Source organism: Argopecten irradians, chromosome 9 (genome assembly GCF_041381155.1).
Source record: "Argopecten irradians isolate NY chromosome 9, Ai_NY, whole genome shotgun sequence".
Classification (NCBI taxonomy): domain Eukaryota; kingdom Metazoa; phylum Mollusca; class Bivalvia; order Pectinida; family Pectinidae; genus Argopecten; species Argopecten irradians.
In genome coordinates, this window is record NC_091142.1 from 19,202,653 (window position 1) to 19,274,741 (window position 72,089).

At 32.9% G+C, this 72,089-nt stretch overlaps 2 protein-coding genes across 2 annotated transcripts; both read left to right on the forward strand.

Annotated features, from left to right (window-relative positions):
* Nucleotides 1-10,880: 10,880 nt before the first annotated feature.
* LOC138331711 (uncharacterized) lies at nucleotides 10,881-34,280 on the forward strand. The gene is made up of 4 exons (XM_069279458.1): nucleotides 10,881-16,499; nucleotides 16,640-16,905; nucleotides 20,893-21,551; nucleotides 25,928-34,280. The coding sequence occupies exons 1-4, from the start codon at nucleotides 16,392-16,394 to the stop codon at nucleotides 26,239-26,241; spliced, it is 1,347 nt and encodes a 448-aa protein (XP_069135559.1). The 5' UTR covers nucleotides 10,881-16,391; the 3' UTR covers nucleotides 26,242-34,280.
* A 16,571-nt stretch (nucleotides 34,281-50,851) lies between these two features.
* Nucleotides 50,852-53,633, forward strand: LOC138330856 (beta-1,3-galactosyltransferase brn-like). Its single transcript, XM_069278358.1, has one exon. It carries the CDS (start codon nucleotides 50,992-50,994, stop codon nucleotides 52,033-52,035), a length of 1,044 nt encoding a protein of 347 aa, XP_069134459.1. The 5' UTR covers nucleotides 50,852-50,991; the 3' UTR covers nucleotides 52,036-53,633.
* Nucleotides 53,634-72,089: the final 18,456 nt, after the last annotated feature.

Below are 72,089 nucleotides of genomic sequence, written 5' to 3' on the forward strand. Positions count from 1 at the left end.
ACAGTTTTTTTTACTTACCTCCCTTGAGTTGTGACGTCATCTGAGACAATCGATTACCGGAACCGATGTGCCGATCTCGAAACTGTCAACATGCATATTGATTTTGTTTTGAATAAACCACAGGTTTCAGTACGTACGGAAATACACACGGAGAAAAATATGCTATATTTCGTCTTATTTGGTAGCGTGGTTTATCTCCTAAATAATGACACATAATTGACGTCATTACCTATGAAATGATGATATCAACAATGTCGAGTAAATGTTATTATGTGAGGGGTCAAATATCATGTCATTTTTCACGAATGGATAAGTAATGTTTTCCTATTTAGGCCACCCTGGATTAATACGACTGGACATGTATGTAAATTATACTTTACATACGAAATTAACCGGGGATTTTTTTTATTAAAAAGGTATCTGTTACAACATACAGTGATATGAAAAATACTAAATGACAAAACAATGATTTATCTTTCATATAACTTGGATCTGTACATGTATGTGTCTTTCCGAATGAAGATTTAACTGAAATGAAGCAATCTAGCGTTTTCGAAACATTATGTACGGCTTTAACAAAATCATTATAACAAAACATTGTTATAACCTATATTAACAGACCATATACCATTATTTGCAAAAATTGTCATAACTATTCATCATCTTTCATCTTGTTGCAAATTTCAACATTGAACCAAAAATTACTAGGCTGTACCACAGGGATTTGAGATTTAGTCATATATGTACAGTTTATATCAATATATATATGTATATATATGTAGCCCCACGAGACGAGAGTGGCCAAACACCATTTTTAAACAATTCATGGTTCTAGATTAAAAACAATCATAAAAAGTATATTCTACAAAATACTAAACTTACGTATTATTGATGTATATATCTAGTACATGTACATTTTAGTAGACGAATTTTACCTTTGTTTTATCCAGGCCCCTAACTCGTCTCAAAATGGTCAATAGGCAATCTAATGTGTCCGAAATTGATATAAATTAATAATTCTCAGATCCATGTGGACTTTACGTATACATTCCTGTGATTGCACGTATACTACGTAAAATTTACTCAAAGGTGGACAGGTCTGTTACAATTTCCAAAACAATGATGCGCACGGTTAGATAATGCAATGAAGCGGACTTTATATCTGATATCTGTTAACGTTTTTTTATTTTTGATGTCATCAGCTGTGTTAGTTGAACGATTACATGTGTATCTTGTCCACAAGAACCCGTCGTGCATATTAGGTCATTGTGTCTAGTGTCTGCGTTTTGTTCCGTCTTTTTTAGGGTCGTGCGTGCAATTTTACTACTGTACATGACCCGAAATTTTGCCAAACAAATCTGTAAAACTCATTACAATTAAAAATTAAATTAAGCCTTTCTGTGGCTCTGTTCTGAAGGTTCAATTCTAAATAGGAAATTTAGAGGTGTGTAGTACATATATTTGGCGGGATAGGGGAATTGTTTGTTAGCGGTATGATAGGGCTTTAGATACGGTATGATAGGGGGTGGCGGGGTCTAATTTTATAGACAACGTTATACATGTACATGTAGTCTTGTTGTTGTTTGGGTCCATTTTCTTGTAAACTCATATTTCTTCTTGTTGATATAAACTTACAAAGTCTATGTTTAGAGCTTTATTTAAAGAAAAAAGTCAAGCGCAACCCTCTCGAACCTATGTTGACACCTATGTACACGATGTCAAATGGCTTTTGACTTATTAAACATAACAATTTTATAGCCAAGAATATTAGAATGAATAAACGATATTTTGTATTATATCAGGGTATGTTATACATTTTTTATTGAATATGTACCTATTTCTATTTCCTATTAATTAAACAAAACTAAATGTAGGTCTAACACGACAGTCTAATTATTTGTAATCGTCAAAATAGCACATCACTGCCGCATTGAATTTTTTGCCTTTTGTCACAGCTCTGTTTATCTTAGATGACGTCACAAATCTACGGCCACCTGGTAATATCAGGGTCGATAGGCGATGCAATCTTTATAGGAAAGAGTCGTTGTGGACTTCGTTTCAAGCATATTTTATTGAACATACGTCAAATACAACCTGTATGTTCTGTTGTAAACCATAAAGTGCATCACACAAAACAAATACCAATACGAAAATAGCATATTTGAAATTTGTTTTTATCCCCTTTAATGAAAATAACATATGAAATGAATACTTAATTTAAGATCCTCTTATGTGTATGAAGTCTTTCTGACAACGTTGTTAGACATTATTTGTTTTAACCGTGGTCAAGACGACTAGAAGAATGTTACAATGATTTATTTTGTCCTCGGTTCGACTGCTGCGCGTTAGCTTGGTGATTCCTATGTCAGAATATGAAGTGTCAGATACTGTTGAAAATAAACAATGGACGATATCAAATACATTTTACAGTTTGTTAACATTTAAAAATATAAATTTATCAATGTCAAAATGGACCCTCGTGGCTCAGAGAGACTTATTATATATGGACAGTTTTGCTACCATTAAGTTTATAAGACACCAATTACGTAAGCATACAATGTTCGACTAAACGCGCTGGCGACGTGGCGCTAAACACCGGGATGATTATCAATAGTTCAACCCCCAATTTAACAAGCATCGTTCTACAGCGTATTATCCCTTTAACGGTTAACTCAACACAGGAGGCCCCAACTCTTTTCGCGGTCCATTCCAAATATCGATACCCTACTCAACTTTATCCTTCGATATAACCACCAGAAAGAAACTTTAATCCTTAAATAACCTGATTTTAATAGTCAACCTTACCAATCAAAAGCCCGATGGAAACTGAATAATTTCACCATCCCCTTGATCACGTGACCGGGAAAGTCCCAGTTTACATAACGACGGCTGGAAAAATATAGCGGTACCGCTTCGTTACACATTTTTCAATTCCAGATATTTAGAAACAAATCCAATTTAAGAGATGGAAATCTAATGCAGTAAACTTGTTTATACATTATTATACATTTATTTCGTCCTAAAAATGATTTTGGTAGAAAACAATAAATATTATTGAGTTATTATAAATTTACAAGCAAAAAACATTGTTTAAAAAAAAAGTAGAATATTATGTTCTTAATGAAATCGTTCACATAATTCAGTTTCCATCCATGATTCTTTTTAAAGGGTTTACTTGAGGTGAACGGATGCAAGAACAAGTTGTTGATTTTTTTTTTATTTTTTTTTATTTTTTTCCCCTGGGATGGGGAAGCAATGGAGAGCATCCAAATGTTTGCAGGAAAAATAGCCCAACCTGCAGTCAGCAATTATATGCATTTGAGATTTAAAAAATTAATAATGATATTAGTTTGTTTTCAAAATTAATTCTGAGATAACCCCCATTTATGACATTGTGTTATCCAAGGAAGGTAACTATTTTTGCTCTGCTCTGTTTAATAGGATTCCACTGGCCAACTTTCTGTATAATATATAATATTACCAAACTAAAAAAAAAGATACACTGCACTCACCCGACAAGGTTTCGTTGAAGCATGTCCAGTACAAGCTAATAAAAAACTTTAATATACACTAGATTGTACATGTACATGAACACTCATGCGTGGAGATATGTAGACTAATTATTATTTCTATTCATTTCGAGAAACATCAAAATGATGAAACAAGCCCTTTACAGCTTTAAAAAGGACGCTTATTGTAGGGGTCGGTGAGCGCGTCAGAATACTGGTAGAGAGAAAGAATGGCTGTCCTCTACAGGGGAATGTCTCATAAGCGATTTTTGAAATACAAGTATACTTTTAACTTGTATTGTCAGCTTTAAAATTACGGATATATAAACTATACATAGAACGCTTCAAAGTACATTCGAATACATAATAAATCAAATTTTAACGAATTTAAATCCATTAGGTCTTGTTAAATCAAAAAGGAATTTTCGATGGCAAATGTAATACATTGGTTCGTCATTTTGGATCCACGTGGTACACTTTAAGGATCGAACCAGTTGTACCGGTTTGGTTCGGCTGTTACAGCGCGTTCCATTTCAGATACTACGGACCTGCACACGGAACGCACGGTCTTATAACGCTTTAAACTAGTATGTAGGACAAGTCCTGCACGACAGTAAATGATATAAACTGTATATGGTAATTAGTTATGGTTCCTTGTGGGTTGAAGGAATGTTGAGAAAGATCCGTGATTTGTCTGTAGCTAAGAGATAGCATTCTAGTAAGGTATAAACCAAATTGTGTGTGCGTACTCGTGGTTCAACTGTACCAACGAAAACACATTTCGTTATACAGCCCATGCATATGTATCCAGCAGTTCTACACATCGTGGTTAAAGTATGTAGTAGTGGAAAACTATCTTATATTTCAAAATAATCAAATAAGCTTTCTTCCACTTGCAGACATTGTACACTTTTCAGTAGAATTGGTTAGTTGTGACATTGAAAGTAAGTCAATGTCATTCATTTGAACAAATTTGGTAGCCCTACATCCAACATGATAATAGACAATTGTCAGTAGTATGGGCTTTACTGCTATTGAGAAGTCAGATGATCTAAACATTGAAGTCTTTAAGCGGCAATTCGTTTTCTTGACATATCCCCGTCGTCCCAGTTACTTCCCTTGCGTACGTTATATACACACAAGGGGTTGCCAGAGTATATGGGGTGTCTTATTCCCATTAACCACAAATAAATCCTGCTACAATGAAAACATTTTGTATCTAGATATCGGTTTAATGATACGTTCATAACGATAACATTTTGTTTTCCTTGTTTTCATACTAAATCTTGATTAGCTGAGTTTTTTCTTCATAAAAAATGAAGAACAAATCCGATAATGGCGCGAAATTCCAATGTTATCGTGACGTCACAATAGAGACATCGCGTTGCGTATTGATTAAAATAAATCCATGGAATTGTACATTATGCAGCATGCAAAGACGTATTAGATCATCTATTATTAACGGAGGATACCTAAAATATTGACAAACAGTTATTGATACAAATCAGAAATGCCATCCGTTACTTTTGTCTTTTATTGAAATAAAATGAATTATACATTATTTTTGATGACCATACTTGTTATGGCATATATTTTGCAGTGTTGGTGAGCTGTTTTCCTGCAGTACCAGAAGTTAACCATATTAGTTTTTAAATCAATTTATTAATAAACGTTGTGTACCATTCTATTCTACAAATAGATAGATAATATAAACGAAACATGCTGTTTATTAATTCGTACATATAAGATAAGATAGTGCTTAGTTTTTGACGATGCATTTCCATGCCATTCATCTGTATACGAGTCGACAATTATATTAAACATAATGTAGGGTTGGCTAGAACATCACTGATGCGGAATTGATTTGATTTTGTAGATACCCAGAAATCCTCTTGCTGATACATGCATTCATGTAAGTATATCACAAGTATATATCAATTTTATGTATCATCCCATAATGTGTATTGCAAAGAGAAATTCATTATCATTCTTTAAATTAACGATTGGGTTTCGCATTATCTAGTACACCCATTGTTACATCCCACTAGAAAAGATGACGCACTACTTCAAAATACGTAAAATAAAGTGCAGGTTCAACGAACTTTGAATTTATTTTTTTTTTCATTTGAGTTAATATTACACATTCAACGCACTTTAAAATCAAATATTCCACGTATGAAACAACGTTATCACTTCAGTACTGTAGGACACATTTGCTAAGATAAATGATACTTTTTACAAATGTATTTTATGCTACAGATGTCTGAGTACATGCCATTGTTATACTGTATAGCGCTATTTGTGGTAATACTTTTGTTTTTGTGCTATTAAACAATGGTTTGAAATATTATTACAATTAACCAGTTAACGTAATCTTTAGTCATATCGCACACATATGCGTATGGTATTTAGCAATTAACTTAAGGGCCGATACTGCTGCAGACAAGTCTGTCTCAAAAGAGGCCTAAAATGTACCTATCTTAAAACAAAGTACAACCTATCTTATATTGAATGGTTGCATATCAGAAATATGAAACTCAAGGTTGTACTAAATTAAAATGGGTATTCCTACATTTTCAATAGTACTACTAGAACGAGTTATGTTCAAAAGGGGTCAAATACCACTGGCCGTCCTGCTAAGCACTCAGCATAAAGGGTGTGGAACGACTGCTTTGCCTGTTAACAGTATTATGTGACCGAATGGAGTGTGCTTGTGCGGTCCGTTGTATGGCCAAAATAAAAGTTGCCCTGTAAAGGTGTATGACAGTGTTTCCTTTTTATCCAAAAAGGTATCAAAGTCGTTTTTTATAACCATGCAATGGAGGTGGAATTCTAACGCCGTCAACCTAGGCAATGACAACCTCGATAGTCTATATAACTGTCGTATTAGATTTATATTATCTGACTGCTTTATATGCAGTTACTGGACTGCAATATGGGAATGAGTACACAACTCACAACAGTACATGTTCGACTCTCTTTCGATGGGCAGAATTTCCGAAAAATGTTTTAAACACAATTTTAAAATTTGGTCGAAATACGCAGCGGATCATCACATGATACTCTTGATGTAAAGTCGTTAATATTAGATGGCGTACTCTCAGTACTTTCATACAAAGGCAACACATGGGGTAGACGAAAATAATCAAGTTGACTCATCCAGTGGTTTATCATCTTGAAATGTGTATGGTGAACCGATGATAACATGAATATATTTTGACACATCACATTTTATTGTATTCGCGTAGTGTCTTGCTTATCATGTTGCTCAAACAAAATTAAAAAGACACATTTGCTGTCAAAGACTTTCAAATGGTCAAAACATCCTTGGTAGAACGTTAACTATGTTTGTATTGGTATTGGCACCGAGCTTGTAGGGGTAGTGCATGTTAGATTAATTAGAGGTAATTCTTTAAAACTTCCGAGGAAATAAATTCTAATTATGTTTTCATAACATTGGTTGGTTTACATATATATCAGCTTTACAAGGTCTTTTTGATTTCTTGGTTTTATATTCCAACAATGGTTATTGCCATTTAAAGGCCTTATTTCGTTATTCACAATTATATAATCTTATTGCTGTATGAACTATCTACGTTTTCCCTCGTTTTATTTAGTGAGAAGCGACTCGAGCGATCGTTTTCAGTGTAAGTATAATTTTAACTTTTTTATTTGATAGACAGATAATTAAACACTATTTTATTTTCATAACATCACATGAAATCAACGTGCCTTTAAACCAGTCCTCAGATAATTGCTTTTATAAGAGTATACTACAGAGAAAGGAAGGAAATTAAAGTGACCTAGTATACAATATAATACTTATATATTTAGTTTTATCTTTTAACCTCTTCAATGACAGATTGGAGGAAGAAGGTGTCAGGTAAGTTACGTTCTACTAACCACATCGTTGACCTTTTACGTAAGGCGATAGCTTGATGAGATTTTGATTTTAATAGAATAAAACACATGGTCAATCTATGTTTTCAAGACTATGCAAAACATGAAATATGGATTATCACCTAGCTGCACTATCATGCACAGTCACATAACTGCTTCGTTTTGACACAAGGCTATTGAACGGCCAATAAGTCCACTAATATCATTTCAACGGCGTGATACATTAATGATTTCTCATAATGAAATCACAGAAGCCGAATTCTATCTTTCCATTTGACAAACACAAATTGTTATACCATTTTGTAAACGTCATATTAATAAATTATATGAATTTGTGATATTTGTATACACTTTCATGTGTACACAAAATGAATAATTTTTTAGAATAGCGATACTCAAATGTGTCAGGAATAATATGAAAGATGTTGATATGCTGAAATGATCAGTTTTACTACCTGTCTTACGTGAAAACTTTAAACATGTCTATTGACTTCACTTTTTATTTTTCAAAACGATCTGACCAAATGAAAATTAAAAAAAATACAATTCACTTTTTCCTTACTAGTATATGTCTTTGTTGTCATTTTTGGTAAGGAAATACTACATTTGAGAGAAGGTTTCGGTTGCTCAGTTGTCTTAATAAATGCGTTATATTTACTTTTTAATTTACAAGGGAAAAGACGACTGAATGGGAACGAATACTCCAGAACTTCAGGTTAGTACATAAACATATTAAGATTATCATAAAATAATAACGAAAAATCTAAAGATGTATTTTATATTTGATACCTGACATTTCTGGTGACTTATGAAACTCTGGAACACCAAATAGTATTCAAGAATAATTTGATAGCAACTTTCAAAAATGCCTAAAATACAAGACATTTTAAAGCAATGTTTTTACTAGTTACAATAATTGTAAACCAGTTGATATACTCAATTGAAAAATGAAGACAAAAAACGCAAGAATGAACTAAAATACGAAATTATTTCTTCATTATGTCATTAAACATTCAGTACTTAACTAGGAGGTAAATCTTACATCATAATAATTTTGTTATAATAATGAATGTGAAACCTGTATTAAGCAGACAATTGTGAGACTGACGTCGACACAATTGGCTGTTTAAGACAGACAGCAGAGTCTGCTTTAGTATGTAAACAAATGTCTCATTAATATTTGGAGATGGTAGCATTTTATAAAATTTTCCTTTTTTAAAGTAAATGTTCACTGCTTTCCGACTTTAAATATCATTTAATAAAGTTAATTATTTTCAAAACCTAACGATATCAAATCCACCTAGACTTAATTGCCTTTAACACATACATTGAAATTTGTACCATTGGATTACAGAAATCCTAACGGTTTTTAATTTGTAATCGTAAATTTATATTCAGGTCAAATTTGATGTGTTAAAATTTAAACTAACCCCGCGTCTTAATTTTCCTTGCGTCACAAAACAATCGCCTACAATTTAGAAGTAGATTTTATAGGCCTATGCATGTCGCAAAATTATAAGCTTTTAGTATGATAAGCAAAATATGCCAAAAATACCTGAGATGTAATATGAGGATTTCTACATGTATGTACAGTACTACGAGTCGTACATTACATTTGTTTGTATCTCCAAACTTGAACTGCATGCAGGGTAGATATATCGATCATTAGTTTCCTGACCTTCCCGAATTCATATTGTCGATAATGAAAATTAAGCCGGGTACTAATTAGTATAAGAAAAAACAACACCAACGATAATTTGATCAATCTTGGAATATTATAATTATTTATGTTGACATATCATCGGTCCTCGCTGATACATTTATACATATGAGGACCCTGTCCATCTTCGGCATAAACACCGAATTGTTACATCTAAACCCACGTGTCCTTCAAGTCATATTTGGCCCCGCCCACCTTGTAGACAAACCATTCTTATTATAAGATAGGAACAAAACATTTAAAGATATATGTTATATTTGATACTGGACATTTCTGTACAGGAGAAACACCGAAAACTGTGGAATAGTCAAGATAAAGAATTGTTCGAGGCCTGTAAGGGCCGAGTACTATTCATTATCTTAACTATTCCAGTTTAAGCTGTTTCTCATACTTAAAACATGGCACTGAATGTCACTGGTACTCTCCACTATTACACTGGGCATACGTATTGTTCAACTATTCCACAGCTCCAGGTAAACCCGTACTACCTATCTAAACCTTGAGACATATTCATTATTCATTTATTAACCTCACTCAGAGAACAAGAATCATGATTTGCATGACTTTTTTGAAAGATCCATGCACAGGTACTATATGGTACTCACACTTAAATATTTACTCAGTTTAGTTTTCACTGTTCAACATGGAGGATCATAAATGTGAAGCTCTGTATATGCAGTAGTGGTGATTTTTTGGATATAAATATAAATTTGAAGTGATTTGAATATTGAATTCGAATTTCCACTTTTCACTGTAATCATGGCAAATATTAAGTAGACTTAGGAGTGAACGAGGCGACGTGCTTATCAGAATAATGTCATCTGCAAGTGTTGGATTTCCAATATTTAGTGTTTCCACTTTCGAACCGTGGTTACTTTTCTCTAAATGTACAAGCAGATTGTGGATAAATGTTTGGTATAAAAATGTGGACAATACTCCACCTTGCCTAACTCCCGATTCAACAGCGAACCACTTTGACGTCATTCCGTGCCACGTCACAGAGCTCAGTATATCCATGTAGGAATCGCAAATCGTGTTTAAATGATTTTCAATGATAACGAGATCAATTTTTTTACGCAGGAGGCCAGCGTGCCATACAGTGTCAAAAGCCTTCTTAATATAAAAAAATGCTATATAGTATCTTGTAAGGAGAACGTCGTAGTTCGCAGAGTAGGCCTATGTCGTAGTTATTATCCGACAAAAGTTTGTTTATACAAAGCGAGGATGAAATTACTCCTCTCACATTTCAAGTAAAAATAGACAACGACATGATTACACAATACGTTATCACAGCCAATAGAATATATAAAATGGGGGGGGGGGGTCAAAAAGATAAGTTTGCCCCCTCCCGTCCCGGGGAACGGGGGTGGGCAGTTGTGAGCAATTACTTCAGAATCTGAGGTAAGTAAATAAACATGTTACTGCCGTTGAACCCTATCAGCTTATCTGATTGCAGAATTGAGAGTTTGAAATGAACTTGATTTCATGTACCTAAATCATAAATCTTTCAATCAATTTTGTAGCACTAGACTTTCTTTGAGAAAAAAAGATATATTTTCTTTTAACAATAATTAATTATATTTGCCACGATCATACAAATTCGTTTTATTCACAAATTGATATGTCACACAACGAAATTCTCAGCAACATCTAAAACTTATGAAAAATATCAACATATCATGACAAGAATAGCCCCGGATATAGATTCATGTGGATTTTACTTAAGTGTGTTGAAATCATTATATTTCTGGTTTATTTTTTTATAATATTTGGAGATGGTGGCATTTTATAAAATTTTCCTTTTTTAAAGTAAATGTTCGCTGCTTTCCGACTTTAAATATCATTTAATAAAGTTAATTATTTTCAAAACCTAACGATATCAAATCCACCTAGACTTAATTGCCTTTAACACATACATTGAAATTTGTACCATTGGATTACAGAAATCCTAACGGTTTTTAATTTGTAATCGTAAATTTATATTCAGGTCAAATTTGATGTGTTAAAATTTAAACTAACCCCGCGTCTTAATTTTCCTTGCGTCACAAAACAATCGCCTACAATTTAGAAGTAGATTTTATAGGCCTATGCATGTCGCAAAATTATAAGCTTTTAGTATGATAAGCAAAATATGCCAAAAATACCTGAGATGTAATATGAGGATTTCTACATGTATGTACAGTACTACGAGTCGTACATTACATTTGTTTGTATCTCCAAACTTGAACTGCATGCAGGGTAGATATATCGATCATTAGTTTCCTGACCTTCCCGAATTCATATTGTCGATAATGAAAATTAAGCCGGGTACTAATTAATAAAAGAAAAATAACACCAACGATAATTTGATCAATCTTGGAATATTTTAATTGTTTATGTTGACATACCATCGGTCCTCGCTGATACATTTATACATATGAGGACCCTGTCCATCTTCGGCATAAACACCGAATTGTTACATCCAAACCCACGTGTCCTTCAAGTCATATTTGGCCCCGCCAACCTTGTAGACGAACCATCCTTATTATAAGATAAGAACAAAATATTTAAAGATATATGTTATATTTGATACTGGACATTTCTGTATAGGAGAAACACCGAAAACTGTGGAATAGTCAAGTTAATGAATTGTTCGAAGTCTGTAAGGGCCGAGTACTATTCATTATCTTAACTATTCCAGTTTAAGCTGTTTCTCATACTTAAAACATGGCACTGAATGTCACTGGTACTCTCCACTATTACACTGGGCATAGGTATTGTTCAACTATTCCACAGCTCCAGGTAAACCCGTACTACCTATTTAAACCTTGAGACCTATTCATGATTCATTTATTTAACGCACTCGGATAACAAGAATCATAATTTGCATGATTTTTTTTAAAGATCCATGCACAGGTACTCTATGGTACTCACACTTAAATATTTACTCAGTTTAGTTTTCACTGTTCAACATGGAGGGCCATAAATGTGAAGCTCTGTATATGCAGTAGTGGTGATTTTTGGATGTAAATTTGAAGTGATTTGGATATTGAATTCGAATTTCCACTTTTCCCTGTAATCAACGCAAATATTCAGTAGACTTTGGAGTGAACGAGGTGACGTGCTTATCAGAATAATGTCAACTGCAAGCGTTGGATTTCCAATATTTAGTGTTTCCACTTTCGAACCGTGGTTAATTTTCTCTAAATGTACAAGCAGATTGTGGATAAATGTGGACAATACTCCGCCTTGCCTAACTACCGATTCAGCAGCGAACCACTTTGACGTCATTCCGTGCCACGTCACAGAGCTCAGCATATCCATGTAGGAATCGCAAATCGTGTTTAAATGATTTCCAATGATAACAAGATCATTTTTTTACGCAGGAGGCCAGCGTGTCATACAGTGTCAAAAGCCTTTTTATATCACGAAATGCTATAGTATCTTGTAAGGAGAACGTGGCTGTCGTACATCCTAAGGATTTTCGGAAGCCTTTTTGCTGATCGCTAGGAAATGTAACAAATGAGGTGTCAAAGGAGTCTTGTATTCGGACACTGATTCAAAAAATTATAAATACATAAAAGTGTGATAGGTCTGCAACCTGAAGGATCTCCGCGAGACTTATTCCCGCCTTTGAAGATAGGAAGTATAATGCCTTTCTTCCATATAGACGGAACATGTTTACACTTAGTAAACAATTTCTGTAGACATAATACCAGAGTCCTACCATCATATCTTAAATGTGCGTTCTGGATTCCATCGATCCCTGGAGCTTTCCCTACCTTAAGACTCCGAATAGCATGTTCTATTTCTGAAAACGTCGATTTTTTTATTCAGATAATTAGCGTCAAGAATATCGGTTGGACAATCCGTTAACCCTATGTTCATTGGGACAACTCTAGAGGCAGTCGCCGAATATACATTTTGGATGTACTTACCGAAAACGTCCGCTATTTCAATCGGAGTCCGAAGCGTGCTGTTGCCAACTTTTAATGGTGAACAGTTCCATGGGGAAGGTCCTTTAAATTGTTTCAAAGCCCGTCAGAACGTTTTGCTGTAACAGTCCGCAGCGTCATTCAATTCGTGTTGTTGGGAACGCAAGTACTCTTCATAAGCTATGTACTGTACGGTTTTGCCTTCCATATACGATCCACTCTTCACGAGCAGACTTATGTGCTACTTTTACGTCACTGTTCCAATAGGGTTTTAAACATGAGTTGAATCTGAGACAATGGTATTGAAACAATCTATATCAGTTGGGCGTTGAATATCAAAGTCAAGATATTGCTTTAACACATTATCAACCGCTAACTAATATTGTACCATATGGTTTATACTACAAGTTCTCCATTTTGGCTGCACGGTTGGACTTGGACATTCTAACCATTGTAATGAAGGCAAGCGAACACAGCATTCCAATACCGCGTGGTCTGATGTTGCATCTATATTGGAAAAGGAAAACACTCTAGCTGATTCGATGCAGTCGATCATTGTGTCTTTCACCAGAATGTAGTCGATCGTAGTTTCAAGAGGCACAAAGGCTATGAAATACCGTCACACATATCCAACTTATTAGTCGCAATAAGGTTATTACAGGAAATAAACTCATGAAACAATGAGTGTTCCGGCGAGCTGCATACGAAATCGGAAGCGTGTCGTATAATCTGCGTGATATCTGACGATATCTCCAAGAGCGACGATTGCATTAGTGAACTCCGATATATCGGAATCACTAGGCATGTAAACTCCGAACAAATAAAGTGGAGTAGAATTAACACGATCGATTCTTATTCCGATTATACGATTTGATTGGCTGATATCGAGTCCTTCTATAGAGTAGCAGAGGCCTTTTTGGACTAGAAATATGAGCCCACCATTACCACAACAAACATAACCGTAGTTCGCAGAGTAGGCCTATGTCGTCGTTATTATCCGACAAAAGTTTGTTTATACAAAGCGACGACGAAATTACTCCTCTCACATTCCAAGTAAAAATAGACAACGACATGATTACACAATGCGTTATCACAGCCAGTAGAATGATTTTAATAAAACGCATTATTTATATCACTGAAGGACGATACCGGTTCGCGTGGAGATATTTTGTGTCTCCATAGTTTGTTACGCAGCCATCTCCTGCATGTAACCTTTCTACGCCAAAAATATTGCTGTTCAAGAATATGGGCTTGCGATCTTGGTACAACAATTTTCGCGGAAAGTAAACCGTTCCTAGAGTTGAACAACTTTATTTTCGAACCCGAGACTCCAGCTGATGATAGGAAGTTTACAATACCCGATTCAGTGGAGGTTTCACCGATATTGTCAATGTTGAATTGAACCGCCTTAGCTCTATCCGCTCCAATAAAAATGACGTTTTCCGCTTGATTCTCCTTTTGAGATTTGACATCGAGAGGTTCGCAAAGACCAATATGAACAGGAATTTTACGCACGGTCTCAGCATAACTAATGGAAGTGTACGAAGCCTGTTGAATAGTGCACGTACTAAGCTGAGATTCAGAAATATCAGTTTGGGAATTGAGTATAACGTTGATATCACCCCCTTCTTGACTATCAGTTGCATCTTCGGATGGGAATGTATTGTTGGCTGATTGTTGGTCGCACACCGTAGCAGACGACTCGCGTTTGACATGTTTGACCTCGCGAGACATTGAGATGAGTATGCGTGTCAGTATGCCTATTACTGGATGTGTGTGACCCACTCACGGTATTTTTACCTGTTCGTCAGGAATGTCAGAGGCACCAGCAGGGGTATTACACAATTGTTTTGAAAAAGTTCGGTGGTTTTTCTATAGTGCACGAACAGCGGTGGACAGAGAGTTCACTTTAAAGGATAACTTCTCTAACCCATTTTACATGTCCCGTGATCAACGCCTTCTGGTAAAGTCGATGTTTGAGATAAAGCTTAAAGTTTGTAGCTAGAGCTAAGCCGTGTAAGCTTGAAGCGCGACTCATCTGTATGGCCGTCTAACTTATTTCTGAGGGCTTGGTTTTCTGATTCAAGACTATTGATCTTCAGTGCCGAGTCCTTTTCGCGTTTCAAACACAGTTTCAAGTTATTTTCAAGAATTGACACTGTTTCAACCAGTTCGTGTATCAGTCAAACTATGATCACGAAGTGAAGATTCCGGTGTAACAGAGTTTATTTTTGGTCTTGGGCGGGAAAATATGGCGCAAATATCAGTTTTATCACCATGAATGAACTGATACAGGATATAACAGTCATTGGCGTATTTACGGACACTCGACCCCCCCCCCCCCTTTATGAGTTATTTTCCTAGTAACAAAGTCTCCTTCGGGGCACTCGATAGATCTCGCTCTGTATATTCAAATGCACGTAATAGAGTCTAGTGAGCTATGTGTAAGACTCAACAACTTAGAAATATATGAATCTCTGGCCAGATTATAATGTTCCTCATCCAATTTTTGAATAAATGCTTGATCGGGGATGCACGTTAGTTGCATGGAAATACTGAGCTGTTGGGGCATGGAATTATCAAAAGCTGAATTTTCAAGTTGGTTAGTATGTTCATGCATGTCGCTCACCTGTATGTCCGATTCATAACAAATCGAAGACGTTATATACTAATTTTATACATTTTAACAATACAGTAATTGCGTCAATATGATTTCAAACATTTTTGAAGTCATTATTGAAAATAACTTAAAATACCTATTAAGTTTGATCTTTTTGATTCACATATTTGAGGAGGATCTACGTGTCAAGTAAGTTACGCTCTAATATATATCTTTTAATATTTTTTATAATATTAAAACAGGTTATTTAATATGTAAAGTGTATAAAATGAATTATCATAGAGCTTCACCACCATGTACATGACATTATATAAATGTTGACAATACAGTTGTGGCGAAAATGCCATTTTGGGATATTTTTATTATGATGTGTCTTTTTTAATTTGCTGTCACATCAATAAATTTGTAGTTATCATGTATATGGCAATCAGGATAAACTATGTATGAAATTATGATGTTATTATTCTATAATAAAATATATATTTGTACATAATAAACAACAATACCAAAGAACATTATGACCATTTTATTAATCTTAGAATCAAGCCAGCTTATTCTAGAGATAAATTCGCTGGATATAATCCAAGACTTACTTTAATACCAGCCAGGCTTATTATCGAGATTTTAGCGTATTTGTCGCGTGTTATGTCCATTCAGAACATTGTGGTATACACCTGGTTTTAACACAATTATCCTATGATTGCTATCCAAGATATGGAACAAAGGTTATGATGGATCCAGGAAAGGAAATTTCGCATATTTGTCCACAAAACCCGAATGTTTTAGTGACGTTTCCCGCTGGAACAGTAACGGCACAGGAAAGCATGCTTATTCAGGTAACTAAAAGTAATTAGTATAAAGTACATATATACCAATAAGATCAAATGTAACTGCTTGTCATTATAACTTTTTAACATGTATCTGTCATTTTGCCCCTTTGAATTTAATTGTTCCATGATAAGTTTATTATTTACAGTTAGAACCAGTGAGAAGAAGTAAAGTTCCACTAGCAGAGGTGAGGGGCTACACTGATACAGTTTATATCCAACATGACCAGGCCTTCCTGAAACCTGTACAGGTGAAAATTCCATTAACTAGGATAGAGGAGGTGGAGGTGGATTTAACATCATGCGAATTATTGTGTGTCCATTTTGAAGAGGATGAAATCTCTATTAAGGAAGATATAAAAGTCGAACTTTTATCGGGAAACATTTGCAGCTTTAAAACGACTCAGTTCTCCAGGTTTGTAATTATAACTTATTTTCGAAAACCGATGTTGGTTTTTCTTGTTATAAATTTAGCATAACAGTTGTTACATGACTGTTTTTACATTTACATTTCACAATAGTTAAATGCGAGAAATTAAACCTAAATATATATTCGAATGTTCCAATATTTGTAGAACGGTATGCGATATATTGATTATAAGGGAAGGGTGTCATTTTAAAATTAAAATTCACATGTGCGGTATTTTCAATCTTTTTACAACAAAACATATCTATTCAAATGTTCCTTTGTCTTTTTATTTTTGATTTGTTACATTCACAGTGAAATTTAAATGGAAAATATAATCATCCTTCGTTTTTATATGCATTCATCTTTCTTTAACATTCACACCCCATGTGTGGAACTAGATTATTAATCGGGGAATAATCAAAGAGGGCTAAATAGGTATTGCGTCAGATTGAAATATATGTACTAGTATCAGTAGGCCTTGTCTAGACCCCGGGCAGAGTCGTAAAAAATGCAAGAACTAAGATATTCCTCGTTTCTTCATGAAAACGTTAAGGTTGGTGTTCAAGCTAATATTAAAAATCCCATAGAAACTGCCCACAGCCCAATTTTCTTGAAACTTTGAAACATGCCAAAAAAGGTTAGCCATTGTTAAGTATTCTACTTCTTTTTATTCATAAATCATTTAAGTAGATCGTATACTTTATATTTAAGTCATGTCTTTTAGATTTTTTTACACGAAAACTGTGTACGAAATAATATTTTTTACGAAAAAGTAACACTTTTTGGAAAAAAACGAAAACAAAGCATTGCTATTTGTCATCTCATTTCACCCTGTTACTGGTTTTGTCCACAATTTTACCCCCATTTAAAAATACTCCCATGACATTTTCTGTCTATGTGTAAATAAGGTTCAAAGTTAAAATCCGGGAAAACTGTTTTTGAGTGATTTAAAAATAGAGAGTGCTTGTAGCAACGAACCACTTGTTTGTTAGTATATCTAGTTATACATTTCCAGTTTATGATTCCAGAGTTCAATATACGTGAAAATCAGTGTACAGTAATAATCCTTGATGCTAAATATCATGGTAAAATCTTTTAAAATAATGGTTGTCATGGTAACAAAACAGGCCTCTGATTGGCTGAAATTTAAATGATGTCAGAATTAAGTGAAAATTTGTACATAGAGGTTACGAGGTATGCTGAATAACATGGTAACACTTTCAAAAGATTGTTTGTCATGGAAACAGAATGGAGACCTCTGATTGGTTGAAATTTAGATATTATTAGATATTAGTGAAAATTGGTACATATGGGTTATGGGTTATGCCGAATGAGATAGTATGCCGAATGAGATATTAACAGTTTTAAATACATTGTTGCCATTGTTTCGAAATAAAAGCCGTCTGATTGCTCAAAATTAAGATTGTAGCCTTTGTGGTGTTGGTATTATTTTCAAATACATATTTTATTTGAAAATCAAATGTAACCCTGTTTCCCTCTTTAAACAATTTTAATTCAATTTAAAATAGTTTCTATCTACATAAGAGAGATGGATAATCTTAATTTCTATCTTTTGCGTTTAAGTTGCTGACGAAAATATATTTCTTTCCAATAATTATTTGATTTCTGATATGAAAAGAGAAACTATTTGTTTCACCCAAGAGCATATCTAGTTGTTCGGCTTTTTGTACTGTTAGGGAAGATGCATGAATAGAAATGCAATAATTTTAGAGTACATTTGTTAGTTAACAAAAAAATCTATCACTAACTGTTGTTTTATTATGGTGTCTATAATCAGTTTTAAATTTATGATCTACTAGGGCAAATATTGATTTTTTAGAAAATTCCCCTCGCTACATTTCAGCCTATGAAATGCTATTTTCTCGGATTTTATTTTTGTTGAAAAAGTATCTGTTATAAGATCATACCTATAGCATGTTTTTAAAATGGTTTAAAAGTGTGGACAAAATCGATAACATGCCAAATATTTCGAGCAAACCCCATATCCTCAATTTGTATCCTGACAAAAAATTGAGGTTTTTTTTGCTTTAAAATTAATTTTTCGTAAAAAATAATTCGTAAATATCACTATAAATGGATATGGAATAAAGAATGAAGTATCTTTTACTAGCAACAATAATTGAAAAGATAAAAATTATGTACAAAAGATAGACACAATGGGTCCCCTTGCCACAAACCCAAAGTAATTTTAGAAAACACCATTTTAGGTCCTTTATGCCTTTTTAAAACATATGAAAAATAAATAAACTGCACATAAAAAAGTTATGTGCCTAGACCTTTAACACTGCAAAATTTGAAAAAAACAAATCGGCGCGTGGGCGGATTTTGCAACCCCACCTTTCACCTCCGGACGTCCAGTCAATTTCTTTTTCTCAGGAAGTACTGAAAGGATCTGTCTCAAATCCCATATGTAGGTTTCCCTAGCACCCTGGTTTCGCACATTGCATTTTGGGACTAATTTGTCAACAAGATGGCCACCAGGCCGCCATCTTGGATTTTGATAGTTAAAGATTAGTACCGCTATATCTTATAAGTACTGAAGGGATCTTTCTCAATTTGTATATGTAGGTTCCCCTAGGGTCCTTGTTATATATTATGTATAATGCATTTTGGGGGCGATCGGTCTACAAGATGGTCGACAAGCCGCCATCTTGGGTTTTGATATTTAAAAATCATTACATGTATCCTATTTCTCAGAAAGTACAGAAGGGATCTCTCTCGAATTCTATATACAATGTACAGGTTTCCCTTACAACTCTAGTTACGCATGTTGCATTTTGTATCTGATCAGTCAACAAAATGGCCGACAGGCAGCCATCTTGAATTTTGATAATTGAAAATTGTTAGCACTATTTCTTACAAATGTAGGTTCCCCTAGTGCCCTTGTTGTGCATATTGTATTTTGGGACAATTCTGTTAACATGATGGCTGACAGGCAGACATTTTGGTTTTTGGTACTTGAAAATTGTTAATTCTACTTCTCAGAGAGTACTGAAGGTAGCTTTCCCCTAGGACCCTAGTTGTGCATATGGCATTTTGGGACCGATACATCAAAAAGATGGCGAACATGCAGCCATTGGATTATGATATCTAAAATTAAACAAAAAACAGAGAATAGATTCCTGTTTCATTGTTACACATACATCATTCTTTGGTAGGCGCCAAGATCCCTCTAGGATATCTTGTAATATGCTGTCATCAGTCATTTTCCTATCGTAAGGCACATTGAGCGGGACCCCTTCTGACGTGTTCTAGTTATTGCGAAAATTGATACTGTTATTTTTTTTCATCGACATTACCTTGATAATTCTGATGATCCCAGCATTCGAATAAATGACTGCATTTCCACGGTATACATTAGATCGTAGATAAAATGAGAAGGGTTAAAGCAAACAATATGCTTACTGAGTCACTGTGCTTTTATGTATGTTTAACGTGTGTTCCATCTTGCATTTGGAAACTCTTGTTAGCTAGTAAATAAAAGTAAATTCTACTTTTGATTATGGATGCAAGCAAAGAAACGAAGACAGACTGATGAAAAGCAATCAATGGGGTCTTATAATACACATATATTGTTCTTTTTGTTCAGAACTTTTAATTTCATTTTGAATATAGTCGTGGCCCATGCGTTAATGATTACCTTACCAACACTTTTGTTATATTGTGGGTGGGCAATCTGTGACCATTCTAACCATGACACTAAACTATTGTCTTTGGCTACTAATTTACAACATGCTTTTAACTATATTTCTAAGATGTAGACAACGTCACATCGCAGGAGGCAAAAATCATAATCATTGGAAAGAACCGGGTTATATTTTGAATGAGTTCTAAAGAACAAGAATGGCATTTGACAAATGGAAATTCCAACAACATTGTCAACATTCATAGCATAGGTAGCATCATCTGTAGGTTATTGTCTCCTGTCAACAATGAATACACAACACTCTTTATTTTGATATATTTATACAGAAACGGTGTGTACGCAATGAAGAAGACATTGCGAAGAAGTCTGAAAAGAATTATGCAAGAAATCAAAAGGCTACATGGAATGAGTCCTCACATTATCTCCGTATTCATCGGAAAAGGATATAAACAGGGCACATGGAGAATTCATGCTGAAGTTCTGGAACAATCTGACCTACAAAAAACGATCGAAAAAAGAAAGAAAATGGACTTAATGGAACTACCAAAATGTAGATCGCCAAGCTTGACTGTTGTAAGGGTAACAAAAATAAAGGTCAGTCTCAGCAAGGATGGTCCCTTGGCCTTGTGCAGAGACTACGTGAAAGATGACATTGCAATTGAAGTCATACCTGGAGGGGAAGATCAATTCACTTACTTTGATATAAAAAAGACAAACAAAGATGAAGAAGCGAAAATAATTTTCAACGCAAAACCTTCTGGCAAAAAACTTCATACAGCTCGTTTCGACCCAAGAGATATGAACATGGGTGTCATTTGCCCAGACCCCGCCTCCCTTGTTGCAGGTATAGCGAAGGCTATCCCGGGTACGAAAAGTGGTACTAATATGCTTACATTCAGTGAATCGAAGAAAGAAAAGATAAATACAACAACTACACTTTCTACCGTTTCACCAGTTGGAAGCGAAAGGTCTGAAACTCTTACAGGTAACTTGATTTTTACTTAGTTTTAAATGTAATACCTATTACAATAAATAAATAAAACAAATATTTATCATCCAGTATATTAGTTTTAAGTAATACGGACTCACAATTTGTTATGTGTATAAGAACCACATGGTTATACATATTATTTCATTAGGTCACTTCACGATATATCTAGACAGGTGAGACTGTAAGTACATATTTGATAATCCCCTAAACGAAACGGGTAAAACGTATTATCATAGTATTACTCGGCCCGTCCTTGTCGGCCCATTTATGTTTTGTCACTACTCGTATTCTCGCGTTTTGTTCCAGTTTCGTTTAAATACCTACCCATATAAAAATTTTAAGTATGCAATGCATTACAAAGTAAGCCAGACACTTTTGATATTGTCTTTATGTTACGCTAAACTTAAAACTTATTGTAACTGGCAACTACGTAAGAAATGAGCGCCTTGGGTTTAGTTTACATAATATTCATTTGGTAAGAATAAGCCATTTACAGTAGTTAGTAAGTAACAGTAGATTTTGTGTATGTAGAAAATAAGATGAATAAGCTGTATTCATTCATGTTCACCTGATTAAGAAATGATCTATTATTTTAAAACTTATTCTTATAGCATTTTCTATTTTAATGAGGGCCGTGTGTCCGTTAACAATTTACTTGTTCAACAACTACAAAATCGCCAGTAACCAGCCAAATTATGATTGATATAAAAACAGCTTTTTGACTGCCAGATATATTATTCTTATAAATGGAAAAGTCTTACGCCCCTATAAAAATTTATTGAGTGATATATGTTACACAGAGAATAGCTAAACAATATAAATTAATAGAAACTTGCATTGGTCTTTAATGTGGGCAAGGAAACCTCGACCCGAGTCTAAAATGTCCGCTGAAATATACCAGTCAATAAAAAAACGAAACAACGATAATTGTAATATTCCTATCCACTTAATAGACCTGTGATTGGTTATTAACGAAACGTGATTACGTCATGGACAATTTACTCCGCAATTATATCATTTGCATTGCCAGGCACGCAATATAGCCTTATATGGAAGGCAACTCTGTAATTTTTACTCATCACCCTCAACTTAATTATCTATCATTTTTATTTTGTATTTCCTTTCACACATTATGCTAAAAATGTAATGGCGTTTATTTATATATCCATTAGTGAACGTATAATTTTCTTAACAACACAATTTTTTTTATTTTAATTATAATGGAAATAAAAAATATTATATAGATTCATTTTAGCAAATAGAGAGACTAGTGACTGACATAACATATAGCACTGTAAACAATCGACAACATATTACTTTTGCTCATCACTTTCAACTTTTTTTTTATTCTTAGGCCTGTACATTCCCTGTCAAACTCATAGAACCCCAATGATTTAAAATAAAGTCGATTCTATCTTTTGGAGCAAGAGAACATATAAGAGGAATTAAATAATTTACGAATTCTGATTTCGCTAAATTATCTGAAAGTCCAAATAAAACATTTTTAACATCAAAGATAATAGGTGTGTTAGTTTTTTACAGTTTCCAATGTTCTAGTTTTCTCAATATTTCTCAACCTTTTTAATATTTCCAAAACTGTGTGCAAGTGTCTTTAATACATTGATTACTTTATGTTATCATCTGATTCTTTAGTTACACCTTCATAATTATAAGTATTTATTTACAGGTAAAATTGCATTAGTTACCTTATATAAAAAACCAAAGCGTGTTATCTTATATAAAAACCAAAGACGTGAAAAGTCATTTGATGTTTTAAAAGGAATTATATGATATATCTTTTACCAATCTATATTTTCAAAGTTTGGATAAATGGCCTGTTTTATGTCTGGTATGTACAATATTTGACATTTATGTTCGACTAGAATTATGTATAAATCACTGTTTCTTTCATTCTTTTGTATATTATTTTTAGTGACAATCATTAAAACAAATATACTTATCATAAACAGTGATAAGTCTAGTTTATCATAGAAAAGGTGTCTTAATTGCATCGATGGTACATTATGTATTCATAGGGATGTAATTTAAAATGTCTTTCAATGCACCTATCACATATTTCCAAAAAAAGACTGGTAATGTTTAATCTCTTAGTATTAATATCCAAATTCTGTCAGAAATTCATAATTACCAAATCAAGTTCAAGTCAATATTTTCATTGTTTTTCTGTTGAATAGAGAACTCTTTTAACCAAGTTGATTTCAATTATGATATTTTTTTTCAAAATCTGTCATTTTAAGTCCTCCATTTAATATATAATCCTTTGTCTTTTGATTATATCAACTGGTCTATCTGGTTTAAATCTAAAACTTAGTATGAAACGTTTTGATCTGGATTTGTTATATTTAACTGTCAATCGTTTTATGTCCGATTGGCGTCAGAATATCCTGACAAAACTTTATTGAGGATACCGTTCCGATGGAGAATTGTTTACCGTATTGTTATTAAATTAGGCACTACTTTTTTTTAATTTTCGGTTCAAACTGATGATCCGTATTTTCGTTAAATGTTCTTGCCATACAGATTTGTTGTTCTATTATATTCAATTTAAATGTGCCCCAGCAAGCAACTTTTAATATTCTGTTTTCTGTTATTATTTTTAATCGAAAATTTAAAAAACAAAATTACTCGTTATAGGAGTGTATGGTAAAAAAACCCTGCATTAATTGTTTTAGGAAGCATTTCAGTAATTTTCGACATTAAATGACTAATGACATTATCAATAATTGGAAATGGACAATTTATTGTGTAATTATTTACTGTTCTTGTAAATGACCACTACAGTAAATCACCGTTGTGTATTTATCTTACAATAAGGGAATGTCGATCTGTGCAGCTCAACGAGTGGTAAATTCATTCTTAGCAGGCACGACACCAAGCTTTGTACACGGCAATTGATGTCAGATTATGTTACAAACCGCCGATTTAGCATAACGTTACTAGGGCTATCCTCGGTCCCAGGTGTTCGTCGCACTATCGATCACTATATAAGGAGATGAACAACAATGACGTCTCTATCTACTTACCTGGTATCCATAATGCATTGCGTAACTTGTCCAATCGATTAAATGAAATGTTGTCACATGATCACCTTTACTACATTGTATGTATTCACTATGCGAAAAGCACGTGTTATGTGTTCAATTATTTCATTTGATTTCGAGTAAGTAATTAAATAACTAAATTAATTTATACTTCTAATAATAAATATAACTTGATATATTTATAATCAATTTCACCTTCGGGAATTTATGTATATAAATCAATTAAATAAGATATATCAGTAATTTTTATCGGCCATGCAGTCATTGTTGATGCACAGGCTTTTGAGGCTATAGATATACGGACACCTTTATATGTGTAATACTGGGTACACATACAGAGATCTTCCGTATATCAATAGTCAAAAGCCTGTGTATCAAATGAAAAACTAAACGATATCGGTCTGGATATGCCCTCAAGCATGACACAGGTACATGTATGTCAGCCTTTACGTACATAGAGACAGAGCAGTACTGTAGCAGACGTCTATTTTGAGCTGAGAGACAAGTATAGCAGATACACCATGTATAATAAACAAACTTTAACAATAAACAAAATTAACAAAATCGAAATTGATCACACATTAAGAGTTATGTAGCAGTTGCGGATAGTATTTATTAATTTACAAAATATGAGGAACGTATACGTTTTGCATATATCATCTACGTCCTTGAAATATATAAACAAAACAAAGTGTACAAAATTATAACCGAAGTCTGTTTTGAGACATAAAATTTGTTTGCATCCGGCTGGTTTTACCGGAGCCAATTAAATGACCAGAATTTGGGTAATGAATTATGATAGAACGGCCAAGCGGTCCATGGTCCCAGGGGTTAGTAAGCGATAGTGCGACGAACACCTGGGACCGAGTATGTACTACATGTAGGACATGTCAATGAAAATGTATTCTATTGTGGAAGAATTTCTTTCGAAGTGTAATGAGACTTGTATTATATAAAACACCAATTACGTTAGAGTATGCTTTGACGAAACTGAAACATTAACTTTGTAACTGGACACCCAAAATTGTTAAAATGAAAAAAAAAGTGAAAAAAGGAGAAATCGAAACTCGAATCTCAAACACAAATCTTTACAAGGGAAATATGGTACAGGCAATTATATATTTCCGCTGTTTAGTACATCTTGTAAGATTACAAAGTGTTTGCTTCTACAGATTATGTGATATTTATTTGCAATCTAGCACATCAACATATATTAAAATATAAAGAGCTTCAAAGCGTTAATTGCTGAAATATGATTTTTACTACTGTGAATATTAGTGATATATTATGGACTATTTTGCATTTTAGGATTTTTTTGTGATAGCAGTATGCTTATCCTGGCAAAACAGATCTATGTTGATGACATACGGGACTTCGCAACTTACCTGAAAATACCGAAATCAGTTTTCATGGATTTCAAGACCAAATATTCGGGTTCTACCAAGGAACTCAAACTAGCCATCATGGACCACTGGCTCGACAATCAGCCAAGTTTAGATAAGATGGCAGTTGATAAACTGTGTAAAGCGCTGAAAGAAATAGACCTCAACAGGATTGCCGAAATAGTGAAACGAGTCGCGGGAGAGAACCGTGATTTGAGGAGAGGGGACTTTGAAAAGTAGAAACGAAAGCGCAGTCTGTTTCCAAGATTGATTACAAAGAAATGCATTTCAGACCACTGAGTCAGAAAAATTGAACACGTAATCGAACTTTCTAGATCTCATGACTAAACACTAAAATCTTTACAAATGCGTGTTTAATTTTCTTTTGTACATTTGTTGGTAATGAAAATGTCATTTATCCCATAACTATGCATGTTTCACAATGGAAAACCGATGTGATAAATTTCATAGCAGTTGGTTATCATTTATGTTAACACACTCCAGTGTGTAAACACCTACGGCGCCTCTGATTGGTCGTTAACTAACTCTCGTTAGTTAATTTTCAAAATTTTTAAAAGACACTCGCTAAAGCTCGTGTCTTTTCAAAATTTGAAAATTAACTAACTCGAGTTTGATAAACATGATAAACAACAGTCACTTGTTGGGGAACCTCTATTTATACTATCCTTTTCCCATCTTCAATTGTAAGATGGTTCAATGTATTGAAGCTGGCTGATTTCCAATACAGTAGAACGGTGTTTGCAATATGTTTCTACCACAATATGTTGTGTTATTTGACTCTCAGACCACTGTATAAATATATTGATAAATTATTATACCACATTAGGAACCCACCTTCCAAATTTTTGATTGGTCGAGGTTTTAAACTTTGACCTGAACTACTTTTTTCTCAGTTGCAGGTCACAAATTGTTAACGTCATCAATAATCGAAAGTTGTCATACTGTTGTATCCCAGTATTTGGCAACGTTATATCTAGGCATACATGTATGAGGCCCCTTGTGGTTATTATGGTAGAATTAAGGCACGTATGCCGTATTTGAACTTGGTTATAATAACTTGATGATTAATAGGTGGGAAGTAAATGTCACTTTGACGTAACCTTGCCAGCGAGTAATTAGATGTCGTTTTGCTGTACACATGCTCGCATGTAGTTCGGCAACGAGTAGTTTATCTTTAAACTACTTAATATATCAATATATTGAAAAGGCGTGGGTAGAAATTCATGGGATAAATATTCATAATTAAGATGATTTTGTATTTATACGATCATGACTTTTGTAGATGTAAAAGAGTGCCTGTTTGCCTATGAGCATATCACAAAACCGTATTTCTCCTCAGTTTCTCATCAGTCCAACATCATTGGGAAGCCACAAAAGGCTTGTAAAGATGTATAGTGACATTACAATAATGGTAAAAAATTTAAAGTGATTGCTTAAAATCCTTAATAGTATGTCCTAGGTTTATGTATAATATTCTGTCTTTCCTAGGTTGATGGTGAAAATCTTGTGGCGTGGTTTTTCCAGTGCTTGTTTAGTCTATTTTTGAAAATATTCAGGTTTTCAGCATTGACCACATCAACAGGGAGAGAATTCCAGGACTCCACTATCCTGTTACTGAAAACATTTCTTGCCGAGTTGAGACGAAAAGGTTTCTTGTAGAGTTTTTTATTATGACCTCTTGTACCTGTGTGTCTCATTGGAGTACACTTGCATACCTGCATACGTATTTGCATACCGGTATCGGTATTCTTGTAGATGATTTAATTGTGGTAGAAACAGGTCACACAACTCGGGGTTATTGGATATGGAATTTATTTTACACTCGTAGCTAGAGTTCGTGTCTGTTGTAACTTTTAAAAGATAACCCACTTGTGTTAAATAAATTATATATCCAACATTCATTCTTTGTTTAACCTCGATATATACTAAATAAAGCTTATAACGAGGCAATTTTGTTGGTCCACAGGAGTTCGTGATCATCGTATTTTGGCGGTTAGATACGGCCACATGATACTCCAGTAATGTGTCATATTATATCAGATTGTTTATCATAAGCTTAAGCTTATGTTTATGCTATTTAAGTTCTTAAGTTAGTTATTATCTCTGATTACCAATTTCAGTCGCACATATTTCTTATGCAATGTAACTTAATACAAATCGAAGGTCATGGATTTCAAATTCGAGTCCACAAATTGTTAAATCGAAATGAAATATTTCCTTTATTAGAGCCAAACAATATATTACTACTCAGATGCCAAGAGTCGCGAAATATTCATAGTATCTATCTATACCCCACATATTCCGTCACTCAAAAATAAAATTTGTAATTCTGCGTTAATGAATAAGATTTTATGGATAATGTATTCGCCATTTGCATCGGCTTGCAGATATAAGATGTCATCCTGTCAGTCGAATTTCTGATACTATATACATCGGATCGATATTAATATACCTAATTACACAATCATCGACTGTCCAATAAGTTCCCTGTGCATGTACAAGTACATGTAGTAACGTACTTGTTCGTCAAATCAACGATTGGACAGCTTAAGGCGTTTAATGAAAGCCTTCTTAATTCCAAAATTTAAATACCATCCGTCATATATATTGTAAATTATTTTGTTTATTATTATTATACTGTTTTCATTGATCAATATAGTCGCAGCACAATATGAAACTAAATAATTCCTTGCAGAGAGTTTCAAATCATATTTACATTGAATATTTTCTACTGTACATTCATAGAGCCAATATTTCTATTCTTTGTGATTTTAATCTATTTTTTACATAACTGGCCTATCCAGCCATGTCATACTGATAAACGTGTAACATCACTATTGTAACGTCACATACTTTAATGACGTTATCAATATGTTTTGTTGCCTGATTGTCTCGGTAGACGGAAACCTGACATACAAGTCGGATTTCGTATGTATTATTTAGGAGTTTACGTAGCATATTTTAATCAAACCTAGTAATGTGATGAATATTATAGTACATTTGTAAATATTTAATATGATTTACATGTGAATCGCCTTTACGTGATCGTGGCATATGTAATTATTGGACTTGAACATTTTGTATATAACAAAGCCACTCATGTAAGATATTTTATCTATACATGCATTGTATAATGATGTGAATAAACTTAAGATATAGTCTACGTTATTATCACAGAAAACAAAATAACCCATGGTTAATACGTCTGCGTATTGCTGTCACTGTGAGTTATTTTCAGTGTGCGTGAAAAATCACAGTTCATTATTGACAAGAAGGCGAACCAATTAAATACATGTATTACATGACATTATTGATATAGAGGACATGTGATTTATATAAAACATGCTGTTTGCATAAGAGTGCAAATTATGTTTTTATTTTGTCAACCACATGGTAAAGAATATTTTTCATACTGCACAGTCTAAGGCGTAGATCTATCATTCATATAAGTTCACATCGGCTTATTGTAGTCAAATATGCTCGAATGTTAAAATCTCATTTACTGTTAACAGTAGTTAACAAAATTTGCAGTAAAATGTATTTCTTTTCCTCTTTTTGATATTTTTGAGTATATTGGCCGAAGCAATATTCTCGAAATCTGCTTATTGTTTTTTTAATTCCCAAATTTAAAAATCTTGCTCAAATCACATGCAAATAGGTAAATTTTGAAGGCTTATTTTATTCATTGACAATGCGTTTTCACCGTATTAGGAAGTTTACATCAGGGAAACCTTAATTGTTTAAAAAGTGTTACTTTTCATCGATTTTTTTGGTTTGTTTGATTAGGATCATTAATTGATTGATGGGAGCATATATGGTTTTGTTATTTTCTTGTTTCAAAATTTTAATTTATTTAATTAACACTACCTACCCAACCACCTACCCACCTATGTACCTTGTATATACCCAACCAGCTACCTACCTATCTACCTAGTATATACCCAACCACCTACCCATCTTTTTACCGTGTATATACCCAGCCACCTACCCACCTATTTGTATAGTATATACCGAACCACCTACCCACTTTACTTAGTATATACCCAACCATCTAACCACCTATTTACTTAGTATGTACCCAACCACCTAACCACCTATTTACTTAGTATATACCCAACCGCCTATTTACCTTGTATATACCCAACCACTTATTTACCAAGTATATACCCAACCACCTATCCACCTATTTACCTTGTATATAATACCCAACCACCTAACCAACAATTTATCTATCATATACATTACTACCTACCCAACAATTTACATAGACTTACTACAGTACCTGAACCGTTTAACGTTCCCAGCCAAACGCAAACGCAACGCAAAAAATCCGTCCGTTAGCTAACGCTAACGATTGCTAACGCTAACGATTAACGATTAACGCAAAACGCAAAACGATCGGCAAGCATAGACCGGAAATACCATTGTTATAATCACGGAAATGGCTTTACGGTATTTGGTTCTATTTTTAGTAGTTAACGTTAGCGGAAGTGTATCCTGCTAACGATTAACGCAAACGATTTCTAACGCAAACGATTATAAACGCAACTAACGATTAATGATTGCTAACGCAAACGATAACGATTAACGATAAACGATTGCTAACGCTAACGATTGCTAACGGAAATAACGCAAACGCAAACGAAACGCAAATTTGGGAACGTTAAACGGTCCAGGTACTGTATATACTAAACCACCTATCCACCTATTTACCTAGTATATAATACCCAACCACCTAACCAACAATTTATTTATCATATACATTACTACCTACCCAACAATTTACATAGACTTAGTATATACTAAACCACCTATCCACCTATTTAGCTAGTATATAATACTCAACCACCTCCCCACCTATTTACCTACCTATATATCTACCCAATCCTGATATACCTAAATACCGACCTATACTGCACATACCCAAATACATACCTACCAAGCTATCTACCATGTACCTACCTTAAATATTAATTTTGCAAAAGGATTTACTTGTCATTGGATTTTTCTATTAGTGAGTTTTATTTATTTTATTTTGTTTTTGTTCATGACGAAAGCTAATGATTGATGTGAACGGTATGTTAATCTTCCTCATATATATATGCATAAATTTTTGATTTCAACGTCTTATTCAATTAGCACTTACCTATCTACCAATCCTTTACCCACCTTTAGCTATTTATCCACCTATCCATTTAAATATCTATCTTCTTACCTACCTACCTACCTAACCACCCATCTCAAATAATATAACTATTTCGCTCTTGTTTCAATATGATAGCAATGTTTGTAGATTACGATCACAGCCAATGATAGAACACAACACTGTTTCAAGAACGTTATAAGTTTCAGAATTATAAATAGTTTATTAAACAAGCTATATGGCTGATATCTTGGTGCTTAGCCCCTGCAAGCAAATTCTAGGTATGACAAGTTTAATTGAAAAATGATTTGAATTTTTGTTGTTGTTTTGCATTTGTTGGACAGATATTTTAAATGACACGCGTTAGCAAATGCAGTTTACACACCAGTAAACAACTAAAAATAAAAATAATTCCTTGTATTAACATTTCAAACGATTCTTTCTTTCAAATTTAATGTTCCGATAACCGGCTGGCTCCAATTAAGCGGGGAATGTTGTCAAGTTTAGAAAGTACACTAAATAAACACTATTTTTTCATTCCATTGATGTAATATTTCTCAAATATGTAATTAAGATAGCCATTACGGTCAAATAGTTTTATTGAATAATTACAAATACAGAAGCAGTATATGCCAAATCTGTTGCGCATTAACACTATTTGAGGAAATCAGGGTTCTGGCACAGGTGTAAACAATTTCTCAGTTGTTTAGGTTATATAGCAAAGAAAAAACGGAAATGTAGATATAGACTGATGATTTACCGATCCAGTTTCTTTAATACTTTGATTTGTACACTAAACCGTTCTCCATCTCAATGTGAAACATATTATTTATATATATTAAACCAGAATCACCTCGACTTTCAAAGTATGAAAGTCATCATATTGGTACATTTATTTACCCACATCACTTGTTTAATGTTTGTTTTTCTTCCAATATATTTTACCCATAAAATACGCATTATATCAAATAGTATTATAATGTATTAATTGCTGGGAAAAAAACATAAGTTTTGAATATAAATGACCGTTGAATTAATTCAATGTTTTTGTATCGATAGGTTGGTTCAAAATTTAACAATCTAGTCTCTCCTTTCTAAGACGCCTTCAATTTTCTTCAGCATCGCACATGAATAAAAAAAACTAACATATTCCTTTTATTACAAAATGATTTTAAATTATCGATATGAAACTAGTTTGACAGTTAAATATTCCTGTTTATTCCAATTATATTTCAATGATGGTTTTTAAGTTGGATTTCTGTGATATCACGAAATTTAACCAATGTATATTGTTCTAATATATTTATTTTCTGTATTTGATGTGAAATTTTTATCTTAACCTGTAAAAAAGTATATTTTGAAATAATGATTAGTATTTGTGTTTTTTATGAAATTGGTTTGAATAAAATAGCAGAAATATACGGCGGCGTATTATAATATTATAATATAATTTTGTTTATCTTGACCGTACAAGATAGTATCTTGTACTAGTATCTTGTACGTATTTATCTTGAACGTACAAGTTAGTATCTTGTACCTACAACTTATTATCTTGTATGTACAAGATAAAAAAATATGTAGTGGTCCTAATACGCCGCCGTAGTAATACTTTTTTTTTAATATTTTGATTTTTTTTAACCTTTTGTTTTTTATTATTCATACATTTAGATTTTTAATTTGACAAAATAGCGGAAACTTTTTTATGATATCAGTACAATTGTTTTCCCAATCGAAGTTTTCAGTTTAATCATTTTTCAAGATTTATTTTGTGTTTGAAGTTTATTGTATATCGTTTTGAAATGTTTGATGTGATAACTGCTTATTTACTAATAATAAATGGCCGCGATGGCCGAGTGGTTAAAAATGGCGGCCATGTTACATGTACCACATGTCCTCTCCCTCTTGGTTGCGAGTTCGAATCTCAACTGCAGCAGCTGCCAGGTACTGACCACTGGTTCGAGGTTTTCCATCAAACCTTAAATGACCCTGCCCCTTAATAGGACGTAAGACTAGAACAAACTAAATTAATAATTTTAGATTTTTATGAAATGATGTGATTTTTATCACTGGTAATCCATCCTCACACACAGCACTCAGTGCTAACATATTACAAATTAATAATTTTAATCAACAGGTAACGAAACCTAATCAAGCAAGCGTTAAAAGCACGATAACGTATAGTATTTGATTTTCTGCAATAATAACGAAACGCAGTGATTTGTAATTGGGAGGACCTCGAATGTGTACAAGTAAATGAGATCATGAACTAAAAGCTACATGGACTAGCCAGCTGTTTATCTTCAATTAAGTTGAAAATAACTATTTGATAATGATTACTTTGATTCAGACACATATGTTGGGGGTGTAGTGTATATATTTTGATATTGTTAAGACTCTGCTTGCGTAAGTTTTATAAAGAAATCATATTCGAAATTATTAGACAAAATAACAATACTAACATATCACATTTAAAAGATTACTAAAACGACATCAATACGGTGTAATACATATATTTTTTATTTAGCTCCGATAAGGGTATATTAAATTGACAATACTTCTAGGTCACCTGAGAAGATTTTTTTCTGTCTCTGTCGTCGTCCGTTATGCGTCGTCCGTCGTGTGTCCGTAAACAGTTTACATTTTCGACTTCTTCTCAAAAACTGTTGAAGCAAATTCATTGAAATTGGCGCCACCATTTTAAGGTATAAGGCTTAGTTTTGTGAATTTTATATCCCACCCCCCAGATAGCATTTTAATGTCATCTCCAAATTGGTCCCGGCTGACCCCTAGGGGCCAAGAAGCAGGGTCAAAAGGAGTCAAAATTGCTAAAATTAAAAAAAGACTTCTGCTGAATTTACAAATGTGATTGAATTAAATACTTGCCATAGATTAAAAGGTAATTGATAAAATTACTAACTGATTACAAGGTATAATGGAATAATATATACGGTATATATAGTGCTTATATGTCTTTCATTCTGTATGTGAACACAGGTGACCGTTAAGGCCCATGTGTCTCTTTCTTATAATATCAGGAATATCTCGAAATCCAACAACAACTTATTAATTTTAAATTTCATATCAAGTTTGTGGTTTGCTTTTTGTATTTAAATAAATAGCCTTTCTTAAGAAACTGTAGATGCGTTGTTTTTAATGTATCTTAGCGCATATCTTAATATCGTAGACAGCACGGTGTTTACGTCATAGATGATGCTTGACCTTTTCTCGACAGTGAACTTAACTTTGGCTGGCTAGGTGAAAGACAAATGGTTTCAGCGTTACACGACCTGGTTATGCAGCTGGAAACAGTACTATCGCCAGTATTCATACAAACATGTACTAGTTGTTATGTAAAATAGAATATAACTTGTACATCTACGGAAACCTATTAATGTCGTATTAAAAAGTGTTATGTTGTTATAAAGACTTACACAATATTTTATCAACGCGAAAGTTTACTGTGGCCTCTTATGTATGCAAACCAGAGTGACAAATTCATCTCAATCCTAAACCCCCGATTTGCTGAAATAAAGGAGTCATATATCGCAATGTGACGGAGCAAGAAAACCACATCAAATTAAGTTAACCGTATGCAATGCAAAGGAGGAGTGTCAATTTGGGGCAGGATACGATTTTTTTCTGTTTACAGATTCTCCGGAATTAGCACATCATAATTTGACTTAAAATTAGTCAGATCGGAGTTCCTGGTGAGTTATGGTGAGTTAAACAGGAGGGACTATTTTCTTTTCTGTCCATTTTTGCACCAAATGATATTTTTTAAGGATTTTTCATGAAGTATGATAAAACATATATATGTTGAGAATATAACATTTTGGAAAATATAACTTAGTGTCAAAAAAATAGGTTAAAACACCAATAAATGTATTGATATGTTAAGAATTAAAAGAAAAAGACTCAAATATGACTATTTTCCTGTAATGAATCGCATTCGACAAAACAGTTATTGCATCAGAAAGTATGACCCTCTGAATATAAGCAAAAATATTAATTGGTGTTTTAAAATTTTTAAAAGAAATCAAATCATACCCGTCCCCTTCCCCTACTCCTCCTCACTAATCCTATCCCACCCATAATATTCTGTGCTTGATTTAATAATATTCAAATAAACAGCTGAATTTAATTTAATTCAATATATATCACATTTTCCTGGTATACTATGGCACCAGATGAACTTTATACTTGCATAACTGACATTTTTCAAAATAATATCACAGTGACACATTATAATTCAAGAAAAAACAGGGACTTGGAAAGAAGTCACTAGCTGCTGACAGGATTGAAGACGCAGAGATTGATACATCATATAAAAAGGACTGTAAGACAACCAAACGCCGACATTATTAATGAATACACTTAGCATAAATTTGAACAATACATTTCGGACTGAGAGGAGAAGGAAGGGAACATAGGTCACTGAGGTATGTAGAATATTAGTACTTATCTTGAATTAACAATGAATTAACTCCAAACAAAAGCGTATACAGGAATCAACATCAACAATATTCATGAGAGTAATCCCAGAATGTACACTACAACAGAAAACAAAACAAAATGTCTTGTCGAAACCTATAAAGTTTTCAACGATAAAATGTTTTCAAACTACTGTCATAATGACCATGAATTTTATGTCGCTCATTTGACCTACGAACGTATCTAAGCCAAATTTCAACTCAAAGCATATTGTTTTCTACGGAGTCCAGTTGGTTGACATTGTACGTTAAACAATGCAAATTCAGACGACTGACAAACAACGACGTGAGGAAGCATTTGCATAAGCTGACGGCAAATAAATGCCTGACACTCAGATACTACACATCACTGGACGTAAAAATCACCAGTCTTTGAATAACGTCATACCGGTATTTAAACAAGAAAATGTCGGCGAGTTTGTCTAGTGCAACTAATACCATTGAATCGGCAACTGATTCTAATATCATAACTGCTTCACCAACATCCAATGTCAGTGGGGAACTTTTAATAACATTATTCCATGCCAATGTTCCATTGTGTTGTTCACGATGTGCAGTGAAAATTCAAGATGTGCGACCAAGGTAAGTGTCGGATATCGTATTTCTCCGGAAACTAAATTACATATATGTCCAAATTATTGATAGTTTTGGGGGGAAATAAACCATATAGAGAACTCATCTATTCATCTTTATTAATTCCTCTGGTTAACGATTGTATCACTGCTCTGAATTTGGCGGCATGAACAGCAGTAGTTTTTTGGACTTCTTGATGATTAATTGACGCAAGTTTCATAACAAATAAGACTAAATGGCATTTCCGATTTCTACCTTTTGTCAGTGTAAATGTAGAAGTATGGTAAACTCCTTTGCATCATGAAGAGGTAAATATGAAATTGTAATCATGATCTCAAATGAAATAAAAACAAGCTGTTGAATATTAAGTTAAAATAATAATAATCGGGCACGCGCTTTCCTAATTGCACTTAGAAAACGCCGTAAGCTATAAATTGAACACCTTGTAGACTCAATGATTAGTCAGATAACTTTGCAAAATCACCAAGGGTTCAGTTGTATTTCGAAGGGTAATACATTTCATATATAATATTTAAAACAAAACATTGATTAATACGTGAATCCGTTCTTTACGTCAATAGTAACTAGTCTGTACCTATTGTTTTCTTGAAGTACACTGATGACCTTTTGACAAAATTTCAAAAATATTAAAAAAATATTCACAAATCGTGTACGGTATCTAAATTAACCTTTCGAGTTAACGTCAATTTATTGAAATCGTCATTTTGTGATAAACTCTACAAAATTACAAGTGTGTGTTTATGAGCTTATTCCATATTGATAATACTTCACCGTCTCCTCAAAACTGAATTTGTAGAAGTGAGAAGTATCAAAAGGGAGATAATTATGGCGTACCTGCCTGTAATATAATTGTATCAAACATTTTTTGTTTAATTACATCATATCTTTTAAACACCATAAACCATTTTATATCCTTTACGTGAGAAGTGTCGAAAGAGAGATAACTATGATATGCTTGATACTACCTTTTTCCTGATCTATCACTTAACAAAAAAAAATATATTGACAAATAAAATTTTTTTTTTTATAATTTTTTTATTTTTGAAATCATTTTCATTTTTACAGACAATACAGACAAAGACAATTAATTTAACATCATAAACACAAAAACAAAAGTATTTCATTTGTATCAATTTTACATGACATTCACATTTATACTTTTACACATACAAACACACACCCTCACACATATACCAAAGAGTTTACTTAAATTATTATATACATTCAAAGGTTTCCATACACCCACATTCGTTCAGACATACATGACATTTATAAGAGGTTAAGAAAGATAGGTTAGAGAGGAAAAAGTTGTATAGGAGGATAGAGTCGAGATGTGGAAATATGTATTTTTTATTTAATGGTAGAGAATTTGTTGAAAGTAATACCGGTAAGTTGTCAGGATTTAAAATTAATTATCCTTGGTTCTTAATTTATTTTCGTAAAAAGAGTTCATATATCAAATTGTATAAACGGTGTCCACTTACTCCAACTTTTTATAAATTTTGCTTTCAAAAAATCATTTTGACCATTTGATATGTGTCTGTGAATATTATAATATTCTTTTATATTTTTTGCCAATGTGTTTATATTTAAGGTTTTATGAAAACATCTTGTTCTGTAAATGTATTGTTTAATGATTAAAAGTATAACATTATCAACTGGTGCATTAAGGTTGTTAGTTGTAAGACCAAGAAGAAAGGATTGTTTGTTAATTGAAAAAGGAATATAAAGAGCATCTAAAATAGTTTCAAAGTTTTGCAATAGATTTTGTACTTCTCGACATTCCCACATTAAATGAATTATTGTTTCTCTCTCTGAATTACAGAAAGTACACATAGGGCTAGCTACTATACTATACTTAAATAATTTTGAATTGGTGGTCAGAATATAATGAGAAATACGAAACTGAAGCCATTGAAGTTTAGTGTTTTTTGTTACTTTAAAAGGAATGTTATAAATATGCTTCCACTCTTCTTCATCTAATAAAAATTCTTCTTGCCATTTCTGCTTACCTGTAGGTTCAGTTTCTGACTTATTAAGAATAGCATATAGAAATTTTGAATTTTTTATATTTGAAAAGAAAATCTGTATATTTAGGGGAACATATGGACGTATAAGTGGTAATAGATTTTGTGGCTGAGGGTTAGGCAGACGTTTACGAACAGCAGATATTAGTCCTTGAAATTGAAGGAAGTTGGTGTGTAAATTATCATATTTTTGTAAAAATTCTTCAAAAGAGTAAAAATTTATGTTTATTTGATCTTTCAGAAGATCAGCAATTGTGTGAACTCCTAATCTATACCAAGCCCTGTAGAAAACGGGTTTACCACCAACAGTTATGTTTTTGTTATGCCAGATACTTTCTGTTAAAAAGGATTTATTTTGTAAATCTTTAACTTCTTTGGAACTGTTCACTTTATACCAGGCTTTAAAAGTATCTTTCCAAAATTCATTTGTACAAAGGTTAATACATCTTAAAATATATTCACCACCAACATTTAATAGTAAATCAAAATCAATGTGTTCCTTTAAAATAGATTTCCATTTCCCTTCGCAGGTGTATAATCTCCTGATCCAACCTAATTTAAGGGAATTAATAAAAGCATTTAAATTTACCATTTTCAAGCCACCATTAAAATATTCTTGAACGATATTGGCTCTTTTAACTTTGTCTGTTTTACCATCCCATAAAAATTCAAATAAAATTGTATTTATTTCTTTTATAACCTTTTCACTTGGGTTGGGAAGAGATATGAATAAGTGGTTAAATTGAGAAATCATTAGTGATTTTATGATATGAATTTTACCAATAGGAGTCAGTTTCCTTTTTTTCCAGGAGCTGATCAGACTTTTTAGTTTAACAATTTTTTTGTCAAAATTTAGTTTTGGTATATTATCCAGATTTATATCAAAGTCAATCCCAATAGCGTAAATTTAGTTTTTCCCCAATTAAAGTTGAATTCCGGAAGCATCCTTTCGTTACTGTATTTCATACTACCAATCCAAATTATTTCAGTTTTGTCTACATTCATTTTTAGACCAGATATTTTTTGGAAAGAAGTTAGTTCTGTTAGAGTCTCACGAAGTGATTTCTCAGACCCATCTAATGTGAGAAAGGTATCATCAGCATATTGTGATGTGAGAATATCAAAGTTCTCTGTTATGATTCCATTTATATTCAAATTTTTTCTTAGTCGAATTGCTAATACTTCTGCGCAAAGAATAAAAATATAGGGAGCTATTGGGTCACCTTGACGACAAGATCGTTTTATATCGAAAAATTGAGAAAGATTTCCACCTTGATTAATTGCAGATGTAACATTGTTATGTAGAGTATTAAACCATCTTAAAATATCACTACCAAAGCCAAAAAAACTTAGAACTTTCCGAATGTAATTCCAAGACACGGAGTCGAATGCTTTTTCAAAATCGATCATTAGAATCATACCAGGAATATCATTATCTTCAGTGAATTTCATAATATCATACAGTAGACGTGTATTTTCACCAATATATCTCCCTGATAAAAACCCAGTTTGATCGTGACTTATAAGTTTATCTAAAACACTTCTCATTCTGTAAGAGATCACCCCAGAGGCAATTTTATATGTGATATTCAGCAAAGAGATTGGACGCCAATTTTTTAAAAAATGTCTTGGTTTATCACCTTTTGGTATGCATGTAATAATTCCTTGCCGCTGGGTTACTGATAATTCTTCCTTTGAAAAACCAAAATTTAAAGATCGAACTACAAATTTACCAATTTTGTTCCAAAAAAATTAAAAAAAACTCTACTGTGAAACCATCTGATCCTGGACTTTTGTTATTCTTCATGTTTTTTAAAAAATAGCTTGCTTCTGTGAGAGTGATCTCCCCTTCTAGAGACTGTGACTCTGACTCTGTAAGTTTTGGTAGATCAGGGAAATTTAGGTAATTATCCAGATCAACATTATTTTATATGTTTGTTCTCTTTATAGAGATTTTCATAAAACTGTTTGGTATTTTCCAAGATGTCTACTTGTTTATCTATTACTGTTCCATCTTCTTTTTGTATTTTGGGAATTATTTTAGAAACAAAGTTTCTATTTTCTAAGTTTAAAAAGTATCTGGTAGGTTTTTCTCCCTCTTCCTCCCACTTAACTTTAGATCTTATCACACTACCTTTTAATTTATATGACCGAATAGCTTCTAATTCTTTCTTTTTGTCTTCTATTTCTAAAATATCAGTATCTTCACTGTTTTCTAAATCTTGTATGGTCTGTATCAGTTTATTTTCTTTTAAATTTCTTTGGGTTTTTTTTATGGGAAGAGAAGGAGATAGTTTTACCTCTAATGTTCATTAACAGAGTTTCCAAGAATAATTGTTCATCTATATTAAACTGTAAAATTGAGTCATCTATGGCATCAATAGCATTTTGATTGTAAACAGGAAGACAATAATCTTTTTTAGTGTCTGTAATAACCTTATTAATCAATTGAACATATTCTGTATCATAAAGAAGAGAGTTATTGAACTTCCAAAGACCCCTTCCTCTTTTAAATTCATTTAATTTCAATACTAACTTTACAATAGAGTGATCTGATCTGTAACTAGGTTCTACAGAAGAGGAGGTGACAAAAGATAACAAACCTTCACTTACCAAAAAATAATCTAATCTTGATTGTTTCAGAGGGTTTAATTTTCTCCATGTATATCTTTTTTGGTTTGGATGGTATTCCCTGAAAATATCTATCAGATTGTATTCATCAATTATATTTAATACCTTATCTCGAGCTTGTGGATTGTTCACAGTTTTATATGTCTTATCGTAATCAAGGTGAGGATTGAGAACCAGATTAAAATCTCCACAAATAATAGACATTATATTTCCAAATTCATCAAGTGTTTCTGATATAGTGTTATAGAAATTTGGTTCATCTTTATTTGGTCCATATAATGTTATCAGAGTCATACTTACAGAGTCAATTTCTATCTCTAACGCTAAAAAGTTTCCAGTATGATCCTTCTTAATTTTCTTAAACTTAAATTCAAAATTGTTGTTAAATAGAATGGCGACACCTCTGGCATTGGATTTGTAAGAATTGAAAAAACATTCATAACCCCATTCAGACCTTATCTGATTTTCTAAATCTACAGTAAAATGTGTGTCTTGGATACAAAAGATATTGTGATTTTTACTTTTAAGGTATGAAAATATGTCTTTTCTTTTCGTAAAGTCACCTAGGCCCTGACAGTTTACAGATAATATAGTGATATTACTCATCCGTTATCAAAATCTGAAAATGTATTCCACATCTCAAGGGTAAAGGTAAGAAGTTGAGGAAGAGAAAAAGAGAAAAAGAGACAGAAAGATTCTAGATGACAGATCATGAACAAAAAATATAGACAGACATGATTAGAACATATATAGAGAGTAACAATGAAAACATTTACATTAAAAACGAACATTAGAACTGACATACCAGTGTTGCACATGGTGTTCCATTGTTTCAGTCATTCACATGATTTAGACTCAAGTCTTTGTAATGAATGATATGTTGAAGGATATTTAATCATCCATGATAGGCATATTATTTCCATTTATAAGTGCTAATGTCAATGTATATTAATTTAATAAGGTGATGCATAAGATTTTGAATATTTTGAAAGAAGAGGGAGAGGGGTAAGAAAAACAAATAAAAGAAAATGGAAAGTAAATAGGATCATAAATCATACACATTTCATAAATCATGTACATTGTATATCATGACTTAGTTAAAGGGAGATAATAAGAGCAGTGCATGGGAGAATTATGATTACCTGTATAAAGTTAAAGTATTAATGAATATATATGTAAGTAAATTTCCTTTTTGATAGTTATCACTTTTATCTTCTTAAAACAAAAAAAAAAACAAAAAAAAAAAAAAAAAAAAAAAAAAAAAAAGGGGGGGGGGGGGGTGGTACTGATTAAATGAAAAGTGTGATAGCATTTATTTAAAAAAAAAAAAAATTTATTTTTTTTCAAGATCAACAGAATATCGTACATCCCTCAACATATCATAACTTATTTAATACCTTTACATTCATGGTTTTATCTATGGGTAATAAATAATACAAATGAATTGTTTGGTGTTTTGATAAGGACATATAAATATGGAATATAACTTATATAAGTATATTGTTTTCAATAGTAGTAATAGATAAAAAAGAAATGGACATAAGCAGTTGATTATCAGTTTTACACATCTGTAAATTGATCACATATTTCATTTAATAGATAAAATATATAAGTATATACATGTATAGACACTATATATCTTATACACAAGTATACTTCTACGTTTTATAAACATTTTATATACATATTTTACTACAAAAAAGTGCAGAAACCAGGTTTGTAAGAAACTGCATTTAAGAAGCTATGTGTTACATGTATGTTGTTACCTGTATGTACTAAAACTATGGTATATGTTGGTACATAGACAGAATCACAATTTTTATTTCTCAAAAACATACACAAGCCATTATATTGCTTATTGAAGGTGACTTTGAATCTGGCTCGCAGAGTGAATTATCAGGGGGAACTTTAAAGTTTATATACATTTATATATACCTTTCTTCCGCTTATGCACAACGTAGTGGGACACATAAGAGACAGTTCAGAGGTCGGTCCCATTACTGATGCACACGTAGAAGTCATTTAATCCCGCAAATAAAATTTATTATAATAATATCATGATGTGAGCACAGCCCTTAAACCTATGTATATTTGGGCAATATTCATTTACTTTCATTTCAGATTGCATATACGGATGAGTTATTCAATTCAGTCATACATTTTTGCTCATAATTGAAATCAAACCAGTGGAGTAATTCACCAATTTAAAAGTCTTGATTTTTTCAAGTTTCTATCCAATAAATAATTTATCAAACCCCAGTTGCTACCATGTTTTGTAATACATTGTTATTTTCGCAATAGCTGAATAACCAACATATTTTGTTGATTTTTATTAATGTTCAATTTTCAATTTAAAAATGTGGAACACATTCGAATAAATTACTTTAACTAAACAACTCAAACATGCTCGATCAGTATAATATACACATTCCTAATACGGTTGTAAATCAATTTAATTGTCCTAATCGTTTTTAAGTAGTCAGTAAACATGTATTCATTAGCACTTTCTTATTGCAACTGCAATCACTAAAACTCATTGTGTCAATATCGTGTGTTGATAATCAGATCCGAGTAGTGTCATTAAATAATCAAACTATGACTAATCCCGATTGATTTGCATCATTGTATGGTAAAATAAACACCAACTTTTACCGTTTCCCAATCCTTACATCTTTGTCTTTCCTTTCCAACACTTAGCAACAATGATATTTTTCTTTTTCTTTTAAATATTAGTACTGTCGAATTGATTATGTCATATATATGGAGACGGGTTAATAAAGTATTTTGTAAAACATTCAAGCCTGTATTATATATATATATATATATATATGTTGTACTGTATATTCGTTCAATAAGACATCATTTAAGCGAACAAATAAAAAACTACTTTAGTTAATAAAAACATATTGAATTTCAAAAAGCATATGATAAATTCGGTTGCAAAATTAGGGTGTTCCGGCAATATGTGTATTCCCCGCCAGACATTTTAGCTGTGTACAATTATGGGAAATATTTGCATAATATTATTTTTTAATTGAAAGCTTGTTACTTTTACTGAATTTATTAATTGATAGACGACCGATAAAAATGCTTTACATTTTAAACAGAAGCACAAGCTTGGTTGCAAGTAAATTGCCTTCCTTCGCCTTATTGATTTCAGATAACTTTCACGAATCACGAAATGGTCACGGAGAAGGAAGAGAGAATTAGGTGTAAATGGTTCAAAACAGAAAGCTTTATTCAGTATGGTAATATCACCCGTGTTTTGAAATCTATTTGATATTTATTTGTTTGATTGAATTTTACGAGTTATGTGACAATTAAGGTCATTTAAGGACGATCTTTTATCTCTAAACATGCAAGAACAAAATTACAAGATTGAACTGTAATATTTCAAATAAAATGCAAACCATAACAAAGACATATATATTATGTTCCTTGGACATTAAAAATGCTTATATGTGCCGTAAATGGGAGAAAATGTTGACGTGTTATTTTTTATCCAGAAAATCATTCTAATGGACAGACAAACATTTACAATGCCTTATCAATGTTAGTTACAAAACTGAAGATATGGACTTTAATTGTCGTATTTACGCCCAATGAATGTTTAAAGCTCACATTGATTCGTGAGCATGAAAAATACAACACATATAACTTTAATATCCAATGTTGTCATCGATCACATGCATACCACTGATACCTTAAGTCCCACTACCTTTCCGAAACAAAAATTAAAAGTTTCTAAATAATAATAGCTTACGAAAATGTATATCGATGGCCTAAGTTGAAACTTCATTCTCGTTTTACATTCTCATTTTAAAAATTGAAAAAAAAAATATTAACACTTGAAAGAATTTAGCCTTTTTTTACCTTTTAATGGTTGAATGATTCTAACACATGTTTGAATCTGATCACAGTCGTTTAGTTCTATAGCCATTTTTCTATATATATACATATGTATATATATGTAAGATTTGTCTACTTTATTTGTCCCGCATTACTGTTCGTGTCATATTATGCAATCGTATTCATTTTGTATGTATTGATAAAGGAGCAGATCACCTCGAAAATTTGCCTATTATTTTTGTCCATACGGTTTAAATTACTTTTTGAGATATCCATTAGAGCCCTGGTGTGTTTATCGGAGGACACCACAGTGTCCGACCAGTTGAAATATGTCTGTTTTCCGATGTTTCTGGATACCTAGTGACATTTATAAGGCATAAAATATATTGTATCATATACCAAATTAAAGATAAATCATCTGGCTGTCGATTGAAAGTATTCCCATTGTCACATCTTATACGGTTTGTAAATAATCATAAGCATACTTTTTTCCTGAAATTGGGTAGTGTTAAATGGCCGACCGAGTTATAAACCTTGACAAAATATTACATATTTATAGAGAGAGAAAAATGTCACTCAATGTTATATCCCTGTGCAGTCAGGTGAGTCATCATTAAAATTAGAGAGATATTTTCGCTTGGTACCAGTAGTGATTTACATTACCGCCAAGACGTTTCGTCCCACCACACACCCACCAGGTGGTGTTAGCTACAACATTGCAGCATCACTGCAGTGTTTGGACAGTGGAGAAATTGTCCGACCATGGATATGTCTATGCATGGTAAGTTGTTGACAACATTTTAACCTGTATCCATTGTATAAGAGGATGCATGTTATCTACAGACACTTAACAGTTAGCAGATTGTTCGGCGGATGTTTCTCGCACCAGTGTAGTGGCAGGTAGGTAAGGCATTGAACCATATAAAATACAGAGGTGTCGTTTACATTATTGAACTTTTTCTCAGCGATGCCTGTGTTCAGTGATAATTTATAGTAAAACAATAAAATCAATACCATGATGTTGATTCCAGCATAAGTATTTCATTATATTTTTGGGTTTGATTGGTATTGTACAGTTAAGTTATATTCGTCCAAAATTCACTGCTTGTTTCAAAAACCGATTAGCTTCTTTTGTAAATTTCAATTTATTATAAAAATTTTGAACAAAATTTTCATTTATATTTGTGCCAAATAATACTTAACTTAACATTTACATTTTTGTGTGGTATAACCTTTGAATAATATTTTTGTGCTTTTTATCGATTATATGCACCCGTGTTTTTAGACTTATGAATAAAATCCAAGCTTAAACCTTATGGGGCTATATTAATCGTAACTTTAAAATAATATTGATAAGTTTCCTTACTTCATATACGTGATATTTAATGCTAACTACATATGTGCATCAATCATAATTTTATGTTGCGATGTCATAAATAAAGAATATAATACATATCCCTTTCGAGCCGGGGGATTTATATATTTGTACTATAAAAATTCAGAATTTTTAATCTTGTCAGAATATTTGAAAAAAGTGATTATTTGTTTTAAATTATTGATTTATTAAGTAGCTTACAAAATAAAATATAATTTCATTGTTTCGTGTTGATTTGAATATTCCATAAATTAGAACTCATCCTTAAGATTATTCCCTGCTGATGATATAGATTTTAACAAAAAAAAAAAAAAAAAAAAAAAAACGAAACTAAAAAAGGCAATTCTTGTATATACATTAATATAAGACTTTTGTGTAAGTGGATACGAAGTATAGGGATAGTCTACCTGAGGGTCACAAAATGTATTAAAATCTGGGGCTGAATAAGGTTTTTTAACCATGTTGTTATCTTGCGAGAAGAATTTTAAATGTTTTATATTCACGAATGAAAGAATATCTTACTCTCATTATAAGACGTTTTGTTACCATATTACGACGATGGTCATTTAGGGAAATAAGTTTTAATAAAACGGCAACTTGAAATCAATGATCAAAACATGACAATTACGTGATACATGTATGTTTAACGCAAATCCCGTCGTTTGCGTTTTTATAGTAACAGAAAGCATAGATTCTGAACTAAGCGCAAAGAATCCTCGATAAAATAGTATTATTGTTTATAAAATTACGTCAAAAAGTTAAATTGTACGGGAGGCCATGTAATACAGCCTTTGTCGACATGGTGTATTGCATGGGATAAACTAATATTTCATATGTAGGTATACAGAAATAATACATGTACCTGAATATTGATACATATATGTCATGTCTAGTGAAAATAGTTTGTAGTAGGAGACATAACCAATCACTTTTGTCATAGCTTTCCTAATTCGAGCACCACATACTTGTGTGAGTTCACAAGTTGTCATGTCATAACACAAAATGATACTGCTGAATGGATGCCTGTAAATATTACTTTTTCTATTTGCCAAATATGAATCTGATGTTAATAAGGAATTTTATATTAAAATCCTATATCGCATACAGTGCAATAATATGTACACCAATACCATATGACTATCTAGGACTGTATCAAACGAACAAGCTGAATGTAATATATTTAATATATAATATGGTATCGTTGTGTGATAATCTGTATAAACTATGCATAACAGCTGGTCGATTGTTCGGGCGGATGTTTCTCGCACCATTATAGTGGTAGGTAGGTGAGGCATTGAACCATGTTAAATACAGAATTTAACATCCTGGAACCTATTCTCAACGATGCCTGTGTTCAGTGATAATTTATAGTAAAACAATATAATCAATCCAATGATGTTGATTTCAGCATAAATAATTCATTATTTTTAATGGGTTTGATTTGATTGGTATTGTACATTTAAATTAAATTCATCCAAAATTTGCTGCTTTTGTACAAAAACCAATTAGCTTCTTTTGTAAATGTTAATTTATCATAAAAAATTTTGAGCAATATTTGCATTTATATGTTTGCCAATTAATACTTAAGTTAACATCTACATTTTTGTGTGGTATAACTTTTAAATACCATTTGTGTGCTTTTTATCAATCATATGCACCTGTGTTTTTTAAATTATATGAAAAATAACCCAAGCTTAAACATTATGGGCTATATAAATCGTAGCTTTAAAATAACATTGATAGGTTACCTTAATTCATATACGTGACATTTAATGCTAATTACATCTCTGCATTAATCATAATTTTATGTTGCGATGCAATAAATTACGTGATACATGAATGTTTACCACAAATCCCGATGTTTGCGTTATTTATTTGCGTTATTTATAGTATCTGAAAATAGCGCAAAAATTCATCGGGAAAATAGTAGTATTATTCACAAAATTACGTCAAGAGGTTGTACTGCATGGGTAGCCATGTAATACAGCCTCAGTCGACATGAGTGTATTGCATGGGATAAACTAGTATTGCAAATGTAGGTAAACAGAAATAAATCATGTACCTGAATATTGATACATGTATTTCATGTCTGGTGAAAATAGTTTGTAGTTGGAGACATAAACGATCACAATAGTCCTTGTCATAGCTTACCTAATTCGAGCACCACATACTTGTGTGAGTTCACAAGTTGTCATGTCATAACACAAAAGGATACTGTTGAATGGATGCTTGTAAATGTAAATATTGCTTTTTCTATTTGCCAAATATAAATCTGATATAATTTAATGGGGAATTTTATATTCAAATCCTATATCGCATACAGTGCAATAATATGTACACCAATACCATATCACTATCTAGGACTGTATCAAACAAACACACTCTCTGTAATATATATAATATATAATATGGTATCGTTGTGTGACAAATTTTTCATGTTTTATATTTATTTAGGTTCTATACATAATATGCACATGCATCAACATTTTCTGAAAATCTTCACAAATCTATATCAAAATTTTATTTGTGTTATAATGATTTAGGTTGTATATAAGGTGAATCCTGAAAAAAAACATTCACAATCTGTATGTCAGACATCTAAATGTGTTTATGTTTTATTTTGTGTTAAGTTAGATTATATATTATAGGGACGGGTCGGTGTGATCTAGTGCCTCACGTTGGGCGCCAATGTAGAAGAACAGATATATATATATATATGATCCATGTCGATTGTCCCGACCAGGAATCAAACCAGGGTTTCCGACGTGAAAACTTCGGGATTTCTACCCACTAAGCCAAGAAGCATGCTCCGTCAGCCGTGTAACAGAGACCTTTTTTCAACACAAACCACACCGACCCGCTCCTTTTATACTAAGCATGCAAGACATCAACATATTCTGTAAATCGTCACAATCTTTACGTCATACATCAAAATTATTTTTAATTTATGTGTAATGTTGGCTATTTTAAGATCAATTAATGTATGCTACTACAGATATACCTGTAACATCAGTAATTGATTAATTTGCAATTTATTTATGTATTATGTGTAGATTCAATCAAACTTTTAAAAGTTTTATGAATATTTGTTTACTCCAATGACAATCTTCAAACTAATCTTAATTTCATCCGCACTAGAAGTATTGACTGTTACATTTCAAGAATATATACGTATATTACCTATGTCCTACACGTATATGAAATGAAGTATTGATTGCGCATGCCCAAAAAGCAAAAAAAAATCATATTATTTTGTATGTTAATTAGACATATAACACACGATTGACCACCAATTATTGTTTTAATTGATGAGTATCGTTAATGCTCTGTCGGCGGTGGAGCATCTTTGAAGATATTTAATTCAAACCATGTACTAACAATGCATGTAGAATTGCATTAAGCTGGATTTGATTTAATTTGTTTTTACTGTTTTTGACCCTATCATGCTATGTTATATTGGTTTAATGTTTCATTACCATAATAACGTATACATATGCTTTTAATTGGGTAGCTTTCAAAACTGATTAAAATACACCTGATTCTCACCATTCTTTAGAGGATGTGATAACATTACACAAAGAACCATATTCTGAAGACATTTTAAATCAAATGATTACATCCTGTTAATAGGACGTTTATTTAATCAAGCAATCAACGCTGGAATTTTTAGTCAGATTTTTAAAAGAACGAAGTGGGATCAAAATGTGTATTTTAATCAGACTGTGTCATAGAGCATGTATGGATAAGAGCGGTAATGCGGTTTTGTTTTTTAATCAAACTGTTTCATAGAGCCTGTATGGAAAAGAGCGATAATGTGGTTTTGTATTTTAATCAGATTGATAGCTAGGTTTCTTTTTTATATTTATCAATAAATTCATGTGTTAGACAATGCATATATATATAAAAAAATGGGCAATAATTGTACCTCTCAGCTACTGTAGAGTATTGATTCCATGCAATAATTTGGCTGATAAGGTGGTTTCATCTATCATATATCTTTCGTCTTCCTGTTGATATATGGGAGGGGGTAAGGACGTGTAGAGGCAGGTTGCCCGTTGCCTAATACCGCCGTCTTTAACATCTGATAATGAAATATTCTGAAATGAAATAAAAATGGTGTATATTACCTGTTTTGTCTATGCAGGACATTACGTGTACATACTGGGAAGGCCTTAGCTGTTTATTGCACGTAACTAGCAACCAACGGGGATCGTTGATTATGCATTGTTCATTTTTAATATTATTATGACCATACCGCTTTTGCGTTCTTTGGATTGGGACCTTTTCGAAATTAACTATGACGGTTGCAAAAAATACGAAAACATTTAAAACACAGAAAAGTAAGCATGTGGTGTTATACATACTGTTAACGTAGAAAATATACGCGACGGCGAATCGTTCGCTGATTACACGAATTTCGCTTGATCAAAGAAAACAAAACCCACGCGCGTAATATTTTTTTCCATGTATAAACTTTATTGTTAAAAGTGTATCAATTGCGAAAATAACAACACCGTGAAATTCTTATTTCGCACATCGCGAAATTAAATACTCCCAAAATTATCCACGTTTACAGTACCTTTATTGAAACATAATTTATGTAAAGTTATTTTTGTAACAGCATATTGTACCGGGTTAATCGGATGACATTATTGCATTCCAAAGCAAGACACAAGATTATTAATATATAGCTTTACTGTTTCCAGATTTGGAGCTTTGACGGCAATATTGATCGTGGAAATGAAAGGAGAAGAAGATATTTCTGCAAATGTTGCTAATAGAAACACCACCAATGTATTACAGACAGAAGACGAAACATAAAGCAATGAATAAGACAGAGCGAAGAATACATCTGAAGTAATGCGGTCGTTTTTTGTTGTAAAGCGATTTCTGAGAGTCTTTTTTATATTGACACCAATAGTTTTAATGATCTTGTTTTTAATTTTTATTAACAAAGAGGATGGCTCTGTGTCCTTTGCAAAATTTTCTTATCCAATTCATATGGATTTAATAAAAGGTTACAAGGACTTTAAAAAGAATGGAAGAAAACTTCACATGAATCCGATCAATCCCCATCCATTTCAATACATCCATTTTCAATCTCACTGTGATTTTATCTCAAATGAATCTCCATTTCTTTTGATCTTGGTTAAATCTGCTGCCAACAACTTCCATTTACGCATTGCTATACGTGAGACATGGGGGAGTACGCATGCACCAAATGTAAAAATAGTGTTCCTTCTGGCTTATAAAGCTGAACTTCAAGCAGATGTGGACGCCGAAGTGGCCATACATGGCGATATTGTACAGGAATCATTCCAAGACGCCTACCGGAACAATACCTATAAAACGATAATGGGGTTTAATTGGGCTGTCCAATACTGTGATAGGGCCACCCATATTGTATTCGTGGATGACGATCATTATCTAAATGTGAAAAATACATTAGATTACATAGAATCATTGGATCAGTCCAACGACAATGATCTAATGATAGGGCATATGCTTCCACGCAGCTCTCCAATGAGATCAAAATTTTCAAAATGGCAAGTGACATTTAAGGAGTATCCTTTTGACAGATGGCCACCATATTTAGCCGGAGCGGTCTACCTTGTGTCCAAACAAGTAGCCGACAAACTAGTTTTTGCATTTCCTTATGTTAAATACCTTGGGATCGACGATAGCTATCTGGGAATAGTTGCTCATAAAATCGGAGTTACCGTCAAACATGACGATCGGTTTGTTCCTCCACCTTACGTTTTGTATACAAACCCTGGTCAAATTGTATACGGCGAATTCAAAACTAAGACAGACTTTCAAACAGTCCAACATATACTTTCATATTCTAAGGCAGTGAAAATGTGTGCCTTTTCTTGGAAGTGTCAATTTACATTTCTGATTTGAAGACAATTGAATCATTTGTTTTCTTTAGAAAATCAAAACATAATTGAATAGTTTAGAGACGGGTAATGACATCTGGTGCTATGTAACAGTACTTTCAAAATATGTTTTCTTTGTTAACAATTTTTAGAACCATGCATGTTCTTTAATATAAAAACGTGATTTCCGAAATAAATGTTATGTGCTGCTGCGGCACGACGATGTACGATTATGGAACGATCAATATAGCGATGGACGTTATTTAACACGCTAACTGATTACTGCTGTATAACTAAAATGAATTTGCTTTTTAAAATACTTAATATAACCTGACGTTCATTTCCACAAAAAAGTATTTGCTAATACCAGTTTTCAACATAAACGTGACTAGCCAACCGTGTCTGTGTAACGTTCGACAACCATCCATAAAAATTTATAAACATGGCATCAGCTAATAGTGTCACGCGTCCTTATATAAATGATTGCGCAAACACAATTCGCAAATAACGCACAAAAGAGTGATACTACTATATGAACGTTAACATTTCTGAGTTCGTGGAAAATAGGTTTGGTTACAGTGCCCCAGTTGATAGATAGAGCGTGACATCACATGGCAATAGCTATAATGCGATGGCGTCGTTGTTCAGGTACTTTTGTACTTGCTAATTAGTGTCCGCTATAAATTATTCATTTTGTGTTTTTTTCATTTACATAATTAGTTAAAATCATAGTACCGTCTTAATAGCACACGGTATGTAAAGGTATAAAAATTATTTCTATTGTCGAACAGACATTAAAGCTGTGTGAACCAATAAAAAAAATTAAAGGGCAAATGGAGAAAAATCGCAAAACAAGTGTTCTTAACAAAGCATCTGTCCTTGTAGACGATATGTTGCTTGTAATTTTGGTGTGCTTGTATGTGTGTTTTGTCTGTGTATGCGTGTGTGTAGGTATTTGTGTATGTTGTTTGGAAACCACGGCATATTTGTGTTCTATTTCGAACCAACACTTTCACAGCACATACGCATAAATCAGAACTCGTAAATTCAGATGTAGTTAAAGTCAATGTTCTATCACAAATTATAATGATAAAATTAATTCATCATTTCAATTTGACAGCTTGAGAATAAAACAATACTTTAATAACAGAGACATCCTTTTCCATAACGAAGAAGTGGTGGTAAGCATATGGATCTATAGCCATTTTAAATTGTTTCATTGCCTCAGTTTTACCTGTGCAAACTACACACCACGATTTTTACATACCAATATAAACAAACCATATGAGTATTGGCATGTCATGTTTTAAGTCGTATGCACTCATGCGTAAATATTTTATATTAAAAATGTAGTTTCGATGTATCAGGTAGATCTGACCAACGTAATATAAAAATTAGCTTAGGATCTGTGAAATCACATTTATATAGTACTTGATGATAAGTTTTTTTTCTCGTTTTGTTTATCAAGACATCATTCACATTAAGTTTGCATACGCTGCTTCAATCTGGTTTGGGAATTTCTTATGTTAGTTAGATATAACTATGTCTGCGTTGTTATCTGCTCCATTTTTACCGATCAATTGTTGGCGGCATCATTTTTAACGAAATGCATTTCTGGATCAATAAAACAAATAAATACCTTAAACTATATTTTGGTCTAAACCAACATGTTTCTATTTATACACGGATACACATTATCATATTTTCTTCTGTTTTGAATTGCATTAAAAGTGTTTCGAGAATTGATGTGTTTGGGCTATAGACAGCGTCAGCTGTGTCAACTTAACCGTGGAACAAGGTTGTTTTATGGAGCAATATCTTCGCTATTATAGCTGTGATCAGGGTTGTTAAACTGGGTATATTTATGTAAACCAGCCAAGCATATATGTGTGAAGTAAAGGGGAGTTATCATAGCATCACTGTTGACTGACTCTCATGTGAGAAACGAGCACATATAAACAGTCGCTATAGTCATAAACACTAAAAAGAATATAGTGCATATTTGTCACAAAACTTGAGAAGTAATGAGACAGCTTTTAAAGATAATCCCATTACCTACCGCAAACGGCTTTGTAATCATAGTAAAAGACACGATATGCAAACATTAGAAATGTATGTGTTCCACAATGTAGAAACATTCGGATAAGGTCAATTAAATTGCTTATTTATGCTCTCGAGTGTACCATACATACATAATGAATGTCTGGATAAGAGCAGCACCAATGCAACATGTAACGTACATTTACAGGATCATAAAAAACGCACAATGTACGACCAAGAAGGTTTTTGAGCGAAAGTAATAGTGGTCGATATTATATGTATAGGAAGTCATATCTGAAGAAAAAATCTTAATGAGAGATAGTCAAAATCATTATTATGACCTGCTTAGGAGTATTTTTATAACTACAACGGAGTTAATATTTTTACGGTTTTCCGCAAAAGTTTGACAGCAAATCATATGGATGAGATATTTGATAAGATACTCTTATGGCCAAATCGCAAAATGTTAAACCGACTAATTTTTTTTTTTTTTTTTTTTTTTTTTTTTTAGGTTAGGTATGATCACCCATCATTTAAAAGTTTTCGATGAGACATTTTACCAACGATTGATGTTGTAATATCGATAAACTGATTCACACATGACACAAATATACGGGATGGACGAACGATGTCTGAATAAGCCATGCCGAAAAAGAAACTTAATAGTCAAACCTAGTACGCAAAATTAAATACTATTCTAACCGTAATATCTACTTGTACAAATATATATCACTACAAGATAACCAAAGGCCTACCATGCGTGCAATGTGTTATAATGTGTGAATGTCATGTTTTGGGAGTCTGCGGTATCATCTCATTTTAATACATGTAAATAAACACAAAACCTGCAGTACACTTCATAAATTCCATCTTTAGGATACTCAATATTTCAAAATGATAACTAAAAATAGTGTTGCAAATAACATCGAATAATAAGGGTTTTTCATCATGTACCACGAAAATACGCTCAAAAATAAGCATTACGTCATTAAGTCATGACGTCGTTCAGAGCGACGTCACAGAACATGTTATACATGTACATATCACTAAACCAAATGGAGTTATAGGAGAATTATGTTTTCATAAATTTCCTTTTTTGTTGGTAAGGTTCTATAGTGTCGGTCCCGAGCAAATGGAAATATTTTAATACTTTTATTTCTTTCTCTCTTTAATAAAAATATAGATGTAACATAAACCATGTACAAATGTATCAAATCAAAGAGATTCAAAACGTGAATTACCAAACGCTCTGCTGAAATATTTTTGATATAATACTATATAATGGGTTTTTAACTTCAACAATTTAAACCTCGGGTCAGTCTAGTAAAGGCATACTTGCTATATGTATACATCATATAACACATTAAGGCTAAAGTGTTTCCACTCTGTGTTCCGAAACCTTGAAAAGCTATTGGTGTCGCCTCACCTATAAAACATGAATTAATAAAATCTGTCACACGTCATCATGTCATAAAAATGTTCCCTAAGGTCAAGGTTCCTATAGGTTATCATTAAAACCTTATCCATTTTTGTTATTCTGAGATGAATACTATTTAAAATGTACAAAGACCAAGTCATTACTTCGATAGAAGATCAATTACGTGGATAGCAGAATAAGCATAACCGCTTCGATTCGATTCGCTCACAATGTCAGGTTTTTAACGTAAGACGTTATAGCGATAAGTGATAAAATATGGGACAATTGTTGTATTAATATTTGTGTCAGAAAACTTGATAAGATGTCACCTTCTGTCTTTCTATTCTAGCATATGTTTCCTTTGTCCTATCATTTCTGTTATTGTTAATTCTATACACAATGTGAGCATGTTTGAGGAATGTGTTTTTTGAGAAAGGAAACGGACTGCCATGAAAATTCGACATTATATTTTGTCTACACGGTTAGGATTATATCCTTTATTCATATTTATTATTTGAAGAAATCCGCATCCTTCATGCACGTACATATATTATCAGGATCATGTGTTAATCGGAACATATATATTCATTTTCTTCGTGTAAAATGAAATATTTTCGTTTTAGGTTTTTTACAAAGTTATCAAGCTCGTGTATAGTTAGATTTTTTAATTAAAAGTTATTTCAGTCAAGGTGTCAAGAAATCATTTCACGCAGCAATAAAACACCAATTACTGTGTGCCACATTATTTGATTAAGAGCTGTTGATAACTGAAAACCGTGAATTAATTTTACGTTTCAAACATCAGAACTCATGTTCGAGCTCTCTCACGAAACTACCCTAAAAATGTGTATCTCGTAAAAATACGTGGTTAACTGGAGTTGGTTAAAGATAGGTGAACAGCACTGATGTTAACAAAAACGTCCTCATAAGCAAACAAAAACACAACCTTTATCACCCTTAGTTAGATAGGCCTGAATACTTTTCAAACATACATTAAATCTGAAGGTGTTGTCTCTAATACGTGACCTTTTAAATACAATAAGACATATTTAATGACCCGAATTGAAGGTTGTCGATACATATATATGCATGATACAAGAAGGGAACAGCGGATCAAAGGTTGTTGACTTGTAAGGACATTTCTAAACGCTTAACGATGGGTTACCTGGTGTTTTGACCTCTGCATTATTATTATTAAGTTACTTGAAATACGAACGCTATTTTGATGTTTCATCATTATTTATCATCCATATTAACGTTATTTATTTTTCATCCTCACAAATCCAGAAGAGCTTTTATTATATATAATTTATTATCTTATATTTTATTCATAACCAGAAGCCACTTACAATTTAAGAATAACGGTATTTTTATTGAATAAATGTATGTTTTAACTTCAAAAGTCCAATAATATTGAGTTGAAAATGAGTTTTGGCATTACCATCAACTATCATCATAGTTACACCTACAACGCAGTAAAATGAGTGCATGTGTCAGATAAAAAAGCCAATTTGAGGTCTACAATTTCATTTCATATTTTACAATGTAATTAGTAGTTTAAAAGGAGTTTTTGCATTCTGTATATATGATTCCATCTAAACATACATAAGGCATAAAAACAAGACTTTTACAGTGCGGAATTTCTGTGTTGTAACTAACATCTATAGGGCATCATGTATGCTTTTCTGTCCATTTAAATGATTTTCACAGCTAAATTTATCAAACCTTATAGTTTTGAATAGATTACTGAAGAAAACATAACATGTCAAAACTTTCACCCAGTGACTGCACACATAACAAAATCTGCCAAGACAGCTTGAGAAGAGTCATTTAGTCTCCACTATATCCTTTTTTAACGTTGTTTATAGTTGATAAAGGTAAAGAAGAGTTGTTTCCCTTCGAACAGTGTAAATAACACAATTAAAAGTTTATGGGCACAACCACAGGTAAGGTGCTTCACATCGATCTCGACATAACTACAATGAATGTAAATCTTCATTTAAACCCTACATCGAATCATAGTTCGATTTACGCTCAGTTCCATTGCTAAGAGATGGTGTGTTTTGAGTTGTTTGGTGTTATCGAGGCTAAGAATTTATCTTCCAGCGACGCAATTTGTTTGACATTAAGATAAACAATGCATTATTTTTAAACATTTATTAGCAAATTATTTAATACCATTGGTTATACACGGTCTACAAGTAGCAGCAAACTAAAGAGTAAAACAGAATACGAATAACGTAATTGTTGTTGTTTAAAACAACAGTTCAGTTAGAATCTTGCCAGGACGAAATGATAGAGCATATTTTCATGACAAGGGATGTAACTCTTGCGCTCCAGACATACCGTAAAATGTACAAGCATTTAAATTGAGGTAAGCAGTTGCATTAATACTTGACCGAAATATGGTCTTTATTGATACGGTTTGAATCTCAAGATTAATGACACTCGTTTCGATTTTTTTTTCGTAAGCTTTTATTTTTTTCATATTTTATTTAAATAGACAGTTTTTATGATAATCAGTGTAAAGTATGAATTTGCTCTGTGTCAATTGAGTGAAATATTTGTCGATATGAAACAAGATCAAACATTAGGTAGTGTTCAAAATAATTAATTGTAAAATAATAAATGTTCCTATATAACGCAGTCTGTAAACTAAGTTTTTGTTAACATATTTTTCAGGTTAAATTAATATTGCTATAAGTGTTGATTGATTAAACAATTGATTGATTGATTTATTGAGCAAACGTCTTTGTCTTTTAATATAAGATATATTCTACTCGATTTAACCGAATTTAAGCCTCATATAAATTGCTGTGTTTGTCTGGCATATGCCAGACGCAATATATCATCAAAATAGACAGGATTTGGGAGTAAGCGCTAGGATAGTTTAGGACTCTTTGCAGTGGTGAAACGCTTGCATATTGAAGTACTTTAAATCTCACTGCAGTATATAATGTCATAGCTACCAAACAGCACCATCAGGACAAGTGCATGCGGTACTAACAATTTTAATATTTGAAATGTTCAACACTAAAAGTTATGTTTCATAACAAAATAACACAATTATTTTGGTATATCAATCTTTGAATACCATAAAGCAGAATATTGTTGTTTTCAACTCCGAAATAAAATGTGGGCAATCACCACATATATATGAGTTAAGAATTATCAAGGCGAATCCAGTTTAGCGAAGTATTGAGCTTTGGACTATACAGCTTTGGTTAATATCTTACTTTCAGTCACACTGAGAATACTCCCGTAATTAGGTTATGACAACATTAGGAATACACGGAAAGGCTATCAAGTTTCGATACAGCAATGCATTATGCATTCCGATATATGATATGTGAGCCTTGAAACTAGTAAACAAACTACACTTGAAGCTCAAATCAGTTCACCGACGTACAATGTATATATATAAACTTATCCTTAAGTGTACTATTAAATCTCGGTGAAGCCCAAAATGTTTGATAAAAATGTATACTCCTGTTTTTAAAAGGAGAAATGAATGTAGAAATGCTGTTAGATTTCCACGAACATATTTAACCGGGTATTTACTTTATCATTGATGTTTTTGGCTGGTCAGATGCTTGGAAGTTAATTGTTTTTCGTGAAATGAAAAAAAAAATAAGAATGCCTTTCTGAAAAATAACATTTTATTTCATCGCACATTCATTACCGTCGACACAATTAGGAACCTTATATTTTTTACCTACTGGCTGTTCTCTTTTAATATACACCTACAAACCGGCCGTTATACAGTCATGGGGTCGTTAGAGTAGATTTCACTATATAATATTTAGTTTGGTTTTATTAGTTTAACGCCCTATTATCAGCCATGTCTTGTTAGGACGTGCCAGGTTTTGGTGTAGGAAAGCAGGAGTACCCGGGGAAAAACCACCGACCAGTGGTTAGTACCTGGCAACTGCACAACATAGCATTCGAACCTGCAACCAAGAGGTGAAGGGCTTTGTGGTAATATGTCGGGATATCTTAACCACTCGACCATCGCGGCCCTACTGTATGATATATAGCATACGTTTTATTGCGCTATATTTAGCTTCAAATCTTATGATTAAGCAGCAACTAGTCTTTAATATGTATATTTTATATGTATGTTTGAAGAGTGCTTATCCATAAATTGTAAGAACTTGTGCCCCGTCGTTTTTGTCAAATACCGAAAAAGGCAAGTAAAATATGTTTAAATCAATGGTCTGCACGTCCGACTTCAAAATGAAAAATCATAATTGCACGAAGTTAAGGGTCTATAACTTTAGATTTCACCGTTGAAAACAGAAGCCAAGCGTTATGCAACTTATTACATATCCTCAAGCATACACTTTCTCGCAAATACAAAATTCAAAAGTACCTACAAGCAAATATATTTAACATTTAAAGTCGGTAAAATGTTTGCAATCAACCGAACGGAGAATGCCGAAGATATCACACGTGGTCAGGAGAAGCATGTGCGCTAGCTGGTTCAGTCGAAAAGAGGTCATTAAGTACATGTAACACGTGTCTGCTATAATTCAATTGATATACTGTCACTGTGTCACCAGGTTCACAAGCTTAAAGACGGAGTCTTCAATGCTCTCTCATCATAAGAGGGCGTGGGCGTGGGCGATTACAGGGACGGGGACGCGGCAAGAGGAAGGATTCAAGCCTCAATGCGGTTTATTTATTTTCGTAATATCGCAAATTACCCCCATCGGGCATCAACCCCTCAAAATGGAGAATTTAAACAAGTCTTTTAAAAAAGCAAAAAAAAGAGAATCTGATGATAGTATACAGTTAAAGTATGGAGTTGAGGGGTATATCAATTTTCTGGTTTCCCGAGACTTGTCTATTTCCCGAGGCGGGGTAGTTTTCTAAAGTAGTACTTCGGTGAATATATTTGTATTCGCTCTCAAAATGTCAAAATTGTAAGGAGTATGTCTGAGTCACCAATTTCCTGGTTTGCAGGAAATGATATTAAAAGGTCAGACTTCAAAATGCATTAAATTAATAATCGATTGCTTTGGTGAAAATGCTGAAATCGATAATAATCGATTTCAAGTGCAATTGACCTGTAATCGATTACTTTACTTTAATCAAATACTTTACACAAACTATTTTGCTCTATTAAAAGACTTATTTCAATTACTTTCGATGACATATTAAGTTGATTTTTTGGTTATTATTATCATGTATTATTTATATTAAAAGCTAACCGATATTTACATAATATATAATTCATTTTTCGCAATATTCAGTCATGTGGACATGACGTACATAGGAATTATTTTACATGATGAATAATTTGGGTGCCCCTGTGCTTGGGCTGAGGTGACCAATATTACATTTCACGGTCCAGGAATAGCAGTTGAGATGGGTTGTTTTTACCTTGTACATACGTTCCTTCCACATATTCATAATTCTAAATATAACTGTCGAAGACAGATATATCTGGATCAAATTATCGATGAAAAGTTAAATGATACATATGTATAAGACCACGATCGAGTTTATTGTGGGTAGCGATAGGCCTAGGACGTCTCCTTGCAGGCGGTATATGGATTTTTTAAATTATTATTTGCCTAGATGAAATAAATGATTTGGTTTAATGTCAATGAGACAGGAGTCATCTCGTCTTTCCGTGTCAACACCAAAATAAAACTAACAGGCCTATTCAGGGATACGTCCTTGGCCTAACTACTGTAAGATACTGACCGTGTATATATCCGATGTAAATCCTCAGATATATAATTATTTATTCTGTAGTAATAGAGCTACATGTAGCCCTCACCAGATATTGTGAATAGTTTGAATAGGCATGTTTGCATGATATATTAAAAAAAAACGAAAAAAAAAAAAAAACGAAAAAACATTGCCGTCGGTGGTGAGAATCGAAATGTCAGAAGATCTGCACGTTAACACTAAGCCAGATTTCTGCTTTTGTATATACAGTGATTTTTTTTTTATAAGAAGCAGATAACATTGTTATTTTTTTGATGATGTATGATTGAGTATTTCCTTATAGGAGAAATCAAAATTTGTAAATGTAATGTGCATGTAGCTGTTTTTTCAGCATAAAGAAAAGTGAAAAAATGATAATAACACATTGATCACAAATCACAAAGTTTTTTGTGTCTTTAATATACCTGGTATACGATAATCTTTGTTTGTTATTTTATTGATTTTTTTTGTCTGATATGCTCGAACGTCGGTGAAGACAACCCCTGAGAGGAATGAGTTATACAATGCACAGTCTATGCACCAAATCGGATCTGTTCCCGACATTCAACTCAAATATAAAAAAATGAATGCTATTGCCAAAACCTTTTGGACTAGAGATAGTCTTAAGTCTTCAAAGATCGCTTTTTTAATGAATAAGAAAAAAAAAACACGAAAAAATCACGATAGCTGCTCGCAACCCAGTGGTACCGCGGTTTCATCGGTTTTCGACGGCGAAAGACCAAAATAGATTTTTTACACACAATGTCAAACATATTCAATTCAAATAATAAATTATATGTTTCAGAAGCATGTTAATGATGTTTTTGTGCAATATTTCATGAATTTCATCTACTAAACGAAACATTGTATCCACTAACGCTGTAAGATTTACATTGTAGCCTACGTAGGCCTACTGTTTCTTTTTGTCAAAGTGACGTTTAAAGGCCCACTACCTTTCCGGAGCAAGATTTAAAGGTTTCTTAAAAACATTAATAACAAAAGAAAATATATATCGATGGCTTAAGATGAGGTTACAATACCAAACATATGCAAGATTTCCTGTCTTATGTACGATAACAGTGGAGATTCATTTCGCTGTTTTGCCGTCTGGCGCAGTGATAGTCGACTACCGCGCGGCATTTAGGACGACGGCGGGAAACATAAAACGACCCGCGTTATGAAAATTAACATTTTATTTATTCTAATTAAACAGTTCTGAAGGTGCTGATAAGTGTGCTAGTAAACGTATAGTTAATAACTTTAGCGACTCTACAAAATTATTGATCTCGTTTTACATTTCTATTTTAAAAATTAAAAGCCGTTTCGGAAAGGTAGTGGCCCTTTAAATAATGAAATGTTTCAAGATAAAGTAACACTATTATGTTAAACTATGTTAAGCTGTATATGAGTGCAAATTGCCACCGTAATAACACAAATGAATGCTTATTCAATCCTTCAAAACCTCAGCTTGCAAGGTCGAATCACCCGGGCTCATAGAGGACTAAAAAGTGACGTCATTGGAATGTTCGGGATCAAATCGTTAAATTTAGAAATGGTAATCAGAATAAAGAAATTAATCATTTATTTACTCACATCGCAATATATCCATACGCAACTGTTCTTATTATCTATAGCTAGTATCGGGTTCTATGCCTGATTAATCTCGATATTAGTGCTGGAAATATCTGGTTTATTGATATTAATATATTGTTCCGCTACTTTTGTTGAGTTTGAACTCGCAAATTCGAAGGGCGTCAGAACGCTTGTTTTCAAACGGAATCAACACCGTAGTGATAAAGACCTTCCAAGTGAATTTTTGCATCGGGGGAACAGGGACATAAAAAGTTGATTTTCTCAAAAAGTAAGAAAAATAAAATACATTAATTTTGCTGGAACACTAAAAAATCATTCTGATTTCGGAACAGTTGGAATCATGAAGATACCTCTAACAGTATTTTTTATTATTATTAGTATATATTATGTAAGTAATTATTTAATGACAATTATTTATCTATCCTAAGATTTGATAGCATTTCAAGACTAATTATATTATAATCAGATTCAATACATAAGATAGTTCCATTCTAATCTACTTAACTCTTGTTAAAAATTTACACATCATGCGCGATTTAACTCTTTTTAAACAGATGTGTCTTACCATTTTTGCATTTCTTGCAAATGCTCAAGTGATAACCTCCAGATCTTCGATGCAACACAACAGGGATTGTAGTTATTTAAAACTTTTTAAAATTTTAACTCGTGTTAAAAACATGGGATGAGTAAAGAATTTTGTTAAGAGACCAATATGACATATGATTCTGAGCTAAACAATCTTGGTTGACTGTACGGGTGAAAAAGACAGCTATCAGCTAGAGGTAAAGGGTAGAGATACTATATCTTTATACTTTACTCACTTGTCTATCGTAGATGGTTGATTGGTTGGTTGTTTACACATTAATGTTATTATTCAATGAATGCTGAAGTAAACGCAAAACCAAAAGTGCGGCGATGTCACAGAGATGCAATGGGGGCAGCCCTTACAATTTTCTGATGTCCACGATGTATCCTTTCCATGGACGGTTATATTTGAACCTGACTTTATGTTGATAGCAGAAATGCAAATGCTGATAAAATTTTGTAGATTGTTATGTATTTTCTTAAGCATTGAACGTCTTTCAGTTGGCATTCATAGCCAATATGAATGCAAACTGGACAGAGGCAAATTCCATGAATGTTAAATATGCCTCTGTTTATTTGGCATTCATTGAAAGTTCAATCACACGAATTCTATTTATTACCTTTAAAAGGGCCAAATTATATTAATAACATGTATGTGGAAAGTCCGTCAAATTTCGATGAAAAATTTACATTAAAATCAAAAAAGTAATTCTCTTGGTTTTTCCTCATTTTGATATGAAATATATAAAAGTGCAAACAGACATAATTTCGCATAAATGATTTTTAAAATCGTATTTAATGGTTTTCATATGGAAATCGAGTTAACATACTATATTTAAATACGACAAACTGGATTCAGTTCTCAAAATTGCAAAATTATTTTCCTTTCAGATGTCCGGTTAAAACCAAAACAATGAACGCCATAAAGCTTTATTGATTATCGGTATCCTACAATTACGAACTAGTGCCTGCAAAACATACCTTCTCCCATGAAAAACCACAATTTAATTTAAGGTACATGTAATCTTCCTCTTACCATATTTGCACTTATATAGGCCATAGCAATGTCAGGAAGGATCCTAAGAACACGGAATTGACCGCCTGTGTATAACATACACTTAATGGCACATCAGCCCCAGGGAAAGCACGGGTTGGTCTCATATCTCCCCAAAGTAATTTTGAGTGAGAACAATCGTACGACAATCCAGTTGATGAACTGCCATTTTGTGCATATCAGCACTGCGCATATCAGCCATGTATCTATATACATGTATCACATTACATAGATATTCCATCTATAAATCTGTTGCTGTCCCCTGGGTAAATCATAAGAACTCCCCAGTGGTAATTAGCACCAGTGAAGTTACTAGGTCGTCCCACCTGGTGCCTCAGGAGTGAACTAATTTTAGTTTTAAACTAAAATTCTTGTCTCCCCATGGTAAACATGGATGAGACCTAACAGAGCCTACGATGTCCCACCCGGTTTTCCTCGGGAGTGGACTAAAAGTCCTGCCCCCCCATGGTAAATCATGGATGAGACCTAACCTAGAACTAGATTGAAGTCAGATTTGATTGCATGCGAGTCCGAATCCCTAGGATCCTGCCACAAGAGACGGTCTATACCGACTCTCCACAATGCAATCAAGGCCTCCTATTTCACGGACCCCCTCCCCTTTTTTAAGGAATCCCAATGCAACTGACTATGTTAGCCTCACCCCAACCCCCAAACCTTTTAGTTCAGCACATCTGTTATTCTGAAAGTGGTTTTTTTAATTGGACAGTGATTTCTTAAAAAATTCAGGGGCCTGTGTCACTTGCTAAGGGCAAATTAAACTAGTCAGTACTTAATATTGTAAGTGATGCTAGTTATTAGCTACAGTATTATAGGTACAAATATATGTATGTCATCTAAACTCTTGTATCCAAATATCACAATATTAGCACAGTTGCATGAAGGGGCTGAAAACACTAGCAAAACAAAATGCAATGTTTATGTTTCAAGTTCTGCTATCTAAATGATCATGAATCGACACATCTTTAAATGGTTTAATTATGGATATACATGTATAAACCACAAATTCTAAACTTTTCTACAGTTTTGACAACTCAATACCAACAATTAAATTACATTAAGTCATTCCCAATTAACTTACAAAATGAACACCATGACATACCAGTGACCATTTAGGTTGAAATAACATGTGAGTTGTACATGCCTTTACTCTAACACTGTGACTGATGAAAGTAATGAGTATCGAAACCAGCATCATAAATGAAATCATGATCAGCACGACTTCTTTGTTGCACATACATTAGGCATGAATGTGTGACTCATAAAATGAAAGTAAAATGACAGCAAATTGAATCACACAGAATATTACTTTACCGTATAATTTTAATTGACCTTTAATAATTAGTTGTCCAACTGAGAAATTACAATACAGTTATGTACCTTAAATCCCACATGTATATTTATTTCATTTATTTATTGTAGGAAAGAGAAAGTGTGTGCCTTTGCATACAAACAAATTTTCTAGTCTATACCTGTAACTATAGCTATTACATAATAGACTTGTAGCTGTGTCAGTTCCTGAACTGTGAATGAAGGTTAATATAAGGTCCCATGATGTAACTGTTATAGTTAAAAATTCGAATTTGTCCAAATAAGTAGAACACAAAATGATTGAGGTGATTATATAATTTACTATCTCGTGCTTGTTGGTAAATCCTTTGCTGTTCAGATTTAAATGTGTTCCGGTATGTACGTACACGCCTGTTATACCTCTACTTATTGTGCTTGTTTTATATAAAACACAAGACCTGGCACACAAATGCTCTTGTCAAAGTATGACGTCACATATTGAGATCAATGCCCATGCATAGCATTTATTCATTTTAAATCATTTTTTTAAAATTATTATTTATAATGGAAATACTTAACTTGATATATAAATATGATTATCACTTTAATATATGATTGATATCACCTGAGAGTAACTGTGTCCCTGTAAGTGTTTAACACAACTGTCCTAATATTGAGAATTCATTAATGAGATCTCCAAGAACAAAACAATATTTAATTGTTAACGAGGGTTGACTTATATAACTACTTCATTTGGAGTTGAAATGTATGTTAATGGTGCCATGCATTAGTTTGAATGATAGTTGTATACCATTCTTATAAAATGTGAGGCAAACACACTGTGATTTAATTTTAAAACTATTAATTCTTTACCTGTAGAATTATGATCCTTGAAACAGCAGATATCAAACTATGAATTCAATGACTACATATTTAATATTTATAATTATAATTATATATCATACTTACATATATAAATATCATACAATTAATACAAATGCCTTCCTTCGTTTTAACTATATATTAATAAAGTGCTACATTTTAAAATAAATGTATGCAATTACAATTACAATCCATCATTATTTAAGTGCTTATCTAGGGAAACTGACAACCAGCTTAGCTAAGAATACATGAATACATGTACCGGGACGTCCATTTAAACTATAGTTTGAATCTAGTAGAACAAGTGAATCGAACTGGTCAAAATTAATCTCTGCTGAAAATTAAAGAATGTTGTATAAAGTGGTTTCTGGGTCCGGCACCATAAAACTTTCTCAGACAAATTTTGTACTCAAGCCTATGGAAAATCATATACTTGAGTAAAAAATCTGTCTGAGAATAGTTTTATGGTGCCGGGCCCAGGTTATAAGTTGACACTTGTATAATTACTTATATGCATATAGTGCATTTGGTAGTCATTTATGAGACTTATGTGTTCTTGAAAGCATAAAATATTGGCAAATTTAGGCATAAAAAGATAAATGCATAATAATTGTAATATAAAGTAAAGTAAAGGTATGATCTAATACAAATTGTCCCAAAGCTGCCCGTCACTGTCATCAAACCTTACTCATAAGTTTGCATCAGTTTTATAAAAAAAAAAAATAAATAAATGTGTTGTTGCTAGTCTATATATTGCTATTGTTATTGGTATATATTTACTTAAACATCTTTAATTCCTTCCTGATCTGGAACATCTAATTACTGGAATACAGTGTATGTATCATTATCACCTAGTAGCCAGCATATATATAGCACTCCCAATGCTAACAACTTTCCCGACATGTATATATATATATATATATATTATCAAGAAAGAACTACCTAGTTATCGGACATGGCTATCTTAAGTTTCTATGGCATATATACATACTGCATTAACAGAATTTTTACACAGGAACCTTGTTTGTTATATTTAATTAGTGTATGGCTGACCTAGTATAATAACAGCTGTATGATGTGACAAACGGGTGTACTGTAATATGTTTTATGTATCTATAGCAGCTGCCCAAAAAGAGCGTGTTCCTCTGAAATCACTTCAATAAAAGCATAGATATAACAACGTATTCCCGAACATTTGATGTAGACTCAGTGGTAAAAATTAGCATCCTAGAGTTACCTCCCTTCTTTTGGATGTTGTTACTTGTTAAATATTTTTACCCGTTATTTGTATCGATTTAAAAGTTTTTGAAATATTCCATTATAGTAATTCAATTACATTCCTAAAGAAGCATTATTTACAAAATAGCATGTTCTATTGTTTATGTAAGATACTTCGCCCGGACCAGTGACAGCGTGATCAATCAAAATCACGATATTAAACGATAGCTATTATTCAAATCCGTAAGCCTATATTTTGGTCACATTATCAATTAACCAATTAATATTACCTATTGTATCGACTACCGACAATCATTAAGATGTAGTAGACCTCATGGCCGAGGCTATTTCTGGGGTTTAGTGCTTTCACTCTGGCATCGAATTCTCGCCGTAAAAAGTGACATGTGTCGTCGCTTGGCAGTCCTGTTGATGCTATATTTTGCTGTGATATTCTTGGCATGATGAAACATCAACGACAGGGATGTTTCGCTTTCCGATGGAGACAGATTAAATCGAAAAAAATGCACTGCCATAGACTATACAGATGGGCTCAAAAAGTGAAACCAGCATCCAAGTCAAAGAGACGCTTAATATATAACTGTAATCCTATTAATAAACGCTGTAACAATCAGAGTCAGTGAAATGCTTAACTATATAAAATTTTAAAGGACTTGTTCTGTGGAGATTAAGGACCCATCCCCGCTAATCTGGGACAGCTAATCGACGATCAGCTGTCCCAGAGAATTTTTGTTTTAACTGGCATTTATCATTTATAATTGGATAAATGCATTTAATTACACATTCCTTTTTTCTCAAAAGATATCTATGTTTGTGTCTGAGTTTAAATGATATGAGGCTAGCTCTTTCTGTGGTAATATGTGGAGTTGATACATGAAAGACATTACAGCTGTACTTAAACTGGTATTTAAGGTGTTAATTTGTTTACATATACGGCAGTTATATCAGATTTAGCCCATGTCTTTAGTGTGAAGTCGGTGAATCTTGAAATTATACGCAGTAAATAGGGATAACTCAAACCGTTTTCAAATTTCCACGAAAAATATTACAGTTTCAAAGTTGACCATGTATGGATCTGTATCAATGACATCCGGGTGTAAATTTTGTATATCAGGTTTCACTTCGTTTAAATTATCCGGATTTAGGAAGCACGTTCTTGGTTTGAACGTGAAACACTAATGAGTACCTGTTTGTATGCTGTTTGAACAAAACGCAGAAATTACAATGTCGGATTAATAAGTAAAATAACTTTCGCAATATAAACATTGATAAAAGATATTACCCATCCCATAGCATAAGAAAATTGGGTTAAATTAAGAGAAATACAAACAAATAGCAAAATGGTAGAATATTCAAGAATATCATTGACGTTATAGGATAACCAGTCATCCAAGTTCTAATGGTGAGTTGTAGAGTTCTACACACCTGCTATATGCATCTCTTCTATAACAACCTGTGTTCCATACGGTATAAAACCAAGAGAGATAAGATTCGTTTGATGTACTGTACATTAGTGTGATTTGAAAGCAAAGATTATACTAGTGCTCTTCGCAGAGCAGTAGTTTATTATTAATCGATTAAATTAATCCTGATATCAGCAAGATTTTCATAAGACTATCATGCTGTATAACTTAAATACAACTTTCTGTTACTATAGATACAATGTTCATAGGAATTGTGGCTGCTGTTTTCGTTGGATCCTCTCTGGCCGGTACGACAGTGAGTGCCCTAACAGCAAGTGGTGGATACAGTGTGGCTTTTGACATCGAGACATCCAACTGGACAAATTCATACTGGAGAAACCAACGGCAATCAACGATGGCGGACTGATGAAAACCCAACCAATAGATATACTTCCGGGGGTCAAGGAGGCGACAGTACGTGGTCACCGGTTATGTTATTTAAAAAAATAACATATGTGCTAGAGTAGCATCTCTGATACTCGTGTCACTACTGAACATTTGAGCTATGTAATATATCACGTATGCATTACATCTGATCGTTGGCTCCTATCTCAACTACAAGGATAGTCCATAGAATTTGTGAAAAGTGCATACCAACACAAACACCAAGCTAATATTAGGTTTTCTGAGGAACATTAATTCATGAACAAATGAACAAATTGATAGAGAAAAAAGTGGTGGAACCAGTCTGAACTTCAGACAGAACACAATCAGAGGTAATATCCAACATTTTTCTAAGACTGAAAAAGGTTGGGTCTTATTTAAATCTCAAAATACTGAACCATGATGTGGAACATATCCATTTTAAGATGGAAACGCTGAAATCGGCCATAACGCTTATGACAAGTGACTGTTGGTCTGCATCTATAGACTTAAAAGATGCCTACTTTTCGATACCTATTCACAACGCGGACAAAAAATGCCTCATATTTATATGGACAAAGACTTGTAACCAAATATGTTATTAACCTTTCGGTCTCCGCATCGCGTTTTTCCTAAAATCATGAAACCAGTGTTTATAACATTGTTTACAACAAGGACATTCCAATGTTGCTTCCCTGCAAGATGTTGATGAATAATTCATGAACATTTATTCATGAATAGAGTTCATGAATTATTCATGAATAAAATTGATGAATATTCTTCGATTGTTCGCAATATGAAATTCATGAATTTTTAAAAACTTCATGGAAATTTAGGAAAAGTATTTCATGAACATTCATAAATTCTTTCATTGATGAATCCATGCACGTTCATGAATCTCTTTTCTTCATGAAATCATGAACATTCATGAACAACCCATTAATGAAAATTCATAAAATGTTCATGAATATTTTAAGGATATTTATGAACTAAAACCATCATGAATATTCATAAATGTTTATTCATGATAATTCATGGGTTATTCATGAACTACAACTCGCAGCAGTATGTACAAAACAATTCATGAATATTCATGAAACTTCATGAACTGGAACAATTTATGAATATTCATTAACTTGAGTCATGTTCATGAAGTTTAATGAATACAAGTTGGAATCAGCTCCATCATATTTTCATAAACTCTACTAGGGGCCCGGAATTGAAATTTACTTTCAAACCAATGTTAATTCTATTAGAGTCAATTCGATATTTGATGAAACAAGTTCGTATGACAATAGGCATAATCCATATATTAATATATAACATCAGAGTTCAACATGAAATCCCCAACAGTTTACTGTGTTCATTTTATTTTCAAACTGCCACAGATAAGTGCTAACAGGATACGCAGCAATCAATTTCATAATACATTCCAAGTAAATTAGTAAAGGTCCAAAATAAACCTATAGTTGTAAAGCATGATAGTTTATATGGGCAATTTCATTCAATAACATTTGACAAAATTTCACAAACCAATATCTATGCATAATCACTATATCAATATCAATGTGCAACAATTTCATGTTGAAAAAGAACTGCAGATAAATCAAAACTTACTGAAAGTTCAATCCAAGATTGGTATAATCCGTTCACTCATGTGCCATTTTAAGATTGATAATTTTCCCCCTTCCACACGTCACAAGATACAGCAGCCATATTTGATTGTGACTTCTTTGGCGGAATATATATATATAAGTCATGGGATTCATGTGGTCATGTGACTTCAGTGGATATTCATTAAGATTCATCAAAATGAATTAAATAGCATGTCAAGAATCATTCATGAAATTTATGCATAAGTGATAGTCATTAAAATTCTTAAAAATGAATGAAACATTTTCAGTCAATTAAAAGAAATTTATTGAATATCAGTCATGCATAAAATTCATGAATGTTTTTTCATGAACCACAATCTGCTAACATTCTTGAAAGTTCATGAATCATTCATGAATATTTATGAGATCATGAAAACTATCTCGCAGGGGTTACCTAGACGACCCTTTACTAGCTAACAAAACAAAGGAGGCCTGCCACAAGAACATTCAGGACACAGTACATCTTCTCGACTCCCTAGGATTAACTAAACACCCAGACAAGTCAGTACTGATACGACCACAGGAAATTGTATTCTTAGGATTTATACTTAATTCTAAGACAATGACTATAAAGTTGACACCAGAGAAAGCAGTAGACATACAGAAGAGATGTCGTCAGATGTCAAACCGTCAAGAATATACCATTCGACATGTCGCTCAACTGGTAGGCAAACTAGTAGCCTGTGAACCCGCAGTTTCTCATGGAGCGCTATTTTTTAAGCCATTGGAACACAAAAAGGACAGTGCTCTTATAGCAGCTAAAGG

Coding starts and splice junctions, on each gene's coding strand:
- LOC138331711 (XM_069279458.1), top strand. CDS start 16,392: ATGATGGATCCAGGAAAGGAAATTTCGCATATTTGTCCACAAAACCCG. Junction 16,906..20,892: donor AAAACGACTCAGTTCTCCAG/GTTTGTAATTAT, acceptor ATATTTATACAG/AAACGGTGTGTACGCAATGA. Junction 21,552..25,927: donor AAGGTCTGAAACTCTTACAG/GTAACTTGATTT, acceptor TTTGCATTTTAG/GATTTTTTTGTGATAGCAGT.
- LOC138330856 (XM_069278358.1), top strand. CDS start 50,992: ATGCGGTCGTTTTTTGTTGTAAAGCGATTTCTGAGAGTCTTTTTTATA.